A 72,089-nucleotide genomic window follows, 5' to 3' on the forward strand; every position below is an offset into this window, starting at 1 on the left:
TCTGAACATCGGGATCGACAGCTTGATTCTTGCCCACACGAGCTTCCCTCCACAACACATGTACAGGAAGTGAGGTTTCCTCACTTTTAGTCTCCTCTAACTATGCATTGACACAAATGATAAAATCGTCAAATAAAACACATTTAGACAATTAATTAAAACGCATTTCTATTTACTTACAATTTTATCCTCTAAGCGTGCATATCCCAAACGCCCTTTTTTGTATGGATATGCGGGTTTTGATGCTCTCACGCTATTTGTGACACTCTTTTTCCGAAAAGCTTCATCTCTTTGATTTACAAACTCAACCCAATCTTTTTCATCAATGAAGATCTCATACTTTTTTGGCCGTCCCGATGCCTCTTCAAGAAAGTTTCCATCTTTATCCTTAAGATAGTTATTTTTCAAAAAAGCTTTCCACCCTCTATATCTTTTTCCAGCCAAACCAAGTATGTAGCGTCTACGCTCATCTAGTATGTCAAAAGTCCTCTGCAAAAAAACATACGCATAGTGTGTTAGTATAAGTAATTTAAACAATTTATCGTCAAGATAATAACAACAACCATATATGGTATATACCTGAATCGCGTCTTTTTTCTCGTCCAACTCTTTGCTTTTCAGATTCCATTTAGCTGCGGAGACTGGAATATGCATACGAACAAGTGTACCAATGTAGCTTGTCAACTTTGCAGAATTAGGACCAATTGGTTGGTTTTCAGAATTCCATTCCAAATGGTATGCTAATCCTTGGTCTCTATGTCGAATGATTCCCTTCATAATGGTGATGCCTCGTGCAACTTCTTTTGATGATGTATCAGGTGGAGCATTTGTATCCGGAGCATCTCTTTCTTGAGCATCTCTTTCTTGTGAGTTTTCAAGTGGAGCATCTCTATCCGGAGCCATTTAACCTGTATCAAACAAACTAAAACACATTAGTACACTATTAGTACAAGTGTATCGGAAACGAAATCGGTACAAATCAAAATAAGCGTCAAAAAAGAAAGTTGTCGGAATTGAACGAAATTTACATGGCTATGGTAAAACGTCCCCACGGACTCAAAAATAAAGTCGGTTTTCCGAAATTCAGACCCTAAGCCCGACTTTTGATTACGGGCAGAAGCAAAACCGATAAAAAAACAATCCCGAAATGTAAAGATAAGTGCATGAGCAGCTCCAGAATCGTCAAAATAGTATAGTTACATGTAAAGAAGTCGACAAACGGATACATGGTTCAAAAGTTATGTACAAAACGAGAATATGCATCAAAATTGAATAAGTACTATACTATTGAATAAAACAATCGGTACAAATTGAATAAAACAAATTAGTCGGAATATGTATACTATTACCTTTATCACTAATGTCTCTTTCTTTTCTTGGTAGGATTGTGTTCTACGCGTCTCTTAACAACGCGGACGGTTGGATTGATCCAAATACCCTCATTATGATCATTTCTAGTACAAGATTCATTCTCAATCCCTAAACCAACATCCCGGACAGCCATGGTATACGTATAAATTGGCTCTCAAAATTTACTTCAAACAAGTTGAAGATGAAAGAAAGTAAACTCAACCATAGCCAAAAGATCTATCGATCAACCAAAATCATGCATATTCAAATATCAAAGCTCAACGATGTCTTTAGAATCAAAATCAAATAATATCAATACAAAATATGACTTAATTCCACTTCAAAACATGAGATCAATTCCAACCACCTTTGAATCAATTAACTTAGAAACCGGGAAGCCACTACACCAACCTATTAAGAAAAAACCACCTTACACCCTTTTAACAAGGAGAAAACAACTAAGATGTGTCAAATCATAATGATAAGTCTCATAAAGCAAGCAAATGTACCTCTAACTTCTGGTGGCCTCTAGATAAAACTTATTATCAATCCAAAGAGAAGGGAAAATATGAAACCAAAAAAACTCGTTTATTTAATTTATAATAAATAATAATGATGATCACATTTCCCCTGCACCTCATGAGCAGAAGATATTTATGGGGATTAAATACAAAAGGCTCATTGATGAGGTATAGGAAAGCATGCATATTTATGGGGATTAAATTATGTTTTTTAATGATAAGAATACTGATAAATGTTGCACTATTTATTTAATTTAAAAATGTATAGACAAAAGGAAAAAAATATCGTTGCATTTATTACAAATTATGAGAATTCAATATATGGGAATATACACTTTCAAATACATGATTCTTATGGATGAAATAACACATATAGTCAGGCACGAGATTTAAAAACCAGTTCACCTAAAGTGAGACTCTTGAATTCCACTACTTAGCATAGTTGTTAACAAAATGACCCAAACAAACTGAATAATTTAGTCATTTAGCAGTGACCACATAACTAATGCATGAAATCAGCAACAAAAAAATCATGCCGAGAATCAAACTTGTAGAACAAACAAATCAAAAAATCTCAAAATCCATTTAGTTTGTTGTCAAGAATCAATTTAAAAAACATTGAGGACCTAATCAGATGCCACATAAGAAATGACAAAGACATCTCTACAAAACTACCAGCACAACCAATGAAGTATTCAAATGCCAATGTTAGTGCAATCACTCTCAAGTATGAAAAAGCTCTAGAAAAAATATAACCCCTCTCATTTCTTCAAAGAGCCATGAAAACTAAGAGGAAAGAAAAGGCATACAAGGACAATATAACACACTTAACTTAGATTTTATGAAATAAGCTTTGAACAGCAAGACAGTATAGTAAAAGATAACAAGATCCTTGCACAGGATGCATATTGTTTTTATGACATGTGCACATCAGGTTTAAAACTTTGTTCTGTTATACTCTTATGTCATGTGTGTACTGATTTTTCTTTGTTTTACTAGAATTAGTTGGTCAATAAATCTATTAAAAATAGTTGCAGCAGAAAATCTGAAACAGTTAGAGCTTATTTGATCAAAACAGTTTTACAAAACTATAATTTACAATCGATAAAGTAGAGAACTACATTCTTAACAAATAAGCCTCTCTCTCCCAAGAAATACTCTACAAGCAGTAGAGTTTCATCATCTCCTATTAGTTCTACTATGCCAAATGGTATGATTTTGAAGGAGATGACAACTAAGTAACCAAACAGTCAATAATAAGCTAAAAGGACTTGCAAGATTCCATTAAAAACCAAGAAATTTAACAAAATTGCTAGTCTATGAATCACTGTGAATGTTATGTTCATTCTTACTCCAAAGTTCTACATTGTTAATTCCTCTTCATGCCTTTACTTTATACAATCACAATCTATATCTATGTACCGAACAATATAGTGTTATGAATGAAGAAATACAAGAAACTCACATGCGTAAGTAGGGGAAATATATGCATTCCAAAACTCCTAAATAGTCTAAACCACAGAGTAGGTAAATTGAATGTATCTCAGAGAAAGAACCTTTACCTGTATGTGTCTCTCGAATAATCTGAACAAAAGCCCAGAGTTGAACAAGCGACGAGCAGTGCCGTTGAGAAGAAGACGATGAGAACAAGCAAAGAGCAGAATACGATGAGAAGAAGACGATTGAGAACGGAGAATGGTGGCTCACGATTTTATGAGATGGTGAGTTTTCTGAGTTGAAATGGTGGGCAACGATGGAAACGATTTGAATTCGATTTTCATATGAAACGATTTTCTGAGTTTTCTGAGTTCAAATATTTTCAGTTTTCTGTGGGCAGCAATGAAGAAATTAGGGATTTGGAAACGATGAAGCGCGTTTAGTATAATTTGTTTTTAAAAATTTTAATTTTAAAAAGGGTATGACAGCGCTTTTGAAAAGCGCTTTCGTAACTAAGGCTATACCAGCGCTTTTTAGGATAAAAGCGCTCTTGTACCCCACCCCCTATAAGAGCGCTTTTGAAAGCGCTTTCATAAGCCCCCTATAAGAGCGCTTTCAGAAAGCGCTTTCGTACCCCCCCACTATAAGAGCGCTTTTTGAAAGCGCTTTCGTACCCCAGCCTATAAGAGCGCTTTTTTAGCGTGTTTTTTTATTTTGTTTTTAGCGCAACCTATACCAGCGCTTTTTACTAAAAGCGTTTTAGTAGGGGTGCTGCTAAAAGACAAAATTGGTATAGTGAAAAAATTTAATTCAACCAATTAGAGTGTCTCGCATGATTCCTAAATCTTAAAATCCAAAGCAAGTATTCTTTAGATAATACATAGAGGAATAAGAAATGAGTCTTAACATGAAACTCTCATGAAGTTTAGTAATATTTGAATGAAGTTTTTTTCGGTATCTTCTTGTTTTGATTTTTATGCTTTCTTTCGCACTCCGTTTGGACCCCGAAATAGACATGATGAAGTTTTGCACATTGTGTGGCATTCAGAGGTTCCTTACAAAATCAAGGCTTTTGGGTGGAGACTTTTTGTGAATAGACTCCCTACGAAGGATCTTTTGAAGACACGAATTATGGTCTTTCCTTTAACTAGTTTAAAGTGTGTCTTTTGTGATGTAGAAGAGGAGAGTAGGGATCACTCTTTTTTTTATTGTATAGTGGTGAGGAGAATTTGGTATGAGATAGCTAATTGGATAGGTAAATCGGTGGGTGTGGCGGAAGAGTGCTACTCGAATGTTATGGATTGATACTCTTATTGTAAAGGAAAGAAAATTAAAGAGGAAAAATGGGGAGTAGTTGGGCTAGCTACTTTTTGGTCTATTTGGTTACTTCGTAACGATATTTGCTTTCGGAATGATAGGTGGAATGTCGATAATACGGTGTAGACTATAAAGATTTTGGTTTGGAAGTGGAAGGTTCTAGGAGAAATACTAACTCTAACTTTAGTTTCTACGAGTTTAGCAAAGATCCTTTTCTTTTTCTTTCGTAATTTATTTGGTTGGTACGGAAAAATACGAAATTTTTAGAAACACCGTAAAATCGGCTTGCGTAAGGCAATTAATGACAGTTTAAATCTAACTCCGTGCAAACCGCCGAAACTTTCAAAGTTAAAAGTGGCAATTTTATGGTTGAAAATAATGGTGGTTTCAACCGTCGTAATATACATTAGGATTATCACATTTATTTATAAAACCGCTGTTATATATACTTGTAAAACTGTCGTAATTAATTTTAAAAAATTATCTCTAAAATATTCTAAAATAAATTTAAATTTTGTCACAATTTAAGACTAACACTAAAAACAAATAAAAATATCTAAATTATTTATGAAAATAACTGAGTTTAAAACTGTCGTTATATTATTAATATTATGTCGGTTGACAAAACCGCCGTATTCTATTGTAAATTGTGACGGATTTTAGTAAACGCCATAATAAAACTGCTGTAATTTACTCATATTTTGTAGTGCGCAGAATAACCAAAATTGGTTTAATAACTGCACAAAAGACATAAACACGTAAGTAGAAACGAAAGAACATCACATCCTTAGTGTTACATATCAAAGCGACTCCACTAAATACCTAAACGAATAAGTATCTAAGGAGGCATTGAAGTCGTCCTCTACCTCATGCAGCCACTCTTTAACCTACTCGCTTGTACCCCAAAGGAGCACAAAGATTACAATAAACAAAAATGAGTGAGAATACAGTCAAAATATGTTAGCAATTTAAGACAAAGTAAGGGAAGCATAATCACATGATCATCGAATTCACTCGCTATTCACAACCATCATCAATCACATCAAGTATTCTCAACCATTCAACAACATTATGACATTCAATTATATATGTAGATATGTATGCAAATGTGTAGCAACCTGCCCCTAAAATTAAAGGTTTTAGAGTCGCCACCTATTCTACCAGGGCGAATAGGAAACCCCTCGAAGTTATAGAGATCGAGGTAAGATACTATATTCAGGTCGAGGGAAGGTGTTAGGCACCCTCTCAACCATTTCCTAAGGTTTACATTATAAAATCAGGGTTTATGGCTAAAATAAAGAAAGGTGTCAGAAAGTTAATAAGGTTAAAGGCAACGTTTGAACATGATTAAAGTTTGGAGGAAGGGGGCTCGCCTTGTTGTCAAGTGCCTACGTATCTCCTTAGGGAGAATTAGAGTCAACGTAGTTCGGGGAAGGGTTGTACGCCTTAGAATTTGATATGTAATTGGGTTGAAGGCTTTTTGAATTGCCCTATCATAGTTATGATAAATTGTAGTTTGAAATTGGTTTTGAAAAGAAGTGTTTTAAGATCGGGCGTACAACCCTGATTTTTAATATGCACTATTAATCGCAATGATCAATAGGTTTGATCACCATAATTAATAGATTAGTAGGGTATTGTTACCAATTCTAATCGATAGGTTCGATCATTACTAATAACAAATAAATATGTTTTATAGAATTTAATTATTTAATTGTCATCGTTATCCCTCGTAATCGATAGATTCGATTATAAATAATAACGAATTTTTAGAGAAAAATAGGCTAATCATCGCAACCAATGAGATGGTTGAAACCCTTTAGCCAAATACAACTTATTTTTATTTTAATTAATCAATTATTCAAATAATCGATTATCCCATCACGATTAATAGATTTAATCGGAACGAATAATAAATTAAAATTTAACATTTATAATATTTTAATTTAATAAAAATAATTTAAGTTCATTATTGTACAAATAAATATTAAAAGGTAATTAATTAAATATTTGAATAATTAAAAGAAATAAAAAATTTTAGGGTTTTGATTCAATGTGGCAGCTTTGAGGGCTCATGGTATGGGTATTAGGCCCTGGGTGCAATGGATCTAAGTGTTTAGTGAATTAAGGGGGCAGATCTGAGGGCACATATTGAATCATGTGATTGTGTGCGCATGGGAACAAGAAGCCAGGTTTTTCAATAAAAATAATGTGGGAGGTGAGGCTCGAACCCCCACTCCCCCCCTCACAAAAGCGCTTCACTACCAGTCCAACCAAGCGAAGCATACTTTTAAGACACGCATCCAACACATAATATGTAAAACAAGAAATCAATGAAAATAAAGCGCGCGAATTTCAAATGCGCCAGTACCATGATGACACATCATCATCGTCCCCAACCAAACCTGCAAAAATGTACATATATTTTGCTACGATTACATTCGTAGCCTTTTAACCCTGCAATACCAAAATCATGTATACATAATAGAAATATTTCGCGATAATCTCAATCTCTTCGTCTAGATAATACGAATCCAATGGTGATCCTAATTGCTCCTAATTTTACCCCTAACCAGAAGCCCCAAATTGAAACCTGAAAACCCTAACTCGGCCTCCAATGGCCGAATACGATTTAGGCCCTTAAACTTTAATCCAACAATATAGAGACGATCATACCATCCATATCAATCATAATATGCAAGTAAATTGTCATGAGAGTGCGTGAATTGTTGCAATCGATTCAAAGTTCAGAACGATGTAGCTTGGCTTATTTGAGGTCATTCCGGGGGTGTTGATGTAGCATAGGGATCCAAACACCTTCAGAATCCTTCAAGGAACGTGCAACAAGCTTTAGAATTCTTTGAAACCTTTTAATTCTCCAATACCGAATGTGAGTTCTAGGAGAATTTTCTTGTTCTTGACTATATGCTTCTGACCAGAATGTTCCACCCCTATTCGTTTGCCCTATGTTATGTATTTATAAGGGACCAAATTAGATCAATGAAATAGTCCACAAGCCCTTGAAATTCAATCTTGCAAAGTTTGGAAAATTTGATTTGGAATTTTTATCAAAACCTTCTAAATTTGTCCAATCTCTTTCTCAATCAATATGTCACGAAATTATATTGCCAATTTGTCATAAATATTGATTGGAATTGGTCCATGTGATTTCCTAAACCAAATCTTTGATTTTCTTATCAATTATATCACTTAAAATCACTTTTTAAATGAAATAAAATTATATAAAATCAAATAAAAGGTTATAATTCGTGGACAATGGTTTGGATAACTTAGGTAGCTTGTGGACCAAGATTAAGTCATAAAAGGTTAAGCCCATTTGCAAAAAATTCCAATTTGAACCTCTTTCATTTCACATTTTGCCTCCAAAATTGCCCAACTTTAGCAAGGCATATCTCCCTCAATTTTTAAGATATGAAGGAGTTATAGGACTCTTTGGAAACCTCAAGATGTCCTCTATAAGACACTTTGGAAAATATTTTTCATTTGGGGATTTTATCTTGATGATATGCCCTTTGACTAAAAACTGTCTTTGGTTGACTTTTGAAAATGACCTATAATCTTTTGTACTATATCTCCCAAATGAAGCCTTTTTGGCCTTGGCTTGTGAGAGAAAAAGTTGTAGAAGATTCAATTTCCTTCAAAATAGGCTTTGAGTGAGGAATTTCTGATACTCCAAGTGAAAGTTATTACCAGTCAAAGTTCAGTTGACTTTTCTTATAAAACCCTAATTTGAACTTTTTTTGAATTTGTTCATTTCGGAGTTTTTTATTGGTGAATCATGATCAACCTTTGATCAAATTATGGATATAACCTCCAATACTTGATGTTGACCAAAAGTCAGGAGTTTTGACTGTATTTTGACCACAGTTGACTTTTAGGTCAAATTAGTCGACTGTGGGTCATCTGAGCCATTGATTGAGCAAACCTTGGAATTGGGCCTTGACTTTTGATATGGATATGTCTTGAAGCATAATGAATCATAGGAACTTTATTGGAGACCTTATTTTGTCAATTTCCTTAGGAGGGTACAAAACCTTAATTTTAGGAGATCCTTGCTTGAGAGAGTGCCTTAATGAAACCCTTGAGTTTTTGAGTCATGGTGGATGAAATATGGAAGGAAAATTTTGGGGTATGACAAAATGTACTCAACACCTCTACTCTAAATGCACGTGACACCATTATGGACAACACATGTCCATACTCACCCCCAATTCCCTCTTAAGAACTAGAGCACACCAAATCGCTACTAATCTACTTTTAGCAACTCTTCACTGATTCATTTGTGGAATCAGCTACTCTTTCTCGATCCACTCCTTTGGACCAAAGCATACCAACAACAAACTAAAATTCCTACACCAAGATGCATGAGATCAACAATAACATAAAAATATTAGAATGCACAATCGACCCCTCTTCTGACTATGTACATTGCCAATAAGGCCACCTTCACACAACAAGTATGATATGTACATATTCAATCATACATCGTCGTTCATATTATTCAAGTAATTCACATACATATATAAATTACCAATTAATCTTATACTAACTAATTAACTCATAATAAATAATCATACATATACAATTATCCTCCTAAGATCTTACAATGGGGTAGTACTACGTGTTAGCATTACAATGTTTCAAATCGCGTCTCAATTGGAGTCGCGTAGCTCAAGTTATGGTCACATGACGTGTATCACAAGTCGTGATGTAATTTTCAATAAAGCAAAAATGGAATTCAAGAAAACTTATGATGATGGTCAAAATGCAAAGATCTATGAATAAGAGCTGGAACATGAAGAGTTTACTATTGAGGTTGAGCATATTGATGTTGAATTGAAAAAACCATATGATGTCGTGGAAGAAGCACATGATGCTGAAGAAACAAAGGAAACTATTGATGATTACCTGCTGGCAAGAGATAAGTCAAGAAGAGTCATAAAGCCACCTTAGAAACTTGGTTATGCAGATCTCATAACATTTGATATAATCTCTGCTAGTGAGGTACTTGATGAGAAACCTATAGATTACAAGGAAGTTGTGAGGATTCGAAACAAGACTCAATGGATCAAAGCCACTAATGATGAGAAAAAAATCTCTCCAAGATAACCACACTTGGGAGTTGATCGAGAAACCTTCATGAGCCAGGTTAGTCAGTTGCAAGTGGATTTTTAAGGTTAAGGAGCGAATTGAAGGAGTAATGTCAAGGAATTTAAGTCAAGGTTGTTTGTTAGGGGATTCACTGAGAAAGAAGCATTCGACTTTAATGATGTGTTCTCACTTGTTGTAATGCATAGATCCATTCGAATGTTGTTGGCCCTAGTGGCAAGGTTCGACTTAGAACTTAAACAAATTGAAGTGAAGACCTCCTTCTTGTATAGTGATCTAGATGAAACACTTTTGATTAAGAAATCTGATGGGTATGTAGAAAAGGGCGGAAAGGAGTATGTCTGCAAGCTGAATAGGTCTTTGTATGGCCTGAAACAATCTCCTTGACCGTGAAATAAGAGATTTGATAATTTCATGGCACACATATATTAAACTAGGCGCCAGTTCGACCACTGGGTTTACTCAATATTTCTACCAAGAAGTTCACTTGGTATTTTGTTGCTTTATGTAACGCCCCAGATTGCTTTCGGGATGATCGACTGACCCCACAAACCAACACAGGTCTTTTCAGCATGCTTTGACCTCACTCGCACGCTTTCTGGGAAACTTCCTAGAAGGTCACCCATCCCAATACTACTCCAAGTCAAGCACGCTTAACTGTGGAGTTCTTATTGAACGGGCTCCCGAAAAGAAGATGCATCTTGTTGGTATAGGTAGTACCTATCAATCCTTATAAGACATCTTTCAACCATGCAGTCTCATCCCTGCACAGCCTCCGGATCCCTCTCATTCCGATGTGGCGACCACCATAGCCCCCATTGGCCTCAAGTGTTCCATGCGGTGCAACCACCCCTCGCCTTCTTCGGCCTCGGGTGTTACATGCCCACCAGCTTCCGCATGGTTCGTCCTCGAACCACATCGTACTGAGAGAGGTATGGCTCTGATACCATTTGTAACGCCCCAGATTGCTTTCGGGATGATCGACTGACCCCACAAACCAACACAGGTCTTTTCAGCATGCTTTGACCTCACTCGCACGCTTTCTGGGAAACTTCCCAGAAGGTCACCCATCCCAATACTACTCCAAGTCAAGCACGCTTAACTGTGGAGTTCTTATTGAACAGGCTCCCAAAAAGAAGATGCATCTTGTTGGTATAGGTAGTACCTATCAATCCTTATAAGACATCTTTCAACCATGCAGTCTCATCCCTGCACAGCCTCCGGATCCCTCTCATTCCGATGTGGCGACCACCATAGCCCCCATTGGCCTCAGGTGTTCCATGCGGTGCAACCACCCCTCGCCTTCTTCGGCCTCGGGTGTTACACTTTATATGGATGATATTCTCATAGCAAGCGACGAAGTCGAGGATATAATGAAGGTGAAGGATGAACTTAGTAAGGAGTAAAAAATGAAGGATTTGGGAGCTGCCACTAGGATTCTTGGGATTGACGTTTGTAGATTTAGTAAGCAGTCAAGATTATGCTTATCCCAAGAGACATACCTAAGGAAGACTCTCGAAATATTTAGTGTGTTGAATTAAAAACTATCGTAACATCAATAAATCCTCAATTCAAGATGAGTACAACTCAAAGTTGGAGTACTAAAGTTGAAAAAACCTATATGAATAACATTCCATGTGCTAGTCTAGTAAGTTCTTTGATGTATGTTATGGCTTGTACAAGACCAGACATATCCTATGGAGTGAGCCTTGTAAGTAGGTATATGGCCAATCTTGGGGAGGTACACTAGCAAACTCTGAAGTGGATTATGAGATACATACAAGGATCCCCGAGTAGGGTCCTGGTTTATGGTGGATCCAAAGAAGATGACAAAGCCAAATTCAAAGGATTTCTTGACTCTGACTATGCAGGCCTGGATGTAAAGATACTAGAAAATCTCTTTCTGGATATGTTTTCACTATGTTTGGTACAAAAATCAACTGGAAAACAACGCTTCAAAATGTTGTAGCCTTATCAACCACTTAAGCAAAGTATATTTCCCTCGCTGAAGTAGTTAAAGAAGCATTATGGCTTGAAGGGTTTGCTAAAGAACTGAAACTTCAAGGTCAAGCTATCACTGTTAAATGTGATAGTCAAAGTGTCATTCATTTGTCGAAGAATTCATCCTATCTTGAGAGAATCAAGCACATTGATGTTAGGCTGCATTTCAATAGGGAGAAAAATCAAAAAGTGGAGAAGTCAAAGTGATTAAGGTTTCGATCGATCACAATGTTACATATATGATCGCCAAGTCATTGCCAAGCAGCAAGTTCTTCCACTGTATGCATTTGATAAAGTTGCATGATGAAAGGTAGTTTGTTCTCTTCATACTATAGAGCTTGTTCCAAGATAGAGTTTGTGGTATATGGATCGAATTCTAGTCTTGACAAAGATAACTTCAGGGTTCGACAGAGTAATGCATGTTGAAGATTAAATCTTAAAGGAGTTTATATACACTGACGCTCCCCACCTTATAAATTGATTTTATAAGGATGAGTTAGACAAAACTCAAACATACATCAAATATTTTATTTTATTTTATTAAAAAAAATTCCAAAATAGCAAATTATGGTCTTACTTTATATTTTCCTATTTTTAGTGAATCACTTTTTGTTTTCCTTGTATATGGACTATACTTGCTGTGATATAAACAATGCAGTGGGACAATTAATATTACGTAACCACACCGGCGTCTCCAAATTTATTTATTGTTTATTTCCAATAAAAGTCATATCACTAAAAAGACGCCTCTTTGTTCGGCGATGCTACCTATATAGTAAAAATGTTACATGAAATAAACAAATATATAAAACAAACTTACGTTAATAATCCAACTTTTGTATATGTAAGCGCTTACATACCACTGTTCCTCGTATATTAATATATTATAGCTTACATAACAATCCTTAAACCTTCCAAGAATCAACCATGGCATCCCAAGATCAAAAGCTTCACTTTGTGTTATTTCCAATGATGGCACAAGGTCACATGATTCCTATGATGGATATTGCTAAAATATTAGCACAACATCCCAATGTTATCGTTACTATACTAACAACTCCACAAAATGCATCTCGTTTCTCATCAATCTTTCAACGTTTTCTTCAATCTGGCCTACAGATTCGTTTAATCCAACTCCGGTTTCCTTCAAAAGAGTCTGGATTACCAGAAGGTTGTGAGAATCTTGACATGCTAACTTCACTTGGCGAAGCATCAGAGTTCTTCAATTCAGCAAAATTTCTACAACAAGAAGCTGAAAAAATATTTGAAGAGTTAACACCGCCACCAAGTTGTATAATCTCTGATATGTGTTTACCATATACCATCCACATAGCTAGAAACTACGATATTCCAAGAATTTCTTTTGTTGGAGCAGGTTGCTTTTATCTCTTGTCTATGCATCATTTACATGTAAGTAATATGATTCCAACCATGGCTAATAATCCATATGAGTACTTTGATTTGCCTGGTTTTTCTGAAAAATTTCAGATAAACATATCACAAACAGGACTAGGCTTAAAGGGTGAAGCTTGGGAGCAGTTTTGTAATGATATGTATAAAGCTGAAGCGGGTTCTTATGGTGTAATTGTGAACACTTTTGAAGAGTTAGAGTCAGCATTTTTAAAGGATTATAAAAAGGTAAAAAATGATAAAGTTTGGTGTATTGGTCCTGTTTCACTTAGTAACACTGATAATCTGGATAAGGTTCAAAGAGGTCATAATGATAAGAATGTTTCAGTTGATGAATGGATTCATCTCAAGTGGCTTGATTCTCAGAAGCAAGAGAGTGTTATTTATGCATGTCTTGGAAGTTTATGCAATTTAACATTACCTCAATTGATAGAGCTTGGTTTAGCATTAGAAGCAACAAAAAGGCCTTTTATTTGGGTTATAAGAGAAGGAAATCATTTAGAAGCAGTGGAAAAATGGATTGAAAAAAGTGGATTTGAGGGTAGAATCTATGGTAGAGGCCTGATAATTAAGGGTTGGGCTCCTCAGTTGTTGATATTGCCACATCCTTCAGTTGGAGGATTCCTAACACACTGTGGATGGAATTCTACAATAGAGGCAGTATGTGCTGGTGTACCAATGATTACATGGCCACTCTTTGCAGATCAATTTTTTAATGAAATTTTAATTGTGCAAATATTAAAAGTTGGTGTGAAAATTGGAGTGGAGAGTCCAATGAAATGGGGTGAGGAAGAGGAAACGAGTGTGTTGGTAAAGAAGGAAGATATTGAAAGAGGAATAGAAAGGTTAATGGATGAGACAAGTGAAAGTGAAGAAAGAAGAAAAAGGATTAGAGAACTTGGTGAGATGGCTAAAAAGGCAGTAGAAAAAGGAGGATCTTCTCACTCTAATGTTACTTTGTTCATCCAAGATATCATGAAAAAAGGTAAAGAATTTGGGGAGAAAATTCATGGTGCTGATATAAATTCATATGGTGTAATAGCTAACACTTTTGAGGAGTTGGAGAAAGAATATGTCAGAGAGAGTTGTCGAAAAGATATCAAGCAACAACAATCAAGCACTAAAATTTAAGAATGAAGAGACATGTTATTTACTTGTTCTTTTGTTGTCTTTATTTTTCTTCTTTTTCTACTATTGCAAGCATGAAAATAAGTTATAAATTAATACATCAAATTAATATTGTTTGAGATATAGTCTGAAGTACAAGAATTTTTAGGATAAAAACTGTTTTGTAGAGGAATTAGAATTGTTAAGTGATTTGATAAAGTAGAGCTTGATGCAGTAGATTCGAGCTTTTGGTCCGCCAGAGAGGGACTGTTCTGCGAGGTTATCACTTCAACTCTCAAGTTAGTGAGAGAATGAGATATAGTGTGAGTGAGAATAAATTTGAATATTTGAAAATGGCGTTTTTCCCTCTTAAATAGTGAGAACGGTTCTCAACAGACAGCATGGAGTAAGGTGTGAATTGTGGTCAATTGTTGTCGCGGCGCAAAAAATACTCGAGTGCATCGCACGTTTGAAATACAAACAGAGTTGCCACCGAACCTTATTTATTCCAAAAGGAAATAGAAAATATCAATAAAACCCGCGAGAGAAAGGATAAGATGGTCATCACAACCAAATTACGATTCAGGAGTCGGTTATGCAAGGGGAAGATATTAGCTTCCCTCACATTTGTTGTACTCAACGGGATCCATTTAGTTAGTTTCGCGATCGAATGTAGGCTTATGCCTACGTTCTTCTGCTTATTATGCGAGAGATAAAAAGAGAGAGAAAATATTTTTGGTTTTTTATTATTGGACTTGACAAAACTTTGAATCTCGCTCCTACGTATCTCTAGGTGCGATGGAGAACTCAAGGCTACATAGCTCTTAGTAGAAAAAAATTTGGTTTGTTGGTTGATTTTATTGATGAAAAGGGGTCTAATCGCACTTGGGTGAAAAATATTTTTTGTTTGAAAAGGGATTTGTATTTGGGCAAGATTTGTGCTTGGACAATGAAAGGTTCCACACGTAGGCGAAAAATGAGTTTGAATTGTTTTTAAATTTATGAAAAGATGTCATGAAATTTAGTTGATTATTTTTAAAAGATTTGGTGTTGACCGAGGTTTTAATTGTTTTTTAATTTTATTGATGAAAATGACTTGAATTTAATTATGTAATTTGATGAATAGGCGGTGAAAGGTTTTATTGAGAAAAGACAGGTTTTGTTGTTTTGTTGAGAAAGGGCAGCTTAATGTTGATCAAGGATTTTGAAATTATTCTAAGTAAAAGACTTGTTTTAGTTTTTTAATTTTATGGAATGATTTTAAACATTAAACATAATAGAACTCAACAATTTAAACAAACACAAACCAAGAAAATAACAAACAAGACGAAAATTCGAACTTAAAAAACATGAAGAAATTAAAGACAAACTCTAAATTAATTTTTGAGATTTTTATAAAAAATGATTATTTTGAAAACTAAAAATAATAACAAAATTTTTTTATTTATTTTTATCATAAAGAAACAATAATTTTTTAGAAGAAAATTTTTTTTAATTCTTTTTTCTAAATTTTGAAATTTATTATCTAGTAATTAAAAAAGAAGTTAACCTAAAAGAAAAATGAAAATTGTTCTGGGCTGGGACGAGCAGGTCCAAGCCCAAACGCGCTTGCTTCCCTTGGTGACCGTTGGAGCTTCAGCCCCACGTGGTCACCCACTAGCGAGAATTTCGGTCACCACCTCCGAACTCTACGGTCAATTCAACCAGAATATGAGTCACTTGTTGACTCTGCCCTACCACGTGGCGTCTTGGCAGTTTCCTTTGTTTTGGACCTCCAACAATCCAGCCTAAAATAGGGAAATCTTGGTCCCGCGTTGAGGGCTATAAATACTCACTTTCACTAGAGAGTCAGGTAATTCATTCATTTCACCTAATCTCAGTACTTGCATTCTCTTGCTCTCTTTCTCACTTTGTCATCGGAGTACCTTGTAGGTACACCCCTTATTCACTCAAAGACCAGTTGTTGAAGGAAATCGACGATCCAGTCTGATCAGGTACGGACACTAATAAATCATCCCTGGTACATTCATGAACTCGATCCCCGAAATAACCAAAGGCTCCTCGTCTTAATCGTCAAAAGTTTGACTGAAACAACTCACAGCCTCCCTGGGATATTCATGTCATACTCGAGAAATGCATGAAGTCTTCATAGATTTAAACAAAAAACGCAGAGTTTACAACAAATTCATCCTACCCAGAGCCCTAATAGTCTCTAACTCCAGATTCCTAACTGTCTCTAAGATTCCTAACATGAATGTACAAAAATAAAGAACAAAGTCACTTACTAGGTGGATGCATGAAAGTAGAAGGTGAAATAGGAGCATAAAGATCCTCAACTTGAAAACAAAGAGTGCAGAGAAAGTGGAAGAAAACTTAGAACATTCCAAATGATTTCTTCCTCCTTCTTAAGTGATTTTTGATATTCTTCTCATATAAGCTATATGTATTGATTAATTTCAGCATGAGTAGCTAGATTCCTCTAGGTTGTGTCAAATTTGATGATGAACCTATTTTTACTTGACTGAGACATGTGATCAGATGATGTTAATGTTATTGTTTTGACTTATTGTTATTATTCAATTATTGATTATGCACATTTCTTTTTGATTGTTATAGAATTCGAATCGCTATTGATAAAAGGTGACTAATGACCCTAAGGCTATCTATCTGAACTACTTTAATTATTGAATTTTCTAATTGACTAGGGATAGTATGATTGAGAATTATGACTAAAAGATTAACATGTTCTGTTGCCTAATCTGACAAGATAATTGACTTGAGGGTTTGGGGAGTTAACACTTAGATTAGAAAGCTATACACTAAGGAATTGGGTATAGTGGTAGAGTTAGTATATGTACAACTCTATAGTCAGTGCATGTTTGTTAATGTGCGTTTCATAAATCAAGTAGAAATTGTATGTTTTCTATATAGACGGGTCCTAAATTGGAGACTAAACCATTATTGAATTTGAAGCTTTATACAAAGGGTCTTGTCAAGATCACAATCTCACTCGCTATCATAGATAATGACCCCACTCAAAGTACATTGATAAAAGGCCATAATCAGAGGTCAATGCCTAATCAACATGTCTCTAAACAACGTCTAACACCTAGTAGTGGCCCAAGTATCCAAACTATCATATATACTCAACAGTCCTAAGAGACGTTTAGAGAAGTCTGGGGAATGTTGGAAGTGTTAATGGGTCAAACATTGAGGATCCAAGATATCTTGACGCCACATATCCACCTGAAATCTTAAGTCAATGAGGATATGAGTCACCTCTCTTCTAAACACAATATTTCCTCCATTCCGTGTCGATGTGGGACTTAACTATTCATACTTGAAGTCCAACTGGGCCTTGATTTACACTAGGATCCACTTCCGCTCCCCGACAGAGCCAACTAGGCTCTAATATTGCTTGTTGCGAAGTCTGGGGAGGGAGGCCTGAAAGTATCAATGGGCTAAACATTGGGGATCCAAGAGTCATAGACACCACATATTCATTCAAAACCTTAAAGCTTTAAGGTGAATATGTGTTTTCAAGGTCTCTTGAAATTTGGACAATTAGTCCATTGACACTTTCGACGCTCTCCAGACTCTTCATTAGAGACAATTGTTTAACATCTATTTTCAATGGACTACTAAGAGCCTTGAGGCGCATAATAGTCACATTTCTATATTATACTTGAACAAGGCCGACCAAGTGCCCAAGATCTATTGGATCCGACAGATACCTAGCCCCACAAACGCCAACTCTCGCTCAAATATCCATAGAGAAAATTCTAGTATTACGAAACCTTAAGATTGATTTGGCCTATAAGTACACCTAATCATAAGATTTGTTGGGATCATATGAGCCGTAAAATCATACTCCAAAAGATCTCTTCACATTTGTACTCAAATAGAGTTGTGCCAAACGGAATGTTCTAGATCCTCTTAAATCTTACGATCATCACTTTATGGTATAATCCAAACATACAATAATTCCAAATAGACGAATTATGGTCTCACTTTATGTTTTCCTTTTCTTAGTGAATCACTTTTTGTTTTCCTTGTATATGAAGAACTTGTTGCGATATAAACAATGCAGTGGGGCAATTAATACTAGGTAACTACACCGGCTTCTCCAAACCTTATTTATTGTCTAGTACAAGACATATCACTTGACTAGCCCATAAAAAAAAAAAAAAAACTCCAATTTTGCATAGAAACTTTGTTCGGCGATGCTACCTACATAGTAAGAAAGTTAAATGAAATAGACAAAGATATAAAAGAAACTTACATCTCAAATAATCCAACTTTTGTATATGTTCCTCCTATTAATATATAAATATAGCTTACTTACATACCAATCCTTAAGCCTTTCTAAGTTTCAAGTTTCAACCATGGCTTCCGAAGATCAAAAGATCCACTTTGTGTTGTTTCCAATGATGGCACAAGGTCATATGATTCCTATGATGGATATTGCTAAAATATTAGCACAACATCCCAATGTTATTGTTACTATACTAACAACTCCACAAAATGCATCTCGTTTCTCATCAATCTTTCAACGTTTTCTTCAATCTGGTTTACATATTCATCTCATCCAACTCCGGTTTCCTTCGAAAGAGTCTGGATTACCTGAAGGGTGTGAGAATCTTGACATGCTAACTTCACTTGGTGCAGCATCAGATTTCTTCAATTCATCAAAGTTTTTACGGCAAGAAGCTGAAAAAATATTGGAAGAGTTAACGCCGCCACCAAGTTGCATAATCTCTGATACGTGTTTACCATATACTATCCACATAGCTAGAAAATTTAACGTTCCGAGAATTTCTTTTGTTGGAGTAAGTTGCTTATATCTCTTGTCACTGCATAATATATATGCTAGTAATATGATACAAAGCATGACTAATAATGAATATGAGTACTTTGATGTGCCTGGTATTTCTGAAAAAATCGTAATAAATATAGCACAAACAGGAGTAGGATTAAAGGGTGAAGCTTGGGATCAGTTTAATATTGATATGCTCGAAGCTGAAACGGGTTCTTATGGGAAAATTGTGAACTCTTTTGAGGAGTTAGAGCCAGCATTTGCTAAGGATTATAAAAAGGTAAACAATGACAAAGTTTGGTGTATTGGTCCTGTATCACTTAGTAACACAGATAATTTGGATAGGGTTCAAAGAGGTCATAATAATAAGAATGTTTCAGTTGATGAATGGATTCATCTGAAATGGCTTGATTCTCAGAAGCAAGAGAGTGTTATTTATGCATGTCTTGGAAGTTTATGCAATTTAACATCAGCACAATTGATAGAGCTTGGTTTAGCATTAGAAGCAACAAAAAGACCTTTCATTTGGGTTATGAGAGAAGGAAATCATTCAGAAGAATTGGGGAGATGGATCAAGGAAAGTGGATTTGAGGGAAGAATCAATGGTAGAGGCTTAGTAATTAAGGGTTGGGTTCCTCAGTTGTTGATATTGTCACATCCTTCAGTTGGAGGATTCCTAACACATTGTGGATGGAATTCTACCATAGAAGCTATATGTGCTGGTGTACCAATGGTTACATGGCCACTTTTTGCAGATCAATTTTTGAATGAAGTTTTAGTTGTGCAAATATTAAAAGTTGGTGTGAAAATTGGAGTGAAGAGTCCAATGAGATGGGGTGAGGAAGAGGAAACAAGTGTGTTGGTGAAGAAGGAAGATATTGAAAAAGGAATAGAAAGTTTAATGGACAAGACAAATGAAAGTGAAGAAAGAAGAAAAACGATAAGAGAGTTTGGTGAGATGGCTAAAAAGGCAGTAGAAAAAGGAGGATCTTCTCACTCTAATGTTACTTTGTTCATTCAAGATATCATGCAAAAAAGTAAAGAGTTAGAGGAGAAAATGCATGATTCTGAAATAAATTCATATGGTGTAATAACAAACACTTTTGAGGAGTTTGAGAAAGAATATGTTAGAGAGAGTTGTTGAATCACCAAAGTTGAAGCATGAAGAGATATGTTATTAACTTGTTCTTTTGTTGTTATAATTTGTTTTCTGTTTTTACTATTGTGAGTTCCACAATGCAAGCATGAATGTAAGTTATAAATGCATTTAATTAATATATAAATAAAAATAGCCCCAGTAAAAAGTTTCAATTATTTAAATAATTTTACATATTGATATCGTTTCAATAAATAAAATTAATAAGTTTCGGTATTCGCAAAATAAAAATTAAAGCAATGAATCACAAAGACAAAATAAAATTGAAATTATGTATTGTTATGCTCTGGAACTGATTTGCGATTAGAGATGATGATTTTTATTTGGTTGTGGTGGTTCAAGATTTTTGATGCGGTGTAGACGGGTGACCTCCAAGTTTAGCATTTCAATGGTCAAGTCATTAAGAGTGTGAAAAATGGAATTTGAATGAAAATAATTTCGTACAGCAAGGGTGTAAATTTAAACTAATCTCTCTCTCTCTCTCTCCAATTTAAAAAAACAAAGTATCAATAAATATTATAGTGAGAATTAGGGTGCAGTTACCGTGCATAGATAAAAATTTATGCACCATGCATAGATTATTATGGACCCTTGGATCATTGGAACAAATTCTAGACATCAATTGATATTACTCAATACTCACTACTCAATACTCAATACTGGATTAAAAACATGATCAAATGGCTTATGTAGGCTTAATGATGGTGCATAAGTAAAATCCTTATGCATATTAGCCAAAGTCGTGAGAATTATTTATAAATATATTAACAAGAGCATTAATTCATAATGTACATACATATCAAATGCATAGCTAATCCATTGTCTACTTACAAATAAAAAAGTAAAGAAAAATACATACATACTCCTGTGCAAATATATAATAGTTATTGGTATAGGAAAGAACTATTTGGTTCACACACGAAGAGTAAACCAATTTTTATCGTTATTCTGCTAAATGTGTTGATATTTTGATTTTCTTTAAGGTGTTAATGCTTTAATGATGTGGTTTAACGGAAGAGTGTATATGCAAACACTTTAACACTCAAGTCAGAGACAAGCTAAAATGAGATATATTTAAAGTTTGAGTCGTAACTAACCTAATATGGGGTATTTGTTAAGCTTTTATACTAGGATCATAAGGATTAAATATCTATAACCATTTATTTGGGACAATTGTTTTAGGGGATAGATTATTCCACGTCTAAACTTTTCCTTGATCTGATAGTCATTTTTTTTAGTAAACAAGATAATATAAACCGGAGAACTAGGGGTTCTCCAACCTGTTTACAAAAGGGGGGCACTGGCCAGAACAAGAAAATACAAACCAATTAACATTATGATAAGAACCGAAGCGGATCTTTGACGAAATCATAAAAAGAAAAATTGGAATGTGTATATTCTCCACAAAAAGACCACCTCCATGCTTTCTTCATGATGCATTTCACTAATTTGTTGTCTGTATTTTTCCATTATTGTGGCTTCATGGAATGGGCGTCTAACTAGTGGCCCCTAAGCCTAGATCGGCATAGCGTGGCTTTTACTTCTGTTTGTTCTTATACCCACATGTCAGAGTTCATATTCTTGAAACTGATTTTTCTGGGAAGAATTAACTTTAGATTTGGCCCTGGTCTTAATTAGATTTTGGATTTCTCCTTTTTATTTTCTCTATCAAAATGTGATGGGAAGTTTCTATCACCATTTCTTTGTTCTCTCGAGTTTAAAAAAAATTATTTCTAAAACGCATGTTTGCTGATCTAGGCTATTGCATTAGAATTGAACATGGAGTGTTAAAAAATTTTCATGTTATTGAGATCGTGGATAAAGAATCTAAAATATGCGGTCATCATATATTTTAGATGGTTCCATTTTTATTGGTCATGCATTATCAACTACTAAAGATCTTCATAACAAAAAAAAAGGTTATGAAATTTGAGATTAAGACATGTTAGTAAAATAAGAGTTGACAATCACCTAAAGGTTATTTCATAACACTTCCATCTCTTTTTAGGGTTTCTTCTTCAAATTTGGATTAGGAGGCCTAAATAGTATGGTAGTTCGGGACTAAGTTCATTCAAGATTTATTTATTTCTTCTCTTTAAGGGCGAGTTTATATCAATGAGTTTGTCAAGTGTATTCCCCTCACATGTTCTTCACTCGAATTCTTACATTTCCTAACTCTTTTTCTTTTTCAACTTCTCTCTCAATTACTACATCACTCTATTTTTCAACTCTTTCCTCATTTTTATTTTTTCTCTCACCTTTTCTTTCTCCTCACTTATGTTAGGAATCAGAGGCACAACCATGTTTTTCAACTCTATAGTTGTACAACTCTTATTCTTCGAGTTATCTACAGTATTCCCATTTGAAAACCATAGTATTTTGTGATGCTAATTGTCTTGATAATTGACCAATTTGTGTATCCAAACTCATGATTCATGATTCTTACTGTCTTGATGGATGCTTCATGATTCTTACTCATAGTCTCGAAGTTACTTTGAGTCATCTTCAAAACTGAGTCATAGTTTCTTCTAATGGAGAAGGTTTCCTTGTTTTTTTGCATTTGAGGACCCTAGGGAATTTATGGAACTTGAGGATTACCTTGAATTGGATTCAAACTTGTGTTGTTACTCCACTTGAAACTAGGATGATCCTTCCAACATAGATTTTAAGTGTAGAATAAGGGTTTCCTCTTTGCAAGTTCTTTGCATATTGTGTTTCTTCTATGAATCCTTTTGGTATGGAGTTTCCATTAACATGCACCTGCCCACTAAAATCATGGTTTTAAATTGCGGTTGCGGTTGTGGATGCAGTTGCGATTGCGGTCACTGCGGTTGCTGCGATGCGCATTGCGGCCGTTGCGGCGTGAATTTAAATTAGGAAATATTTGAAATACACCATTAAAAAACACTTAATGTTAATAATTTTACATTACAAATCACATGCAAATGGAGTTTACGAATTCTCAAATGTTGAGTTATGATGAAAATATGTGAAGAAACATGGCTTAAGGTGTTTGATGCAAATTCTAGTGTTGTTGAACGTGTGATTACAAATCACACTGCAATTGCGGCCCGATGCGGATGCGGAGGCTACCGCATCAGCAATGTTGCAGCCGCAATTGCGGTTGCGGACCATAATTTAAAACCATGACTAAGATCAAACAGTAATACTTGTCCTTGACTTACATTTGAAATTGCAGGAACAATAGTGGATCACGCTAATTTCTTATTAAGAACATCTGATTAAGCTAACAATGTGTGCATCCAATTCTAATACACCTTTTTTTTCTTTTCTTCAACTTTCACACCACTCTCACTTTAGGGACGACACTCATTCTAACACCTTATGAGTAATAGCTTAAATATTTCTTATGCATTATAGAGTGATTTTGAATCGCCTTATGATAATTTTAAATTTGAGTTCTTCTTTCAACAAACTGAGCATTGGAAAAGAATCTTTCAATAAATTTGTCTTCTAACTCTGTCCATGTCTGAATCGTATCGCTCAGTAAACACTACAACCAATCTTTTGTTCTTCCGATTAAATAAAATCGAAATAGACCTAACTTGATCTGGTCATCAGTTATCCATTATGGTTTACACATCAAACAAGTCTAATAAAATCGAATTAGATGCTCCCACAGATCTCGAATTTTCCTTCCACTCAACGGGTTGTCTATCAAACCTCCAAGCACACTATTCTTAATGTTGAAAGCAATGGGGTTCGAGGGTTGCAAATCTAATGAAATACGCACTGCATCTATTCTCCTGCAACAGTCGCCAGTAGTCATCCCTGGTGGTGGAACTTCCATGACTTCTTCTTGCTCGCTTTTGTGATATGAGGGTTTTGAAAAATATTCTTCTTCCACTTTTTATGCGCTTCTCGTGCTTCTCTAAATTATTTTATGTTTGATATAGTTGTCTTTTCTATATTTGAATCCAACAGTAATAACTTTGATCCTGATCCTTGCATACACAGACACAAAATACCCTAGTAGCGTTGCACCAAGTGAAAAGTAAAATAAAATAAATGGAATTTAAAAACGATTAATTCTAAAATCAACCAAACTAACAAGAAAAATAAATCAGCAAATTAAAAATAAAATTAATAAATTAAACTTTCGAAACACCTTAATTTTCTTGTTGAAATAATTCAACGATCCTAAGCAACGGCACCAAAAACTTGATCAATATTTAACAAGTGTACTAAAAATATCACAAGAAGTAAAATAATTTGCCTCCACTGGGATTTTTTTTCTAACATAGATATCTAAATGTGTTTTGAAAAGTAATATTTGGGTCGTGCATATGGTTTGATTTAAGAGGAAAAGTAAACAAATATTAGAAAATATTAGATTAAAAATGATCATGTTTTATTCAAATACCCTAAGTATTACTGCTGATGACTGAGTTTATTTGCTTTCGGTTAATATCGCATGCCTACAACACCTAAAAGAACCGTTGTACCCAATCCCTTGGTGTATAACTCACTACCTTAAGCGACAACTCCCTAATTCCAAAGGCCAGTTCAAAGATAAACTGGCAATTATAGAACGTTAATTCAAAGGTCACAACTTAGTATTGTTTATTCCTAAATCAATTACTAAGGAAAACAATTATTCTAGAAGAGGCGTATATAGTTATGGTTAGTAATCCCTACAATCATATGTTCAATCAATGCACCTGTCAACACATAAATAAAAATGCACAAAAGAATAACTGAAGAAACATGAAACACTACTTTAAGCAAATAATACATAAAAAAATTATATATCTGAACAGACGGGAACACATTAATGTTGTCTTTGGGAAGAGAGAAAATGAAAAAGGGCCAGTTGAGGAAAATATATGGAAAAAGAGGTATATCTTCTTTGATCTTCCATATTGGTCATGTCTTGATGTTATGCATTGTCTTGATGTGATACACGTAGAGAAGAATGTCTGTGATAGTTTGATTGACACCCTTCTAAACATTCCAGGCAAGACTAGAGATAGTAAGACTTCCCGTCTTAAGATGAAGGCGATGGGTATACGAAAACAGTTGGCTTTAATAGAGAAAGGAAAAAGAACTTATTTGCCTCCAGTATGTCACACTCTATATAAAAGGAAAAGAAAATTTTTGCGAGTTTTTGTATGGTATTAAAGTTCCCCAAGGTTACCCATTAAACATCAAGAAACTTGTATCAATGAAAGATCTCAAGTTAATTGGTTTAAAATCTCATGATTGTCATGTATTGATATAACAACTTCTGCCAGTGGCTATCTGCGTGATCCTACCGAAAAATGTGAGAGTAACTATAACGATATTGTGCTTACTCTTCAACGCCATATGTAATAAAGTTATTGATTTCAAAAAATTAGATGAATTTGAAGATGAGGCTGCCATAATCTTATGTCAATTGGATATGTATTTTCCTCCATCATTTTTTGACATTATGGTTCACTTACTTGTTCATCTAGTCAGAGAAATCAGATTTTTTGGTCTAGTTTTTTAAGGTACGTGGATGTATCCAATATAGCGATATATGAAGATCTTTAAAGGATATAAAAAGAATCATCACCAACCGGAAGCTTCGATTGTTGAAAGATACATCATAGAAGAAGTTGTTGAGTTTTGTACAAACTATTTGTCGGAAGCAGATTCTATAGGAATTCTAAAGTCTCGGCATACTGACACACAATACTAGAAAACTCGCTTTTAGTGACCGAATTAGAGACCGAAAAAGCTTAAAAATCGGTCAGTAAAATATTTAGAGACCGATTTAGCGACCATTACTTTTCGGTTGAAAAAGTGCTAGTCGCTAAGCTTTTGCGACGAATTTCGTGACCGAAATTTAGAGACTGAATTCAGTAACTGATTTTAGAGACCGATTTTAATGTTCTTTTTCATAAAATAAAATTAAAAATTGAGATACCTAGGAATCAAACTTGTGAGCTCCGTTTATTTCAATAACAACTTGGCACTACACCACTTAACAACTATTGTTATATTTTATATTTAAACATATATACATATAGTTTTTTATAAATATATTATATGTTAAAACAATAAAAATACAAAAAATTTAGTAAAAATTTAAATTTGAAAGAGAATTAAAATCTTTAAAAAAATGGAAAGGAAATAGTAAAATAATAAAGAGGATTAAAAAAAGAAAACAAAAAATATTAGTGACCGAAATTTCGGTCTCTAATTTATATATAAAAATTAAATTGTATATAAAAATATTTTTTGTGACCGATTTTGTGACCACTTAAAATTGGCTCATGAATATTAAATTTTGGTGGCTAATTTGGTCACTTTAGTGACCAAAATTTCGGTCACAAAATATTGGTCTCTAAATCGGTGGCTGATTTATTTTTGTGACCGATTTAGTGACCTCTTAAAATCTGCTCATGAATATAAAATTTTGGTGACTAATTCGGTCACTACAGTGACCAAAATTTTTCGGTCACTAAAAACGAATTTTTTAGTAGTGACAAACGGAAGAGGTATTCAAGGTCTAAATGTTAAGTCAATAGCTCGGGATGTAGTTATTCAAGCACATTTCTATATATTGAATAATATAGATGAAGTTCAACCTTTCATAGATACTCACAAAAGACTTTTGAGGAAAATATATCCCCGAATGAGTGACAAGTTGTTGTTGATATAGAGAAAAACAAGAGATTCATAGATTACTTTAATGAAAGTGTATCTTATGATCGTAGTGCATTCGAGATACTTAAATGGTTATCGTACGAGCCAAAATTTTGTGTCATAACTTGGACTACATTCGACATTGGTTATTATACCTTTTATATAAAATCAAAAGATGATCGTAGTACAATGCAAAATAGTGGGGTTATGGTTGAAGCCAAATCGATGTATTTCTCTTGTTCGAAAGATAAGAATCTTGTATATGAGCGAAGGGTTTCGTAGTACTAGAATTTTTTGTGAGGATATTTAAGCGAGAGTTGGCGCTTGTGGGGGTAGGTATTTGTCATATCCAATAAATCTTGGGCACTTGGCCGGCCTTGTTCAAGTATAATATAGAAATTTGACCATTGTGCACCTCAAGGTTCTTGAGTAGTCCATTGAAAATAGATGTTGAATTATTGTCTCTATTGGGGAGTCTGGAGAGGCCTGAAAGTGTCAATGAGCTAAACATTGGGGATCCAAGAGACATAGACACCACATAGCCAATAGAGATAATTGTTCAACATCTATTTTCGATGGACTACTCAAGAACCTTGAGGCGCACAATGGTCAAATTTCTATATTATACTTGAACAAGGCCGACCAAGTGCCCAAGATTTATTGGATCTGACAAATACCTATCCCCACAAGTGCCAACTCCTGCTCAAATATCCCCAAAGAAAATTCTACTATTACGAAACCTTAAGATGGATTTGGCCTATAAGTACACCTAATCATAAGAGTTGTTAGGACCATATAATCCGTTAAATCATACTCCAAAAGATCTCTTGACATTTGTCCTCAAATACACTTGTGCCAAACAGAATGTTCTAGATCTTCTTAAATCTTACGATCTCACTATAAAAGGCACATGATAAATCAGTTTCTTCTACAAACAATTCTGACATAAAAATGTCACACTTACAACCAGTGGCGAAGCCAGAAAAATTATAAAGCCTGGACAAAAATTTCAAAACCGTAAAATTATTGTATATAATATATAAAAATTATAAACGTAAAGAAAAGTTTTCATAGTATTAGCAAAAAAAACAAGTAAATAATTCAATTGGAATTTATAATTATTAGAAACAAAAAATTCAAAAGTCAAACGATTATTTAGAACAGGACAATATGAAAAACACATGTTGATGATCAGTTGGGGACACATTTTTTATTTCTCTTATGGGTTTGATTATATGAATCAAATTGAACCATTCAGAAATTAAGCTCAACAACCGGAAAATGTGTAGCATAGCAAAAGTTTGATCGCAATAAGGTTAGGATGGACAAGATGCACAAATGTAAGCATATCTAAATATAGAGAAGTAATTCTTCTATTATAGGACAAGATGCGAAGCTTATGCCACTACATAAAGTTAAACAGATCTCCGCAGAAGCATAAAACAGTTTTCCAATTAACAAAAGAATACTGTCATTATAGCACCATCAAGATTTCATGTTTTAATTGATAAGTTCTATAGCATCAAGTGAACAGGGTCGGTCCTATGGGGAGGCAAAGAGTGCTACCGCACAGGGCCTCCGATTTTTAGGGCCTCAAATTTGAAAAATGGGCTTAATATAAATTTAACATATATATTATATACCTTTAATTCCGATTTTATGAATATATTGTTGTCTAGCAGATCGGTAATTAAATTGTTTTTGGAGTTGAAAGACCTGTGTTTGATTCTTTAGTCTTTCATTTTATGTATATTTTCTATTTCTTTACAAAAACATTTACTTTTATTAATATATTGTAGTAAATCTTTATCTCACAGCCTAAATAAAATGAATTTTATTTATTTAAAATTTAATGGTGTAATTAATTTTATCAATTTTTTTATTATTATATTTTATAGATGTATGAAAACTTTTAAAATGTAAATTTGAAAATATTAATATTTTCAATTTGAAATAGTAATTTTGAGACTTAAAAATTTGTAATTTTATATTGTTGGTTGTTTATTAAATAAATTACTTCGTTATTAATATTGTCGAAATTGTTCAAAGAATTATTTCTTTTCATTAAATAGTATGAACTTTTCTATAAATCGAAGATGGTAAGATTAGAAAAATGCGAAAAATCTAAACTTCGATGAGTCAAATTTCTATAAAATATTTCTATATCATCTATATTTTTTTATATTTAATTTTATTTACAATTTAAACGAAATACGATTTTTTTTTTTAATTTGTTGTGTTTCATCTATTAAAGACTTAATTTTAAAATAGAATAGAGCCTCTAAATTATTTGGGTCGGCCCTGCAAGTGAACATAATCATCCTGAGTAGCAAGGAATTTTATCTCTCTTTTAACTAATGACAATGTGAAAGGAACCCCTGTCACTAATTCTAATATGTGTGTATTATTAGAGTATACAATTTAGGAGCAATAATGGTACCCTGTAGTGTTTAAAAATATATCCCTCACTGTCCAATTATAATTAATCTTATAAATAACTTTCATAGAATATTGTTAAAGTTTTTTTTTCTAATATTAAAATGATATAATCCAAACATACAATCTGTCCACACAAAAAAATCCAAACATACAATAATATAATTCCAAATTGACGACTTATGGTCTCACTTTTTATGTTTTCCTTTTATTAGTGAACCACTTTTTGTTTTCCTTGTATACGGAGAACTTGTTGTGATATAAACAATGCAGTGGGGGCCAATTAATACTACGTAACCACACCGGCTTCTCCAAACCTTCTTTATTGTTTATTTCCAGTATAACACATATCACTTGACTAACCCATTAATCCAACTTTTGTATACGTAAGCGCTTACATAACCTTATAAAAAATGAAAGGAAGAATACAATGTTCCTCCTATTAATATATAAATATAGCTTACTTGCATACCAATCCATAAGCCTTCTAAGTTTCAAGTTTCAACCATGGCTTCCGAAGATCAAAAGATTCACTTTGTGTTGTTTCCAATGATGGCACAAGGTCATATGATTCCTATGATGGATATTGCTAAAATATTAGCACAACATCCCAATGTTATTGTTAGTATACTAACCACTCCACTAAATGCATTTCGTTTCTCATCAACCTTTCAACGTTTTCTTCAATCTGGTTTACATATTCATCTCATCCAACTCCGGTTTCCTTCGAAAGAGTCTGGATTACCTGAAGGCTGTGAGAATCTTGACATGCTAACTTCACTTGGTGCAGCATCAGATTTCTTCAATTCATCAAAGTTTTTACGGCAAGAAGCTGAAAAAATATTGGAAGAGTTAACGCCGCCACCAAGTTGCATAATCTCTGATCCGTGTTTACCATATACTATCCACATAGCTAGAAAATTCAACGTTCCGAGAATTTCTTTTAATGGAGTAAGTTGCTTATATCTCTTGTCTCTGCATAATATATATGCTAGTAATATAATACAAAGCATAAGTAATAATGAATATGAGTACTTTGATGTGCCTGGTGTTTATGAAAAAATCGTAATAAATATAGCACAAACAGGAGTAGGATTAAAGGGTGAAGCTTGGGATCAGTTTAATATTGATATGCTCGAAGCTGAAACGGGTACTTATGGGAAAATTGTGAACTCTTTTGAGGAGTTAGAGCCAACATTTGCAAAGGATTATAAAAAGGTATATAATAACAAAGTTTGGTGTATTGGTCCTGTATCACTTAGTAACACTGATAGTTTGGATAAGGTTCAAAGAGGTCATAATAATAAGAATGTTTCAGTTGATGAATGGATTCATCTGAAATGGCTTGATTCTCAGAAGCAAGGGAGTGTTATTTATGCATGTCTTGGAAGTTTATGCAATTTAACATCAGCACAATTGATAGAGCTTGGTTTAGCATTAGAAGCAACAAAAAGACCTTTCATTTGGGTTATAAGAGAAGGATATCATTCAGAAGAATTAGGAAAATGGATTGAGGAAAGTGAATTTGAGGGAAGAATCAATGGTAGAGGCTTAGTAATTAAGGGTTGGGTTCCTCAGTTGTTGATATTGTCACATCCTTCAGTTGGAGGATTCCTAACACATTGTGGTTGGAATTCTACCATAGAAGCAATATGTGCTGGTGTGCCAATGATTACATGGCCACTTTTTGCAGATCAGTTTTTGAATGAAGCTTTAGTTGTGCAAATATTAAAAGTTGGTGTGAAAATTGGAGTGGAGAGCCCAATGAAATGGGGTGAGGAAGAGGAAACAAGTGTGTTGGTGAAGAAGGAAGATGTTGAAAAAGGAATAGAAAGTTTAATGGATGAAACAAATGAAAGTGAAGAAAGAAGGAAAAGGATAAGAGAGTTTGGTGAGATGGCTAAAAAGGCAGTAGAAAAAGGAGGATCTTCTCACTCTAATGTTACTTTGTTCATTCAAGATATCATGCAAAAAAGTAAAGAGTTAGAGGAGAAAATGCATGATTCTGAAATAAATTCGTATGGTGTAATAACAAACACTTTTGAGGAGTTGGAGAAATAATATGTTAGAGAGAGTTGTTGAAAAGATATCATGCAAGTTGCAACAACATTCAAACACCAAAGTTGAAGCATGAAGAGATATGTTATTAACTTGTCCTTTTGTTGTCCTAATTTGTTTTCTATTTTTACTATTGTGTGTTCCACAATGCAAGCATGAATTTAAGTTATAAATGCATTTAATTAATATAGTTTGAATTATATGAAAAACATTGTATTCTTCCTTTTTTATTTTATAAATAAAAGGGTTAATAGTAATTCACTCCCTGTAATGTTAGCGAATTTTGCTTTTCTCCCCTCCCTACCTTTTGAAAAAACCGTTGCCAAAATCTGCCTTGGACAACGATGGAGGGTAAACCAAAACACACTCATATTACAGGGGGTAAACTACTATTAACCCTAAATAAAATTAGCCCCAGTATAATGTTTCAATTTTAAATAAATTAATTTTACATATTGGTATTGTTTCAATGAATAAAATTAATAAATTTAGGTATTCGCAAAATAAAAATTAGGGTTAAATACGTTTTTAGTCTCTATAAATATGCGACCCTACAATTTTAGTCCCTCTAAAATTTTTCTTCAAAGAATGGTCCTCACAAATTTTTCCGTCCCAAACATTGATCCCTCCCATTAGTTTTCACTAACGGAGGCTGACGTGGCACGCCACGTGGAAGACAGCTTGATAAAAATTTAAAAATGTTTGAAATTGTGGGGGTTTTAAACCTCCGCTAAACTAACCCAAAAAAAAAATAACAAAAATATTGGTTATGAACTTTTCTCAAACACTTTGTAAACAAGTTTGACAACCCATAAATTTCATCTCTCCATCCCTTACAAACATTCGCCGCAGACAACAATTCTGCCGGTGACAACCTCACTCACAACCACTCAACAAAAAAAAAGCTCATTATAAATAAAACAAAACAAAAATTTCATTAAGAAAATTAAGACTATGGTGTAGTTGTTGTAGTGTTCTGCAAGATAAAAACAAAAATTGATAAAACAAAACAAAAATTTCATTAACAAAACATAATTTTCATTAAAAAGCTCATTCGGTGCAGTTGCTGTAGTGTTCCGCAAGATGAAGACTATGGTGACGCCATTGACAAGAGTATCCACATTTTTTTCCCAAATTTCCATAATGCCATTCCCTTTTCCCCCAAATCACGCCATTCTTCGTCACCAATCACACCCCCTCTCTTTCAATGGTCGCTTCTTCTCAATCCACTGCTCCGGTATCTCTATTCCTCTCCTATTTTCTTCTTCTCAATTGATTAATGTTTTGTTGATTCAAAATTTGAAATTTCCACAAAATTACCGTAATATATAAATGTAATTTCTCGTTTATGAATCAGGTTGCGACTTCTGGTGATGTTAACATTAATAAAGATGCCACAACAACACAACAACAAACAGAGGCACACAGGAAAAAACAAAGGAAATTGAAAAAACATAGGTCATTCAGATTTCTTCATCTCCCTTCTCTTTTCCTGATAACCCCATGAATGCTTTACCCATGCTGAGTAAACGTTTTTAGACTTTTATCAAGCTGTCTTCCACGTGGCGTGCCACGTCAGCCTCCGTTAGTGAAAACTAACGGGGGGATCAATGTTTGGGACTGAAAAATTTGTGAGGATCATTGTTCGAAGAAAAATTTTAGAGGGACTAAAATTACAGGGTCGCATATTTATAGGGATCCCTGACATATTTAACCCTAAAAATTAAAGCAATGAGTCGCAAAGACAAAATTAAATTGAAATTATGTATTGTTATGCTCTGGAGGCCTAACATAGTACTTCAATAAATTGAAATTATGTATTGGTTGTGGTGGTTTAAAATTTGTGATGTGGTGTGGACAGGGTTAACCTACAAGTTTAACACTTCAATAATCAAGTCATCAAGAGTGTGTGAAAAATGTAATTTGAATGAAAATAATTTCGTACTTCAAAGGTGTAAATTTAAACTAATCTCTCTCTCTCCAATTTTAAAAAAAAAAGTATCAATAAATATGATAGTGAGAATTATATATAAATATATTAACAAGAGCATTAATTCATAATGTACATACATATCAAATGCATAACTAATCCATTGTCTACTTACAAATAAAAAAGTAAAGAAAAATACATACATACTCCTGTGCAAATACATAATAGTTATTGGTATAGGAAAGAACTATTTGGTTCACACATGAAGAGTAAACCAATTTTTATGGTTATTCTGCTAAATGTGTTGATATTTTAATTTTCTTTAAGGTGTTAATGCTTTGATGCTCTGGTTTAACAGAAGAGTGTATATGTAAGCACTTTAACATTCAAGTCAGAGACAAACTAAAATGAGATACATTTAAAGTTTGAGTCGTATCTACCCTAATATGGGGTATTTATTAAGCTTTTATACAAGGATCATAAGGATTAAATATCTATAACCATTTATTTGGGATAATTGTTTTATTATTCCACGTCTCAACTTTTCCTTGATCTAATATTCATGCTTTCTTTATGATGCATTTCACTAATTTATTGTCTGTATTTTTCCGTTATTGTGGCTTCATGGAATGGGCGTTGAACTAGTGGCCCCTAAGCCTAGATCGGCATAGAAAATGCGTGGCTTTTACTTCCGTTTGTTCTTATACCCACATGTCGGAATTCATATTCTTGAAATTTATTTTTTTGGGAAGAACTAACTTTAGATTTGGCCCTGGTCTTAATTAGATTTTGGAGGCTTTGGCTAATATGCATAAGGATTTTACTTATGCACCATGCATAAGCCTACATAAGCCATTGGATCATGTTTTTAATCCAGTATTGAGTATTGAGTATTGAGTATTGAGTATTGAGTATTGAGTATTGAGTATTGAGTGGTGAGTATTGAGTATTGAGTAATAACAATTGATGTCTAGAATTTGATCCAATGATCCAAGGATCCATAATAATCTATGCACGGTAACTGCATCCGATTTTGGATTTCTCCTTTTTATTTTCTCTATCAAAATGTGATGGGAAGTTTCTATCACCATTTCTTTGTTCTCTCGAGTTTAAAAAAAAATTATTTCAGCATGTTTGATGATCTAGGCTATTGCATTAGAGTTGAACATGGAGTGTTGAAAAATTTTCATGTTATGTAGATTGTGGATAAAGAATCTAAAATATGTGGTCATCATATATTTTAGATGGTTCTATTTTTATTGGTCATGCATTATCAAGTACTAAAGATTTTCATAACAAAAAAAAAGTTTATGAAATTTGAGATTAAGGCATGTTAGTAAAATAAGAGTTGACAATCACCTAAAGGTTATTTCATAACACTTCCATCTCTTTTTAGGGGTTCTTCTTCAAATTTGGATTAGGAGGCCTAACATAGTATGGTAGTTTGGGACTAAGTTCATTCAAGATTTATTTATTTCTTCTCTTTAATGGTGAGTTTATATCAATGAGTTTGTCAAGTGTATTCCCCTCAAATGTTCTTCACTCGAATTCTTACATTTTCCTAACTCTTTTTCTTTTTCAACTTCTCTCTCAACTACTACATCACTCTATTTTTCAACTCTTTCCTCATTTTTATTTTTTCCCTCACCTTTTCTTTCTCCTCACTTATGTTAGGAATCAGAGGCACAATCATGTTTTTCAACTCTATAGTTGTACAACTCTTTTTCTTCGAGTTATCTACAGTATTCCCATTTGAAAACCCTAGTCTTTTGTGATGCTAATTGTCTTGATAGTTGACTAATTTGTGTATCCAAACTCTTGATGGATGCTTCATGATTCTTACTCATAGTCTCGAGGTTAATTTGAGTCATCTTCGAAACTGAGCCATAGTTTCTTCTAATGGAGAAGGTTTCCTTGGTTTTTGCATTTAAGGACCTTAGGTAATTTATGGAACTTGAGCATTATCTTGAATTGGATTCAAACTTGTGTTGTTACTCCACTTGAAACTAGGATGATCCTTCCAACATAGATTTTAAGTGTAGAATAAGGGTTTCCTCTTTGCAAGTTCTTTGCATATTGTGTTTCTTATATGAATCCTTTTGGTATGGAGTTTCCATTAACATGCCCCTGCCCACTTAAATCATGGTTTTAAATTGCGGTTGCGATTGTAGATACAGTTGCAGGTGTTGCGATTGCGGTCATTACGGTTGTTGCGATGCGCATTGCGGCCGTTGCAGCGTGAATTTAAATTAGGAAATATTTGAAATACACCATTAAAAAACACTTAATGTTAATATTTTTACATTACAAATCACATGCAAATTGAGTTTACGAATTCTCAAATGTTGAGTTATGATGAAAATATGTGAAGAAACATGGCTTAAGGTGTTTGATGCAAATTCTAGTGTTGTTGAATGTGTGATTACAAATCACACTGCAATTGCGGCCCAATGCGGATGCGGAGGCTACCGCATCAGCAATGTTGCAGCCGCAATTGCAGTTGCGGACCGCAATTTAAAACCATGACTAAAATCAAACAGTAATACTTGAGCTTGACTTACATTTGCAATTGCAGGAACAATAGTGGATCACGCTAATTTCTTATTAAGAACATCTAATTAAGCTAACAATGTGTGCATCCAATTCTAATACACCCTTTTTTCTTTTCTTCAACTTTCACACCACTCTCACTTTAGGGACGACACTCATTCTAACACCTTATGAGTAATAGCTTAAATATTTCTTATGCATCATAGATTGATTTTGAATCGCCTTATGATAAATTTTAAATCGTATCACTCAGTAAACACTACAACCAATCTTTTGTTCTTCCGATTAAATAAAACCGAAATAGCCCTAACTTGATCTGGTCATTAATTATCCATTATGGTTTACACATCAAACAAGTCTAATAAAATCGAGTTAGATGCTCCCACCGATCTCGAATTTTACGTCCACTCAACGGGTTGTCTATCAAACCTGCAAGCACACTATTCTTAATGTTGAAAGCAATGGGGTTCGAGGGTTGCAAATCTAATGAAATATGCTCTGCATCTATTCTCCTGCAACAGTCACCCATAGTCATCCTTGGTGGTGGAACTTCCATGACTTCTTCTTGCCCGCTTTTGTGATATGAAGGTTCTGAAAAATATTCTTCTTCCACTTTTTATGCGCTTCTCGTGCTTCTCTAAATTATTTTATATTTGATATAGTTGTCTTTTCTATCTTTGAATCCAATAGTAATACCTTTGTTCCTGATCCTTGCATACACAGACACAAAATATCCAAGTAGCATTGCACCAAGTGAAAAGTAAAATAAAATAAATGGAATTTAAAAACAATTAATTCTAAAATCAACCAAACTAACAAGAAAAATAAATCAGCAAATTAAAAATAAAATTAAAAATAAATTAAACTTTCGGAACACCTAAATTTCCTTGTTGAAATAATTCAACGAATCTAAGCAACAGCACCAAAAACTTGATCAATATTTAACAAGTGTACTAAAAATATCACAAGTAAAATAATTTGCCTCCATTGGGATATTTTTTCTAACATAGATATCTAAATGTGTTTTGAAAAGTAATATTTGGGGCGTGCATATGGTTTGATTTAAGAGGAAAAGTAAACAAATATTAGAAAATATTAGATTAAAAATGATCATGTTTTATTCAAATACCCTAAGTATCACTGTTGATGACTGAGTTTATTTGCTTTCGATTAATATCGCATGCCTACAACGAACTAAAAGAGTCGTTGTACCCAATCCCTTGGTGTATAACTCACTACCTTAAGCACAACTCCCTAATTCCAAAGGCCAGTTCAAAGATAAATTAGGCAATTATAGAACATTAATTCAAAGGTCACGACTTAGTATTGTTTATTCCTAAATCAGTTACTAAGGAAAACAATTATTCTAGAACATGCGTATATAGTTATGGTTAGTAATCCCTACAATCATAGGTTCAATAAATGCACCTGTCAACACATAAATAAAAATGCACAAAAGAGTAACTGAAAAAACATGAAACACTACTTTAAGCAAATAATACATAAAAAAAATCATATATCTCAACAGATCAAACATAGGTTCATCTCCTAAAAACTAAACAAAAGTAAATTAGCTACTTCATAAAAAGATATAAAGAAAAAGTACACAAAATTACGATAAGGAATTGGTCTTGGAATGATGAAAACCCTTTGTTTTTAAGCTCCAATGTATGCTTCAACCTTCAATTCTATTGTTATTATTAGACAATTTTCGTTCAACGAAGTTATCAGCTAGTTATTATTAGACAATTTTCATTTTTCAACATATATAGCTTCATGGTTAGGACGTTGTAATATGCAATTAGAGAAATTGAAAACAAATGATAACATCAAAAGGACAAACGTTATTATAAACTAGATGACTCTTCATGTTTCAACTTTGGTGTTTGATTGTAGTTGTATGATATCTTGAATAAGCAAAGTAATATTAAGATAAGAAGATCCACCTTTTTCAACAGTTTTCTTAGCAATCTCACTTAACTCACTAGCTCTTTCTCTTCTCTCTTTGCTCTCTTGATCTCCCTCATCCATCACATTACATATTGCCTCCTTTATACCTTCCTTCTTCACAATCACACCTAACTTCTCTTCTTCACCCCAATTCATTGCAACCGTAGCACCAAGACTCACTCCAATTCTCAAAAGCTGAGTAACAAGCTTCTCATTCAAAAATTGGTCACCAAATAATGGCCATGTTACCATTGGAACACCAACACTTATCCCTTCTAGTGTTGAATTCCAACCACAATGGGTTAAGAATCCACCAATTGAAGGATGAGATAATATCATAACTTGTGGGGCCCACCCTCTAATTAAGAGTCCTCTCCCTTGGTTCCTTTCCTCAAACTTTCCATCCTTAATCCACTTTTCCAACTCTTGAGTTTTATTAATTCCATCCCTAAAAGCCCAAATAAATGGTATTTTTGTTTCTTCCAATCCCAAAGCCAATTCAATAAGTTGGGAAGAAACTAAGTTGCATAAACTTCCAAGACAAACATAAACAACAGATTTTGGTTTATGCAAATCTAGAAACTTTAAACAATTATGTTCACTTATTGAAGCTATGTTACCTCTTTCAGCCTTATCCAAACCATCTTTGTTGCAGAGTGAAACAGGACCAACACACCAAACCTTATCATTTCTCACTTTTTTGTAATCATTAACATACTCTTTCTCTAATTCTTCAAAAGTGTTTATGATTTCACCATATGATTTCATTTCAGCTTCCCGTAATTTCTCAACAAACTCCTTGGGTAGTTTCTCTATTATTACTCCTGGCATTTGCCCTTTGGTGACTTGAATTTTGTCAGGTAGGCCAGGAATAGAGAAATACTCTGTATCAGAATTTACACTTTCAAGAATTTTTGAAGAACGAACCTTGAATGAACAATGGATAGTGAAACAAGAGAAACCATGGAATGAAATCCTTGGAATTTGATGTTTTTCAGCTATTTGAGAAGTCCAAGGAATGCAAAAATCAGAGATAATGCAACTCGGTCTTGGTGACAATTTATCAAACAGTTCCTGTGCTTGTTTTTGGAGCAAAGAAACTGCGTAGAAGAAATTGTTCCACATGTCATTTGAAATATCAACCATGTCGAAATTCTCGCAACCTTCCGGTAATCCAGCTTGTTTGGATGGAAAATTGAGTGTTAGAAGATTGATTTGAAGACCAGAAGAAACAGCACGAGAAAGAACAGAAGAAAAACGTGATGCATTTTTAGGTGTAGTGAAAATGGTAACAATGGCACCATGTTGTGCTAACAGTTTAGCTATGTCTATCATTGGAATTATGTGTCCTTGTGCTATGAAGGGAAATAATGCAAAGTGAGGAACGTTAATGTTTTCTTGCAAAACCATGGTTTAGAAAATGAGTGAGTATTGTATATATTTTGAGTTTAGAATTGAATTGAAGTGTGTTCCAATTATATAGACATCACCTTGTTTTTTTGTTCATAAAGATGCCACTCTCTCCCCACAATTATTGACATGTTTGAAAGAAGAAGAAAAGTACTACTTCCTCCGTCTCATAATAAGTGTCCAATTTGAGTTTTGCACGGTTCTTAAGAAAATGATTGGATGTGTTGGTTTTGATGATAAAGTTAATATCATTTACTAAATTACCCTTATTTCTTATAGGTAGTAGAGTAGTTGAAAAACGTGAAAGTTAATAAATAGGGGTATAGTAGTGGAAAAAAATAATAAATGTTGCATTGGTTTTCTAAAGGGACATTTATTTTGAGACATGAAAAAAGTGCAAATGAGACACTTATTATGAGACGGAGGGAGTAGTTTCAATATTATTTAAATTAAAATTTAATTGCAATTCACAATTTTATACAGTCAATTAATAATTGATCGTTGAATGTTAAAATATTTTTAAATAGTTAGTTAATCATAAGCGTTTAATATTAAAAAAAAAAAAAGATTAGCCTTTATTTTAATCACCTAAAAATAATGTAAATGAATGATAATAATGAATTAACAGATGTAAATCGTCTTGCACCGACAAAACAGTGCATATAGTACTTAATCTCTTTAAATTAACAAAAGTTGAGGTATTTAATGTATATATTATGTGAGTAATGCTATACTTACACCCCCAATCTTACACCAATACTTACACCAAACACTGTTTTTTAAAATAAAATAATAATATTTATAAAAAATATATTTTTTTTAAATTACGGACGACACTGTTCATGTAAGGACGTGCATTAACCAACTTCATTACTGCATTAACCAAGTTTTTACACTGCATTAACCAAGTTTGATGACTGCTAAAAATTATTTTTAATACCTGGATGTTGCATTAACCAACTTCATTACTGCATTAACCAAGTTTTTACACTGCATTAACCAAATTTAATGACTACTGAAAAGTACTGTTCATGGGTGTAAGAATAGCATTACTCAAATTTGGTTAATGCAGTGTAAAAACTTGGTTAATGCAGTAATGAAGTTGGTTAATGCAACATCCAGGTATTAAAATTGATTTTTAGCAGTCACTAAACTTGGTTAATGCAGTGTAAAAACTTGGTTAATGCAGTAATGAAGTTGGTTAATGCACGTCTTTACATGAACAGTGTCGTCCATAATTTTAAAAATAAAAAATATTTTTTATAAATATTATTATTTTATTTTAAAAAACACTGTTCACCGTATAAATACGATGAACAGTGTTTGGTGTAAGTATTGGTGTAAGATTGGGGGTGTAAGTATAACATTATTCATATTATATTGTGTGATGTAAGAGCATATGCAATAAACTTTGGATTATACGAGGAACAGTGCATAGATATCTAGAATCATTTGGATCTTGCAGCATATTTTATGTTTATCACGAATTCTCTGCCTGCACGCAAGCAAAATACTGAGGGGAAAGTGACTTGAAGATTCCCTTGTCTGCTTCTTGCATGTAAATTACATGAACACAAAGGGCAAACTGATAATTAACCTTCGGAGTGAGATGTCCACTTGAAAGAAAACATGTCTAGAGCTTTTCCCACTTCACATAGATATTTTGGGAAAAGCTCTTATTACATCTCTTAGGGTGTTTAGAGACTATGGGCTTTCGAAATTGCTCCTCTGTTTTTAGAAGTGTATTTTTGAAAGTATTTTTTTTTATTTAGTATGAAACCGTTCCGTAGATGTAACTACGAAATATTTATGTATGCGTAATATGGAATAAACCAAATACAGAATAACACAAAATCAACAATGCAACGATAAAAACAACATTCATAGATTAAAATCGACATTACATTGGTGATTTCAACAGCAAATAAAATATTACATTTCAATAGTCTTGTGGACACTTGTACATCTCTAAAATTCGTTAGACCGTTCTTTGCACGGTCGCTACAAACTGGAGCGGAATTTTCTCTTTGAAATCGTGATACGTTTGCCACATCGCCAAAACATCCTCTCGGTTCTTGAGCTAAAAGTTGTTGTAAACGAAGTTCCCTCCGTTGTCAACTGAAGGTGAACGATACTCGAGCTTCACAACCTTTCATTTGTCTCCGTATGGTAGGCAGTAGTGGATTTCGTCAATGATATCGTCGAGCGAAGTGTAGTAGTTGAGTTTGAACGTATGCCCGGGTATTCTACCGTCGGAGTAAGATACACTTGCGATATACCAATGGATTTTGATATCATATTGAGACATTTTTGTGTTTGTGTGAAATACAACATTAGAAACCCCAAATTTATAAAAAACCTAGATGAATATGAACCACCCATTTTCTGTCACTGAATCTTCCGTAAGTACATCCACGGAAAGAACCTAGATATTTTGTTTCCGTAGGTATATCTACGGAAAAAATTCATAGTTAGAAAATTTTGAACCTTACGTGGATACATCTACAGAATTTTCTCTGTTAGTTTTTTTTTAGCATAACAGAATAATGTAGCAGGATAGAATATATAAACACATAAACACATACTTAACCTTCCATTAGAATTTATAATTGCAATGTTAAAAAGTGCCTATATTACACTTTCAAAATTCAAAACAAATCAAAAGAACTGTCACCGGTTAAATCAATTGGTGGTTCCGATTTTGATTTTCCCGCATTCGATTCCTTTTCGATGTTGTTCAACCTTTCGAATTTGTGCATCATGTCAACAAAAAGATCCAGCCATGTCTCGACATCTGCGGTATGATGAAGCGCCAATTCCGGTGACGTAGGTGGTATGGAGCATCCCGGTTTCAAGTAAACTTGTACATAATGACTCGATTTTGCAAGTCCTCCAATACACATGATGCGATTATTTGGATTTATAGGTGGTGTGGTGTGGAGCAGGAAAAAGGTTTCCGAAAACCCGTATTGCGTCAAGTCAATGCACACCCTATCATATGCACATGCAATAAGATGTCACATTTTCGAAAATCTCATCCATTTTGACATCGGTGCGTGACCGTTGAACCAAGGAACAAGAGCTTTGTAAACCGCTTCGAATTTAACTTCCTCTCCATATAATCGTGTGTACGAGTCTTTATGCGTCTTCAACTCTTGGATAAGTTGATGACGGACAAACGTATGGTTATCCTCTCCATTACCAAGCAAAGCTGAGTCGACTCGGTAACCGCAATTTCCGTCCCCTCAACATTGACGATCAACTCGATGTATTTGTGCATAAAAACCGACATCTCTTCGATGAATGGAATTTTTGGTGAAATAGGTGTCGGAGGTGGTTTGCTTATGTGAGCTCTTTTGTTTGGACTTTTTGAGATTTTTGAGATTTAGGAGTCGGTGAGTCGGGAAAAAGTTTATCGACGTGCTCACAGTAAGAAGGAGTCCGTGTAGTCGAGTTGTCATTCAGTGTAGGCTTGAATTTCTTCGGAGCACCTTATGTCTTTACCGGTTGAGAAGGTGGTTTCATGTCGGTTGTTTCGGGATATCTAATCTTCCGCAATTGTTCTTTGATGTGGAGTTTCATGTTGTCACCAGCCTTCGAACACCTCTCTTGTATCGCTTCCAATTCGGTAGATATAGAGATATTCGATTTTTCTCCTTCAATGCAACCATCATCATCAAAACTAAGTTTTTTCTAATGAGGGATAACTTCGTCCATTTTTATTAGCTCACATAGTTTCATCTTTTTATCACACGGGAGACCATATATTTTAGAAATAATAAAACCACACTTTGTGCTATTGGAACTTAGAGTTTCACCTTATTTGGCCTCGTGAAAAATTTAATTCAACCCAGACCGAGACATATTGTCTATCAATTGATCATTAATAATGTTGTCTTGTTAAATAGGTCTTCAAGTTGATCTTTGAAAACAATAAGATGAACCTGTAACATTCCATTTTGAACTTTATCTCTAACAATATGACGATTCATTTCTATATTCATGTTTTGTGTGTCTATGAAAAAATGATGTCAGCTTGTGTATGGCTTACATGTTGTCATAGTAAAGTGTAACCGGTTGTGTACGTGAGAAACATGGATGTCATGCACTAAATAAAGAAGCCGAAAAATGACAATGGTTTGTTTCTTACATTTCCAAAGAGATGTACCTAAGAAGAATCTAGACAAAAACCCCACTTAGAGTCACATAACCCTAATAACTAATTTGTTGAACTTACTAGAAAAAATAACCATTTGCATAGTTGAATTTTTATAAGAGAATTTCTTCTTTATAGACCCCTACTTTCTTGGTCACCTGCGGCGAAAAATCAGAAATATCCCTACTTCGAAAATGCACTTCCGAAAATATTAAAAATGAGGGTTTTCGGAAATACATTTTCGAAAACACTCATTTTCAGAATTTCAGAAGTACACTTCGGAAAAAATATTGAACCCTTTTTCCCAGAACAACACCCATACCAGTTCGCTGTGTTCAACACCCCGAATTGTCTAGTACCTCAATTCACTGCGCATCTTCTCTATATCATTCCTAAGCTTCTCAGTTTCATGTTGCAACAGAGAAAAATGGTGCCCCTGAATCAAAGGTTTTCTGCATATAAAGCACCCGGAAAACAAAACAAATCTCATTAATAAATCAAATGGATTAATACAAATAAAAAATACAAGGATAAAGAAAATATAAAAATATGGCCAAAAAAAATAAAATAAAGCATAATAGTTCCATTATAAGACAAATCCTCTACCAGGTCCAACATTAACTTCTTACCAGAATTGTTTGGTATGGGTGTTGTTCTGGAAAGAAGGGTTCAATATTTTTTCAGAAGTGTATTTCTGAAACTTCAAAAATAGGTGTTTTCGGAAATGCATCTCCGAAAACACCCCATTTGATATTTCCGGAAATGCATTTTCGAATTCTGAAAAAAATTTGAAAAAAAATTACTTCAGAAATGCATTTCCGAAGTTGGGGTTTTTGTTGGGAGTCAATAAAGAAATTCTCTTCTTATAATACTGCGTAATTCAAAGTGTTGAGTTATTGACATAGTGGAGTGTTGGGTTATTGACATAGTGGAAACTTTAATGAATAATAAGTATTAGACTTAAAATCAGGATTGTAAATGCAAAATCTATTATATAAAATAAAATAAAATCTATCTGAAATTTCTTTTTATTATAAGGGTTAAATATACAAACCCCCTGTAATGTTAGCGAAATTTGATTTTAACCCCTGGTAAAATTTTTTTTGTAAAACCTCCCTCGTAATATTTAGATTCCATCGTTATAGACCTTGAATGCACTATTTCAGTCAAGATTCTAATTTTCAATGACATGGCAATCCAGCTGGTTTTTTATTTTTTATTTTAATAATTTTTATTAATTTTTGTAAAACCACGTGGAATTCTTTAATTTTTTATTTTATCATTAACTTTTTTGTATTAATTTTTTATTATTATTATTTTTACGTTTTCTTAAATTATTTTTTAGAAATTATTTTTTTAAATTGACAAAATATTGGGCCTAAGCCCATTTACAATTCATTAACTGCATAGTTGTCCAATTACACTCACATTACTTTCAATTCACAAGACAATATGTTTCATTGATATATAAACAGTCATTTTGGTTTTATTTCAAACGATGTGGGACTACTATTGGAAGTAGATCCTTGCTTGCATGGCCAACTAACTCCACCACCTCTGCAGTTAAATACTACAGGATAGCAGCAAAATAAACCGCAGTTGTTGCCCCGACTCTTCCGTGCGCCATTGTTCTTGACTTCAGAAGACGATGGATACGGCCAACAGAGAAGACATGCCCATTATCTTTTTGACAACGGAAGCTACGAGGAGTCAATGGAACATTTCCTAGCATCTCAAGTAGATATAAATCATGTGCTTTACTCTATACAACTTATTTCATTTATGTCATATTATTTGTTACTATCAAATTTTATTTTTCTGCAACACTTAAGTATATAGCCCTGCACCACTTGTGGAAAGAAGATATTTTCCTTCTCAGTATGAACAAGGTACGAAAAATAAAAGTGATCTTACCCATGTAAGTTTCCCAAGGATAAATGATTCCATTACCATCTTGATCAAAAAAAGCACAATGCTGTTGAAGAACAGACAGGTTGTGGTGCTTGTGGTTTGGTGTTCCATTTGGGTGGCTTGTATCAGGAGCTGTCAATGCTCTAGGCATGTCTGAGAGAAAGTCAGAAGCATGAAAAATAGATATAAATAGTTTGTGTTAGATATAAATAGTATGAATAAAAGAATTGAAACTTACATGGCTTTGGAAGAGTAGTTTCCAAATCGGTTCTAACCCTTCTCTCAGTAGTAACATGTGCATTAGGAGCATCAGTTATCATTGATTCTCTCTCAATCTCCACAGCCATTGTTTAAATTGCATGATTCTATTTTTAGGGCATGTTCTTTGGTGGAGGTGCAGTTATGGGAGGAGAACAAAACATTCCTATTTCAATGAACAGCATTAGCTCAGGTCTATATCTTCCCTCACAATGCATGTTTAACTAATCTAATCTCTTATATAATAAAATGTTAATTTTGTAATTTTATGAATTCTTTAGAGGCCGCGATGTTTGACGTGGAATATGCGAGGTGGATAGAGGAGCACCACCGTATAGTATGCGAACTATATACAGATTGACAGATAACTATATAATCTATATAGAATTGAATTATAACAACTCTAGGGCTTTTTGTCTTAAATTGTTTGGAAATGAAGGAAGCTTGTATTGAACTCAGTAGTTTATTTGGTTTTGAAAGGTTGATGCCATGCATGTTGATAGGGAGAATGGGAGAAAAATAGCCATACCATGCATGGATTATTCTTGCTGTTGATGCATGTTGAATGGGAGAAAAATAGCAGCATGCATGCATATATACTACCTGCTATAGTCGTAAGAAACCATCTATTTGTCTTCAAAATAATGCAGAAGTTTATGGTTCTTCAGCCAAAGTAGATATGATTTTATTAGAAAGTCCCACATGGAATTTTTACTAACAAGTGAAAGTGTTTATAAAGCTTTTTTAAACAACCCTTGATAAGTGTTAAGTTATTGGGCTGCTGGGTTAGATACATTGGACTTAAGGTCCAATATAATATTTTGATACTTTAAAATAATAAAACACAAAAATATACTAATAATAATAAAAATAATATTTCTGAAAAAAAATTAATTGTAAGAAAATATAATATGTGATTAAAAAAATTAATTAAGAAAATAATAATAAAAAATTCCACATAGGCTTAAAAAAATTAATTAAAAATTTAATAATGCCACAGTGGACTGCCACGTAGGAAAAATGAAAGAATCTTTGATGCAATCGGGGGCTTATTTGACAGAATCTGGCAATTACGAGGAGGATTTAAAAAAAAAAAATTTACAGGGGTTTAAACCGAATCTCGCTAATATTACAGGGGGGTTTGTATATTTAACCCTTATTATAATAAAAAATAATCCTTATGGTCACGCCAAATACTTTTAAGTACATCAAAATAAATAAAATCTGATGTTCCTTATGAATCTTTAATCCAAAACAAAATTAAATAAATAAAACAAATAAGATAAAAATTGCTAAAATTGTAAAAAATAGTAAAATATTATTTTTGGGCCTAAAACGAACTTAAATGCTATTACATCTCCTTATGCAAAAACACTATTACATCTTCTTTCATATTGAAAACTTTAACTTACATGTGTTTATCTCGCATAGGAGGCAAAACATTTGGCAGCTCATCTACTATCAAATCCAAGAAATTCTTTAAGATCAATAGCTCTTCTTCTGGAATCATTGTTTTATCCTTTACAGCATTCATCAACCCTTTGATCACCATTGGATAGAAACATTCAGTTTCTTTTACAACCTCATCGAACTCCTTTTCACTTTGCGTCATCACCAAGAAACTAGACTTCTTTCCTCCGGGATTATTATCAAAGTGCAAAGTAGGTGCCATGGCAATTTTATGTGTGCCCCATGTAAACATCCTCACATTATCTCTTCGTCGATAAGTGATATCATTATCAAATTGTCAAGGCCTACCAAGTAAAAGATGACAAATATTCATATCAATATTTCCATCTTTTACATAATTGATTTGCAAATGTTCCACCTTTTCATCCATGTCATGATTTACACCTTTGCTTACAGACATATCCAAAACTCGTAGCTTTGAATTTTCACTTAAAAGACATTGCTCCTCTGATTTCAAAGTACCTTTGTACAAGAATCACACTGAGCAGAAATACCATTATCATCGAGCTGATTTTTCCAAGTAATTATGAGACTCTCATTCCATTTACTCTCTTGTGCATCTCCTTCATGTATACCAAATTCATCATCACCATAATTTACTTTAGTTTTTTGCTGCCTCTTTGACAATTTTGGACCTTGCCTCTTTAACATAAATTGTCTCAAACTTTTTTAGTTATGGAATGTTACTATTAGGTTTGCAAGGTATAGAGTTTTTCTGCAAGCGGTGTAAACTGGAAGTTTTTACCTCAGAAAAGAAATCAATGAAAGGAGATGACTTCCATAGGCCTTGTGATTTTATTGTCCCCCTTTGCTGGATTCTTTGATCCATTATAGATGATGGACGTAGAACGCAAATTGGGTTATTCGAATGTTTTCCATCCATAACATGTTCTCCTCTACTGTCTCTTCATTGATTCCCGTTGTTGTTGACTTCGTTCAGCTAATTTTCTAAATTCGTCATCTGTTTAGTCAAAGTTGTTAAAGTCATGATAAAAGCCATGATAATTCCCTCAAGATCTACTCTAGTCATCGGTTGATCCGCCATGGTTGTGAAGCTACGAAAAGAACAGGAGAAATCTGCTCTGATGCTAACTGACGTAGTCGAAAAACCTAGGGATTAGAAAGCGCTAAACCTAGAGCAAAACACACGATTGCAAACTCAAAACCTGTCAGATAAGCTGGAATCCAACTAAAAAAAGAAAATTTCTAATTTTTTTTTTATAATGGAAGATAATCCATATGGTCAAGCCAAAGGTTTTTAAATACATAAAACAAATAAACTCTAATAGACCTTTAATCCAAAACAAAATTAATTAAATAAAACATATAAAACATAAATTGCTAAAATTGTAGAAAATAATTTTCAGGTCTGAAATGAACTTAAATGGCTTAAAAATCCATATGACATTTGTGAAACTATGAGTTGGACTACTAGGAAAATTCCCTTCCTGAAAAGTTAATATATGACTCATTCTAACATCGGACGCGAAACTTGCGCAAATCCTGCCGAATCGTTTTGACGTACGACTTTTTCTTTGATACGTGTAGTCGGCCTCCTACATCAGTTATAGTGCAAATTAATAGGAGATGAAACCCCATATATTACTATAGGTTACCTAAAACTTTGATGCTAAACTATTTATCCTAAAAATAAACGCTGACAAGATTAGTTTCATTTAAACTAGTATCTTCTAGTACTAAATCATCTACAATGCAAGTGAAGCCAATGGAAGTAGGGGACTCACTTTGATTTCACAACCTTGTGCCTACGTATGTCTAATTAAAGGTTGAAGAAATCAGAGTCATCATAGTTTGTATATTTGTTGGTTGGTTGTTTTTAATTTATGAAAAATGCTTCGTCCTAAGGGGCAAAACTGGATTTTAGAGTGTTTTGAATTGAGCTAAGTGCACGAGGGCACGAAAACATATTTGTTGAGTTGTATGGACTTTATTGTGTGGAGAATGTTTTTTTTATTGTTGGTGTTCGATCTTGAGGCTTCATATGCTGCTTTTTTATTCCTCTGGTGTCTACGCCATTGTATTCTTGTCATGATATTCCTTTCTTTATGATTTTGAGGATCATACGAATATCTTTTTGATACACGAGATTTATTGTGATATGCGGATCCTACTCCCATGTCGACTAACTTCCACTTTTGTTTGTTTGGGCCTCGCTGATTCAAAGGTCAAACAAATTCTCCTTTAGGTGCGTTAGAAGGAGGAACCTAAGTCCTTTGAGGGTTTCCAGCCCTTTTTTAAAATTTTGGTTCATGTGCGGGACGCCACTTTTGCTGAAGATGCATTGGGATGTCACTCCGCCTTGTTTAATCTTCTTAGGATATGAGATTCTGGCAGTTTCGAGACGTTTGCAGCTTCCTCATCAAACACAATGCTACACCTAGAGCATAGCATAACTCAAGAGATACTTAACTTGCATTAATTTAGAAAGTCGATGAGCTCTTCTTCCTCTTTGGGGAACACCACTTTCATCTTTTCAGCAACCTTATATGTAGTATTCTATTCAACTTGGTTAACTTCCATGTTTAGGCCCTTAGTAGCTTCGACTATTTAAATTTTGATAGGTTTAACAAAATGTTCCTCTTCGACTTGGAGAGGATTAAAGTCGACTTGCTTCGAAGCTTTGGGTTTCTCTTTGAATTGCAGTCTCCCTTCTTTGAGCTCTTTTTACAACAAGTCCTTGAAAAGCACACATTGAAAAGTTTTATGACCTAATAAATTGTGGTACTTACAAGAAGCTCTCTTTTTTCTTTGCTCTAAAAAGGTTTTTTTTAGAACATGGGAACTATAATTTTCCCTTTAGTGACTAATAAATCAAAAATCTCGTAACATTTTATAATATCAAAAGTATATCTCTTGGTGACAAACTTTTCAATTTTACTAGGTTCAATGAGGTTTTTCCCATTTGAAGGTTTCAATAACTTAGAAACATAAGGAGGCACTGGCTTTAGTTCCGCCACATGGACCTCACTTTCTTCGACACGTTCATTGACTATGTCAGATTCAAAATAATCATCTGCTTTTACATAAGCAACCTTTTTTTTCTTACTATATTTATTTTATCTGGTGAACCTTGTCCGCCAATTGGACCATATCCCTTAGATACTGGGTGTCCAACTTTTTCCTAATAAAATTGTCTAAACCATCTGCGACCATTTTGACCAACTCATGTTAAGGACTAGTGTAAAGCATCTTGCCTTTAGAAGCCTAAGCTTGTTCTAGTAGTCATCAATAGACTCAGGTATTTTAGGATAATCTTAGACTGGCCCATGTACAATTGATCGTGGAATACTATTTTCAGTTGACTCCAATTGCAAATGGAGTTAGGGGAAGTGTCGTGAACCATGTAAAGGTGTTTTTAGTTAGAGTGTTTGGAAAATATTTCATTCTTAAATTCTCATTACTCGCTATGTCGTTGGCCTTAGTACATTACTAGAAAATTCGCTTTAAGTGACTGATTTAGTGACCGAAAATTTTCGGTCACTATAGTGACCGAAATAGCCACCAAAATTTGATATTCCTGAGCCAATTTGAAGAAGTCACAAAATCGATCACTAAATTAAATCATCCAACGATTTAGAGACAAAATTTTTGTGACCGACTATTTGGTCACGAAAAAATGTTTTTATACACAATTTAATTTTTATATAAAAATTAGAGGGTCACTAATATTTTTTATTTTCTTTTTCTATTTTTAATCCTCTTTATTATGTTACTATTCCCTTTCCAAATTTTTAAAGATTTTAATTTCCTTTCCATTATTTTTGGGTTGTTTTGCCCTACATTACCCTCGACTTCTGCATGTACAGGGGTTACTACTGGTCGGGTACCTCCCATTTTCGACCTTGATTTATGGGAACTCATATATTATTAGGCACTCTTTTATTTTGGGGAGGCCCAACATTCTTGAACATAAGGGAACTGCTGATTAGGCATTTGCGGAGTACTAAAGAAATATGCAATTCACCCCATTTGGTTCGCCAACATCTGGTAACTATGGTTAGTGTTCTGAATCACGGGATTGAACATTGTACCAATCTGCTGAGTAAGAAAGTTAACCATTTCATGATTACTCTCGTCTATCTGTTGTCTTACACACATGAGAGATGTTATATTCAAAATGGCATAGTTTAAGTGATGTAACTAACCTTTGTTTAAGGTCACGTTGTCTGACTAAGGTTATCCCAACGCCAATTAAGGACTACAATGAGAAAAAGTAAACAATGTGTTATCTACGTATGCAGACGCATTTGTTTGTGGGATTGCCATCATCGTTGATGGCATGCCATAAGGTTATTCCCTCGTCGCCTTTGGTAATGAGAGATGTGGAGTATAAGCAACTCTAGGTTGGAAATGTTTCTAACTGCGGGGTATATGCCCCTAAGTGTTGTCCTAACACTCACCAGTAATGGAGAAGAATTCGTTGATTCAGATATTATCGAAGGTATTTTCGTCGAGGCATGAATAGGGGCAATGACCTCTATAACAGCCAGAGTCTCGATGCTACTTACTATTGATTCAGATGGTTGTTCCCCTTGGCTTTGGGGGGTTATTCTGTGGATTTAGTGTAGGACTATTTCTAGTGGGTGGAGGTGTTATTTTGAAAGTAACTTACCACTCCTCAAGCGCATAAACACATGACCAATAGGAATAGCTCAAATAAAGAACCAATAGGATACCAAATAACTAAAATTTCCTAAAAGAGAACTTTCTTAAAACATTCGCACAAAATTTTCCCACTGGGTGTGCCAATTTGCTTACCTGGATTTTTGATAAACAATCACTATTATTTAGAAATGTTACTTGCAATATTGACTAGTAAATCCTTGGACATATATGTGCGTAACTTAGAAAAAAGTGCTTGATTATTATTGTAAAAGTATAGTTCGATTACAAAGAAAATAAATTGCAAGGAAAACGAGGATTTATGACTAGGTCGAAATCCTTATAAAGCGTAAAGTAAATGAAAAAAGTGAAATGTTGGGAAATACAAAGGGAAATAAAGGAAAAGATTTTGATTAAATATGTAAAAATTGGTGTGCGGAATCATACATGTTTGTTCACTAACTCGTTTCTCACTCTTGTTTGGGTACTTCGAGTTTTTTTTTCGGATTTTTTGTAATGGTATTGTCATCCTAAATCCTAACATTAGAATCCCAATATATACTAATATATAGATAAATGTCTGCAATTACTTTATTACTAATGAGAGACACGTATCTCACTGCATGTCTTCCAACTTTTTAGCTTGCTTCCACGCGTCCTCAATGCATGGATAAGATAAAAAGGAAGTTACTTAATCTAATATTTGTTGTTTCTATCCAACTATTGATACCGACTATTAACCTTGCCGAATCTTTGAGGATACTACCCTTCGCAGTCTGAAGAATATTCTAAGTCCCAAGTCTTAAAGTAACATGGCTACTTCGACATCCAAGCCAAACGTTCATGTCGAAAACATTTATCAAACATCATCATTTCATTAAGTATTTCCTCAGCTTCTTTTTCTTATGTTGAACTCCTGATGTCGCAAATCCCATGCCAATAAATTGTCTCCCAAAAAACCATTTTTTTACCAATTGAGAGACAAGAGCGTTTTTTAAAATTCGCAACAATGTTCCAAGTAGTGTGCTGACATCATCGTCATCATGGCTACTTAATGGCTACGTTATTGGGAATGAGATGAAGGGTTGTGGTGGTGGAAGAAGGAGAGAGAGAGAGAGAGAGAGAGAGAGAGAGAGAGAGAGAGAGAGAGAGAGAGAGAGAGAGAGAGAGAGAGAGGGGGTAGAGGTGGTAGCTAACCTTGGATTTCTTTCTGAGGTGTTTTCAAATACCAAATTGTTCAAACTAGTAATAAAACACATAATAAATTAAGTAATAAACTTAAAAAATTAATTAGGTAAGAAAATAAAAGAGAATATCTTACCTCACCCAATGGGGTTCTCACACACCATATGCGTGGCCAAATTTGCCTTTCTGCTTTTGAAGGTGTATCTCTGAAAGTTTTTTTTTAATTTTACGTTGATTTGTTTCGTAGATGCATATACGGAATCTTTTTTAACTGAATTATTTATAAGTTTTTTCAAATATTTCCCAATTTAAAATACTTTCGTAGATGCATCTCTAGAAAAAACTCAAATATTGGGAGAAAAAGATGCTTCTGAAGATGTATCTACGGAAACAGTGGGCATAAATGTAATTGTGCCAGGTGCCTAAGAGTATTATGGAATGGATTGAGATATTCTCAAATAAAATTGCATCAGCATTGTCATATAGTCAAATTTAATTTCTTTCAAAAAAAATTAACGAAAATGACCATTTTATGTAACGGAATTTTATTTTAAGGAATTACTATGTGATATTTTTTAGTTAAAGAATTAAAGTGAACAATAAATTAAGTTAAGGGATAAAAAAAAATACATAAACGTTTAAAATAATTAAAGTTTATTTCAATAGTTGGGATCTTTCATCAAATATCTAACCCTTTACTTTAGATTCTCAACGTGATCACCTTTATTTTAAATTCTCAACATGATCACCACAATGTCTAAAAACTTTAATTACAAATATCTAAATTTAAAATAAATACATATTTCAAGTTTATTTTTCTTCAGAAAAGTTGGAGTAGAGTTGTGCGGAGATATCTAATTTTAGGGATGCTCCTAAATTTTAGCTTAGATTATGTTTGAATTGAATCAGATTTGACTTTTATTATAGACTTATTGATGATTGAAGTGATTATATTTTCATGTAAATTACAACAATTTTATATTTTAAATGCTTGTAAAGCAAGCTCAAATAATTTATTAAGTTGCAATTTTACTATAAAAACATACACACAAATGTTACAAATTGCATACTTCTTCAGGTTTCAGCTTTGGTGGTTGATTGTAGTTGTATAATATCTTGTATAAGCAAAGTAATATTATGATAAGAAGATCCACCTTTCTCAACCGCTCTCTTAGCCATCTCACTAAGTTCACTAGCTCTTTCTCTTCTCTCTTTACTCTCTACTCCCTCATTCACCACATTGCATATTGCCTCCTTAATAACTTCCTTCTTCACAACAACCCCTAACTTCTCTTCCTCTCCCCACTTCATTGGAACCTCAACACCAAGACTCACTCCAATCCTCAAAACTTGAGTCACAAGTTTCTCATTCAAAAATTGGTCACTAAACAATGGCCAAGTTACCACTGGCACACCAAAACTTATTCCTTCAAGTATTGAATTCCAACCACAATGTGTTAAGAATCCACCAATTGAAGGATGAGATAATATCACCATTTGTGGAGCCCACCCTCTTATTAAGAGGCCTCTTCCTTTGTTCTTTTCCTCAAACTTTTCATCACTAATCCACTTTTCTAACTCTTGAGTTTTACTAGTTCCATCCCTAATAACCCAAATAAATGGCATTTTGGTTTCTTCCAATCCCAGAGCCAATTCAATAAGTTGTGAAGAAACTAAGTTGCATAAACTTCCAAGACAAGCATAAACAACAGATTTTGGTTTATGCAAATCTAAAAACTTTAAACAATTATCTTCACTTATTGAGGCTATGTTACCTCTTTCAGCCTTATCTAAACCATCTTTGTTGCAAAGTGAAACAGGACCAACACACCAAACCTTATCATTGATCACCTTTTTGTAATCATTAACATATTCTTTCTCTAATTCCTCAAAACTGTTTATGATTACACCATATGATTTCATTTCAGCTTCATGCATTTTCATACCAGTTTCCTTTAGATTTTCGTCCAATATTGCTCCTGGTACCTGTTCTTTGTTGACTTGAATTTTGTCAGGTAGGCCAGGAACATTGAAATACTCGGTATCTGAATTTACACTTTCAAGAATCCTTGAAGAATGTACCTTGAACAACGAATGGAGACAGAAGCAAGAAAAACCATGGAATGAAATCCTTGGAATTTGATGTTTTTCAGCTATTTGAGAAGTCCATGGAATGAAAAAATCAGAGATAATGCAATTTGGTTTTAGTGACAATTTATCAAACAGTTCCTCTGCTGGTTCTTGGAGCAAGGAAACTGCGTTGAAAAAATTATTCCACAAGTCTTTTGAAATATCAAGCATGTCGAAATTCTCGCAACCATCAGGTAATCCCGCTTGTTTTGATGGTAAATTGAGGGTTACAGTATTGATTTGAAGACCAGAAGAAACAGCACGAGAAAGAACAGAAGAAAAACGTGATGCATTTTTAGGTGTAGTGAAAATGGTAACAATGGCACCATGTTGTGCTAACAGTTTAGCTATGTCAATCATTGGAATAATGTGTCCTTGTGCTATGAAAGGAAATAACACAAAGTGTGGAAAATTAATGTTTTCTTGCAAAACCATGGTTTGGAAAAAGAGTGAGTAGTGTATGTATTTTGAGGTTAGACTTGAATTGAAGTGTGTTTCAATTATATAGATATCACATTCTTTTATAATGAGGAATGGTGTATAGAATTAATTCTTCACGTCACTTCCCTCTGATTTTGGGTTTCAATCCCCATCACTAAAGTTGTGGTGATCATTAAAGATGCTAGGAGATCCACATGATTTTAGCCCCATCGGTGCACTATTTCTCATATACTCCAAAAGGCCAATGCATCACAATTATTGAATGGTGTTGTTCACTACACATCTATAGTGTTCACACATATAGTTTTAATTTAAAAATTTGAACGCGTCCCATTTACGACAAATCACTTCATTATAGAGACACACTCATTTTTTTCAAAAAAAATAACATATGGAATTTCATCTCTGGACGTCGTGTAGATTGCAATATTCAAAATTTAAAGCGGAAAAACAAATTTGACAGTCACCTTGCATGTATACAAGTTTTCATATTTTTCATGATCATAACATATTTTTTGAAAAACCTTATTCAAATCTCTTTCTATTGTCACTCAATATTTTTACTTCAAAATTATATTTTTCTGTATTTTGGCATCAAAAAAGAAAAAGAAATCGAAATTCGAGATAATGTACATATAATATATTGATGATTGCAATATATCACCTCGTTTATGTTGTTGACATATGTACGTTGCTTCCAAATTTTAAATTCCAAATTTTGTCACACTGCGTCCGAAAATTGAAATACAAACTATTCTGATAATGAATTTGACTTTTCTCCAGTTATGATTGGTTCTGGATATGATTCACCCTTATGTTGTCTCTGGCGCTATCACTGAGGCTAGTCTATCTATGAATGTTAAACTTGTAATGTCCTAAGTAGATGTTGGAAAATACTTTATAAATAAACATAAGTTTCCTATACGTGAACATATGCTTCAATTGGTTTGCACGGTGGCTATAAAATTAGGATTCAGCATTGTAATCAAAAGGTTACGTGAGCTTTTGAAAGTGTGTTGGACTATGTTGAAAGACCAAGAAAACATACTGTATGTGACTATCACCGGTCACGATACCGCTCGGATGCATTTGGTTGAAAAGATGTTTCCTACATCATATGTTTTATTGTGTAGGTATCACATAACAAAAAATGTGAGATAGACTTAAGCCTACGTTAGGGACCAAACAACTCAAAGGTGAAGACGTGAAAATGGTCAAACCTAGTGTGTATTGAAGAGTAATTCAATATTCAGAAGATGGACTGATCTTCTGATGGTTACTCAAAAGATAGTATTGACCAGAAGATGTTATCTGGGTCCCATTAGCTTAGCTGTTTAGTAGTAAGGGTACTTTAGTATTTTGTAGTACTGTACTGTTTGTACCTTAGACTTGTTCACTAAGTTTACTGTTTTAGGGCTTATGTGGCAAGATTTTCTTTTTATAAATAGCCTTGTAATAGCTATCATTAATAGTAGAATACACATTTTATTCTCTCATCTCTTTTGCGCCGTTATTCCTTTATTCTCTTTGTCATCATCTTTATTCATTGTGCACCAACAATTGGTATCTAGAGCTCCGGTTCCAAACACAGGGAAACACGAGTGAACGTGAGTTTGTGTGACTGTGTGATTGATTTTGTTTCTGGGAAACAAAGTTGTGTTGAATCACATTTTTCTTGGTTGTTTGTGGGTTGGGAAACACTGTGTGAGTGTGAGTGAAATCTGTTTTTGTCTGCACAAGTTTAAAGATGAGTGGAAGTAATTTGAATACCAAACTTCCTGTTCTTAATGGTAAAAACTGGAATAGATGGATGATTCAAATGCGTGTATTATTTGGTGCTCAAGATGTTCTAGATCTTGTCACTAGAGGGTATGTTCCGGTTGCAGCGGATGCAACGGAAGAACAAAGAGAAGCGCAGAGGGAAACGAACAAGAGAGATCAAAAGGCGTTGTTCTTCATCCATCAGTGTGTGGATGTGAATGTGTTTGAGAAGATTTCTGATGCTATGACGTCTAAGGAGGCGTGGGATATACTGGTCAGGTGTTACGGTGGTGACGTATCAGTAAAGAAGGTGAAGCTTCAATCCCTGAGAAAGCAATATGAAAATCTCAACATGAAGAACAATGAGAAAGTTTCTGAGTATATCTCTAGAGTGATTGTGATCACTAATGAGATGAAGGCTTGTGGAGAAACTCTTTCTAAACAAGTAATCATAGAGAAGATATTGAGGTCACTTACTCCTCAATTTGATTATATTGTTGTATCTATTGAACATTCTAAAGATCTGGAAACCATGAGAATAGAAGAGTTGCAAAGCAGTTTAGAAGCACAAGAGTTGCGTCTGACTGAGAGAACTTCTGAAAGAGAAGTTGAGCAAGCTCTGAAGGTTTCTTTTGTCAAGAAGGACCAGAAGCATAGACGTGGTGATAGGTTCCAGAAGGAAGCCTCAACTTCTGATGAGAAGAGATATCAGAAGGGAAAGGATAAGAAGAAAGTTCAATGTTACTGTTGCAAATAGTTTGGCCATTTTGCTAGAGACTGTTTGGCAAACAAAGGAAGGAGATCGGAAGAAGCAAATATAGCCAGAGGAGGATCAGATGATGAACCTGTGCTATTGATGGCTTCAGAGTCGGAAAAAAGATGTTCGTCAGAATGGTGGTATATGGACACTGGGTGTTCAAATCACTTGACTGGAAACAAACAATGGCTGATAGACTTTGACTCTGAAAGGAGGACAAAGATCAGATGTGCTAATGATAAGTATCTTTATACAGAAGGTATGGGAAATGTCAAAGTCAAAGTGAAGAATGGAAAGATTGTTCTGATCAAAGACGTTTGGTATGTTCCTGGAATCAGAAGCAATCTGATGAGTGTGGGTCAGCTCATTGAGAAAGGTTTCTCAGTTGTTATGAAGAATAACCTCTTGAAGTTGTATGATTCCAATCAGAAGTTGATTATGCAATCTGAACAGGGAAACAACAGAACATTCAAGGTGAATGTAAAAACAGCTGAAACAGAGTGTCTGAGTGCTGAAGGCTCAGAAGGTGATAGTAAGTTGTGGCATAAGAGGTTGGGGCACTTGAACTATAGAAGCCTGGGGCATCTAAGTTCTAAGAAGCTTGTACATGGCATTCCAAAGATTGTAAAGCCTGAGAAGTCATGTGAGGTATGCATGAAAGGCAAACAACCCAGATTTCCATTTGTATCAGAAGTTGCTCCAAGAGCAAAGCATGCTCTGGGAGTAGTGCACTCTGATGTGTGTGGACCATTTCCAGAACCTTCACTTGGAGGAAATAGGTATTTTGTGTCTTTTGTGGATGAGTTCACAAGAATGACGTGGGTAACTCTCATTAAGTTTAAGAATGAGGTGTTTACAGAATTCCAGAAGTTCAAGGTGAAGGCTGAGAAGCAGAGTGGTCAGAAGATAAAGATTCTCATAACGGATGGTGGAGGCGAGTATAACTCTACAGAATTCCAGAAGTTCTGTGATGATAATGGGATTGAGCATGAAGTTACTGCTCCTTATACTCCTCAACACAATGGTCTTGCTGAACGTAGAAACCGTACTTTGCTTGATATGACGAGAAGTGTGCTTAAAGAGAATAAGCTTCCTCATAATCTATGGGGAGAAGCTGTTGCTACTGCAGCATATGTGCTCAATAGGTGTCCAACAAAGAGGCTGAAGGAAATTGTTCCTTTAGAGAAGTGGACTAAGGAGAAGCAGAGTGTTAGTCATCTGAAGGTTTTTGGTTCTGTGTGCTACAAACACGTTCCAGAAGCTAGAAGGAAGAAGCTGGATGATAGAAGCAAAGTGATGTTATTAGTGGGGTATCACAGTACAGGTGCATACAAGCTCTATTGTCCATAAACTAACAAAGTTGAAGTCAGTAGAGACGTCATTGTGAAGGAATCAGAAGTTTGGGATTGGAGAGAGTCTCAACCAACTTCTGATGTAGAGATAACTTTTGAAGAAAAGTTAGAGTCAGAAGATGAAGAATCTTCTGAAGACGAGTCAGAAGATGAAGCATCTTTTGAAGATGAGTCAGATGGAGAATCTGATTCTGATCCAGATTCTGATGATGATCCAGAGTCTGGTGGTAGTCATGATTCTGGAAGGGAAAACTCTGAAGACATAGGGTCTGGAGGACAAGCTTCTGGAGATGATCGTGGAGGTGGTGACTCTGGAGTAGCTGACTCTGAAGTAGCTCAGCGACCACAAAGAGTCAGAACTATACCAAGAAGGTTTGCAGATTTTGACATGTTGCAAGACACAGAAGTTGACTCAGAAGGAGAGGTCATTCAGTGTGCCATGTTAGTAGATTCTGAACCAGTGAGTATTGAAGAAGCGCTCAAGAAGAAGGTCTGGATGAATGCCATGAAAGAAGAACTTGAGGCTATAGAAAGAAACAAGACCTGGAAGCTGACAGAACTTCCAAAGAAGAAGAAAGCCATCAGCGTCATATGGGTTTTCAAGGTAAAGCTGAAGCCAGATGGATCAGTTGGTAAACACAAAGCGAGGCTAGTGGCTAGAGGTTTTCCAGAAACCTGGACTAGATTACTTTGAGGTGTTTGCTCCTGTAGCTAGACATGAAACAATCAGGTTGGTGATTGCGTTAGCTGCGAACAGAGGATGGTCCTTGATGCATCTGGATGTAAAGTCTGCATTTCTGAACGGTCCATTACAAGAGGAGGTATATGTGTCACAACCCCCTGGCTTTGTGAAAAAGAATAAGGAAGGGATGGTGTACAAATTACACAAAGCTTTGTATGGATTGAAGCAAGCGCCCAGAGCTTGGAATTTGAAGATTGATTCATTTTTCAAGAAGCAAGGGTTTCAGAAGTGTGAGATGGAATATGGAGTCTATGTGCAACATTCTGGAAGCAATATGATTCTGTTGTGTCTTTATGTTGATGACATATTGCTAACGGGGAGTTGTCCAGAAGATCTGATGAAGTTCAAGAAGGTGCTGGTAAATGAGTTTGAGATTACAGACCTTGGGAAAATGTCATATTTTCTAGGGATGGAGATTCTGTACTCAGAAGATGGTATCATTCTGCATCAGTTAAAGTATGAGTTAGAACTTCTGAAGAAATTCAAGCTGGAGAATTGCAAAGCTGTTGTTACACCGTCAGAAGCGAATCAGAAGTTGGACTCTGATTCTGAAGGTGAAGATGTTGATTCTACGGTATTCAAACAGCTGGTTGGTTCTCTAAGGTATTTGTGTAATACCAGGCCTGATATATGCTACGCAGTTAGATTGGTTAGTAGGTTCATGAGTAAACCTAAGTGGTCCCATTACCAAGCTGCTGTCAGAATCTTGAGATATGTCAAGGGAACTCTGAAATATGGCATATTGTTTCCTTCAGGGAAAAAGGAAGAATCAGAGTTATTGAGTTACTCTGGTTCTGATTGGTGTGGAGACAGAGTTGATAGAAGGAGTACTTCTGGATATTTGTTCATGTTTCTAGGAGGTCCTATTTCTTGGAGTTCCAAGAAGCAACCTGTTGTTGCTCTATCAACCTGTGAAGCTGAGTACATCGCAGGCGTTGTAGCTGCATGTCAAGCTGTGTGGCTTCTGAATCTATTAGAAGATCTGAAGATTAGAGTGAAGAAGCCTCTGAAGCTGATGATTGATAACAAGTCTGCAATCAATCTTGCCAAGAATCCGGTGTTACACGGAAGAAGCAAGCATATTGAGACTAAGTATCATTTCTTGAGAAGCCAAGTCCAGAATGGAACATTAGAAGTTGTGCACTGTAGCACTCAGAAGCAAGTGGCAGATGTTCTGACGAAGGCGATCAAGACGGATCAATTTTTGCTCTTGAGGGATGGAATTGGCGTTGTCAGCTTTGACTGAAGAATATGAATTAAGGGATGGTATTGAAGAGTAATTCAATATTCAGAAGATGAACTGATCTTGTGATGGTTACTCAGAAGATAGTATTGACTAGAAGATGTTATCTGGGTCCCATTAGCTTAGCTGTTTAGTAGTAAGGGTACTTTAGTATTTTGTAGTACTGTAATGTTTGTACCTTAGACTTGTTCACTAAGTTTACTGTTTTAGGGCTTATGTGGCAAGATTTTCTTTTTATAAATAGCCTTGTAATAGCTATCATTAATAGTAGAATATACATTTTATTCTCTCATCTCTTTTGCACCGTTATTCCTTTATTCTCTTTGTCATCATCTTTATTCATTGTGCACCAACAGTGTGATATTGAAAAGTATAGTGGATGCCTGAAAAGCTATAATAAATTCTTCTATATAAGAGTTATATGAAAAATCAGTTATATTATTTAGAAGGGTTGGTGTGGCAATATCCGAATTTCTTGGAATATATTGAAAGCACAATTCTAGATCAGGTGAAAATGAATTTTTTTACCGATCAGATTAAACTCTTTATAATACTAAAACTAATAGAGTTGAATCTACTCATGCCACATTGAAGAACTAGCAAGGAAATAGTAAAAGGGATTTATTATAACGATAATTGAAATAGCGTCTAAAAAATAAGATATAAGTTAGTAAAATAAACTATAACTCGTGATGCAAAGACTGTTGTCAAATATATCTTTTATTGTCATATGAGCCTATAAGTTGTAAGCTCAAAAAATAACTTGCCAAATAGAACTGTAAATTACAAACAATATATTTCTAAGAAAATGCCCTAATTAGGTAACAAAATCATAAAAAATTGAAAAAAAAGAAGAAGTTAAATAGATGAAACCAATGTTTAAAAAACTGAACCGGAAAATGAACCGGCAAAACGTGCGGGTCAAGGTTCAATCGGTTAAATCGTGAATGAACCGCATGTTAAATTTAAACTAAAAAATGAAAAAATTATGTTATTTAACATCCTAATCAAATTAAGTTATATCATAATCTATAAAAAAAAATTCTCAAACAAATATAGTACTATTAAACAAGCTTACAAAAGATAAAGAATGCAATGTAAGCTAATAACAAATTTGAAAATTAATGAAGGACCGATATTTAATATATTTGTCCTAATTTCTTAACTCAAAATCAAAGGTTTTTCATCAACATAATTTTTCTCATCTCTTCCAAAATCAACATCAGCTACCTCATATCCACATATACTACATTATTTTTTCTCTTTTTATTTGTATTTACATTGTCTCATGTCTACCGGGTTTATTCTTTTTCTTCTGTCTATAAAATTTAAAATGTTTGGTATAGTTAATTTTTTATATTTAAACAAAGAAAACAGGGAAGTAAAACATAAAAAAAAATTAACTTTGATTTTTTGAACCGTCAAGTTCAACGAAATTGGTCTCAGTTCTACGGTTATTTTGATTTTTTACAATTGAAGTGGTTTTATTTCAATTTTATAAACCTAAAGATTTGTTGGTTCAAATCAAACCAGATTAAAATACGGTTCAAAGTTGAACCGGTTCAACCAAACGGTTCGATCCAATTTTTAAAGCATTAGATGAAACAAACAAGCCTAGCACTTAGAGGTCTTCTTAGAACTTCAAGTTCAAATTCAACCGTGATAGGAAGTTGCCTATCAAAACTATGAAATTAGGGTTCAACAACAAAAGAGAAAGACAAACAAAAATAAACTAAGAAAATTAAAGAATTTTCATTTCATTTGATTGATTTTTAAGTGTCAAAGACACTACATATATATAATAATACTAATGGATAATAAACTAAAGGCCCGATACTAATTAAAGCCTAATTCAACAACATTTAAAGATCCTAAGAACATTCTAGAGAACATTACAAAATAAAATACTAATATAAATTCTACTCCTAATTTAATATCTAAAATATTTATTTAATCATAATTCTTACTCTATCATTACTCACCCCTTCAAAATCAACCTTGTCCTCAAGGTTGTAACACAAATGTCACAACCTTTTTTCCCGGATCCCACTGCATGAACTAGAAAGAAGCTAAAATTTGTGCAAATTTCAAGAATAGCATAATTTTCATTGCCACTGAAAGTATGAAAATGATTGCATTGAAGTATTGATTCTCGAAAAACCCAGCCAAAAGAACTTCTTGCCATATATATATGCATCACTGTTATTTCTATATATTGAGCTTGCGGTTTGTGTAAGCTCCAGCTTATAAACACAATTTGAATGAAGACCTCCAAGTTTGATGTTTCCACAAAATTGAACCAATGTATATCCTTCCATCTCATCTTTTTGTCTAAAGTCATTATGGCGTTCTTGAAGATACAAACATAATTTTGGTTTTGCTTCACTTAACTTCTTCCTTCTCTAGGCACAATTGAATGAATTGTTTTGAAATACACAGTAAGACTGGTGATAATCTTGTAATGACAATTTGATCTGGTGGTTTCGGCGGAATTGCAAAATCGGCATCATCATGAAACCCTTCATCTTTGAATTAAGTATCTACCATAAGTTTAACACTGGTATCCAAGGTTACAGGTGCTTGAAAGATGTATAGAGAATGTATTATGGTGTCGTGGAGCATTGTTGCAACAAGATATAAGCCATCACCGAGTGCAAGGTTGTGGGTAGGCCGACAAATCTGAAATAGTGATGAAAGCCAAAATTTCCTTTGGAAAGATGTGGACTCCATTGATTGTCGTGACTCCAACTCCAGTAATGAAGGTTTGTGAAGGAAACTTTTCGGAAAGTCGTGAGCGTCTTTGGAGCTAGCAAATTCCGATGGAAATGATGTTGAAAGAATGCCTGGATCTGAGATTTGTAGCAATCGCTTCTCCTTAGGAATTAAGTCAAATGGTTTTGAGTAAAATTGAGTTGTGACATTGGAAACCCTCAATGACGGTGAATCAGGGAGTTTTGGTGGAATTGGTGTTACCGAGAATCCAACCTCATCGCTAAAACTTTTGGGTGTGGAATGAGACTTGACAATACAAACTGAATCTGTGATTTTACCACAAGGTGTAGATACCGTAAAAAAAGTGAGTCGATTTGTTGTTGCTTCGGTTTTAGCATAGGAATCACAACCCTTTCATCGATTGAAGACACTGGTTCAACAACAAAATTTTCAAGACAAGAGGTTTTCTTGATGGTTGTCATGGATTTTAGATCTGGTTCTACCTCATCATACAAATCCTATGACGATGATTCTTCTACGTCCTCTTCAACAGTTTCAAATATTGGAACCATGGTCTCCATTGAATCCATTTCCTCATCAATTATCGGTAAAAGGTGTTGCCATTATGGTTTGAAATGCAATAATAGTGTTGTTGTAAATGTATCCCAATTAGATCTCGGATGAATACGAGACCACCATATCCACCATTCGATAGCAGAACCTCGCAATGCTCCAATAGCTTTCAAAACCTTCCATGACTCAGGTGTTTCATGCTCCTTGAAAAATTTCTCAAAACTAAGTATCCACCAATATGCATCTTCTTTCCCATCAAACAATAACACTATCATGAATTCAAGCGGAATGAGATCGAAAATGAGAGCACCAATTGATAGGAAGTTGCCTATCAAAACTATGAAATTAGGGTTCAACAACAAAAGAGAAAGACAAATAAAAATAAACTAAGAAAATTAAAGACTTTTCATTTCATTTGATTGATTTTCAAGTGTCAAAGACACTACATATATATAATAATACTAATGGATAATAAACTAAAGGCTCAATACTAATTAAAGCCCAATTCAACAACATTTAAAGATCCTAAGAACATTCTAGAGAATTTTACAAAATAAAATACTAATATAAATTCTACTCCTAATTTAATATCTAAAATATTTATTTAATCATAATTCTTACTCTCTCAAACCGGCAAACAAGAAAACCATCAAAACGATCAAAGTAACATGAGCAACATGTCTACCATTAGAAGGCCAACCAATTTCCATTGAAGTAGTGATATAGTACTATTGGTGCTACAAGCAATCAAATATTTTCTAAAAGTTTCAATTAATCAAAGATTTCCATTGAGAGAGATATGGACTTTCTAATTTCAAAATCAATTCTACACCTTTAATCGTTATTTTTCTTCAAAAAAGTTAAGGTCCAGCCATGAGGAGATTTCTGATTTTTAGGAATGCTCGTGTATTTTAGATTAGTTTAATTTTATTTGAATTAGTTTTGACTCTGATTATAATTATATTAAAATGATTTTATTCTTGTATAAATCACAATAATTTGGATTCTTATAATCCTCAACCTTTGGAAGAGTTAAAAATAATTTTAAAGATGTAAAATTTATTTTGAAATGTTCGATTACTCTAAAGTAGAGTTAATTACGTTTTTAGAATTGATTTAACTTGAATCTAGAATTTCAACGTGATTTTCCCATTAAAAGTTACTAGTGTCTTACCCGTGCGTTCGCACGGGTACCCGTCGTTTTCGCGCATTGTGATTGAGGGAAATAAAAGATGATAGGGGAAGTGTTATTTTATTCAATATAGATATTATTGTAGAAGTAAATATCCTAAAAATAAATTTGTAAAATATAGAAATTTCTTTTCAATAGGTTGGGTCAAAGTTTGGGATATACTGATTAAAAAACATTATTTTCCCCTTAATATTCAATATTTCGATCAATAACTTCATGTTCCTGTTAATATTTAATATTTTGATCAGTAACTCACGTTCTCGTTAATATTGAATATTTTATTCAGTAACTTCATGTTCCCATTAATAGTCAATATTTTGGTCAATAACTTCATGTTCCCGCTAATATTCATTATTTTGATCATTAACTCCGTATTCCCGTTAATATTTAATATTTTGATCAGTAACTTCATGTTCCCGTTATATTCATTATTTTGATCAGTAAGTCCGTGTTCCCGTTAATATTAATTATTTTGATCAATAACTTCATGTTTTAGTTAATATTTCAAATTTATTCCCGTTAATATTCAAAAAAATTATCAGTAAAAGGTATTAGTAAAAGATTAAATTTGGGTTAAAATTAAAAAAGTTATAAAAAATACTAATATTAAAAAATTGAATATTGAAAATAAAAATTAATTAAGAAATTAAAGTTTATATGTTGTTTTATTAGTATGCAATAAAAATTGGAAAGATCAATTATTTGACTTAAATTATTAATGTTTTACCAATAGTAAAACAAAATGTGACATGCATAAAGAACAGACAACACAATGTCGATTGTCCAATGCAATAAACTTATTCACATTTACTTTTAACTTACTAACATTGGTTCCCGTTAATATTGAATATTTTAATTAATAACTCCATGTTCCCGTTAATATTCAATAGTTTGATCAATATCTTCATGTTCTGGTTAATATACAATATTTTGATCAGTAACTTCATGTTCCCGTTAATGTTGAATATTTTGATCAATAAACATCATTTTCCCGTTAATAATCAATATTTCGATAAGTAACTTCATGTTCCCGTTAATATTCAATATTTTGACCACTAATTCATATTATCGTTAATATTCAATATTTTATTTAATAACTTCATGTACCCGTTAATATTCAATATTTTGATTAGTAAGTTCATGTTTCCACTAATATTCATTATTTTGATCAGTAACTTTGTATTTCCGTTAATATTCCAAATTTGTTCTTGTTAATATTCAATATTTTGATCAGTAACTTCATGTTCCCGTTAATATTTATTATTTTGATCAGTAACTCTGTGTTCCCGTTAATATTCATTCCTACTAATTGTCCCTTAACAACTCTTAATATGTCCATATACTTAATGTCATCTTACCACTTAGTAGCCGTTAGATCTTATTACTTATTCTCATGCTTAGAGAAATATGGATGTTACATGAATCAACAGTATAATTATTCCTATATATAAATATTTTTGTTTTGGAATTATTTATAATTTTTTTAAATCAATAGTAAATTTATCCGCGTTATTATTCAACATTTAATTAAATGTGTTAATATCATTACCATATGCGCGCACCATATCAGTAGTCGTGTGTTCGCACAAGTGATAATTTTTGTTTTGGAATTGTTTATAAAAATATTTAAATCAATAGTAAACTTGTTCTAGTTATTAATTAATATTTAAACCAATAGCTTAATATCAGTATTATATGCGCGTACTATATCAATACCCGTGTGCTCGCATGGGTACTGGTATGGTATGTTAAGTTCTCGTGAATTATTTACAAATTTGAAAAAAATAAGGCATTGTGAGGAAATAAAGAAAAATTAAATAATATATTAATTATTCATAATCAAAATAGTTTATTATTTTTAAAAGAGATAATATTTGAATCAATAAAAAATTTGTTCCCATTTACAAAAAGAAAGAAAGTAAGCTTCTCGTATTTGGATCACTCTTATCTTTTTCACACAGATATTTATTCAATTACTATTATAGTTGTATACATAAAATTCAATGATTAGCCTATATTTTTTTGTATTTAGCTTAAATTTTAATATTTCAATTATTTTATGTTATATATAGATAAATATGTATTAATCATTGATGAGGTTGTTCCCGTTAAAATTTTAAATTTTATAAATGACAAAAAAAAATTGTATGATTAATAAAAAATATCATACAATTTTGATACTATTTATTTATACATTACTTATGTTTCATTCAATTAATATTTATATTGAAGTTTATTTCATTCATTTAGATTATATGCTTATTTTGTACCAAAAAAATATGCGATTTTACTATTAACTTATAGATTGAAAACTCTATACACTATTTTATGTATAGTAATAAACTATCTTGTTCCCGTTCATAAATATATAATTATTTGTTATACGATTCTCATATTTAATATTTTATTGTCCTTTCATTGTGAAAATATCTTTCTTCTTAATTTAAACCAAGTCATAATCTCATATAAAATTAAAATAAAATTATAGGCTATATTAAAACTGGAAATTAATAAGATTTATATCTTTCTTCTTATAGGCTTATTGAATTATTTAAAGTTATTTAAAAAAACTTTATTCTATATTTATATTTTTAAATAAAAGGATATATTGTTGAAGTAATTGATTCAACTAATGACATGGATATTTTTTTGTTTTTGTTTTTTCACCGTATCAGTAAAATATTTTCATCCATAATATCATAATTTTTTTATTAATTTATAAGTCACATAAAATATTACCGTATTTAAATTTATGACTGATATATATATATATATATATATATATATATATATATATATATATATATATATATATATTTATATATATATATATTTTAATTAAAATTTATTATGATGGTATATTTTAATTTATTTGCATTAGGTATACAAAAATATAGATGTTATTGCAGTTAATGGTATATTTTTACAATCATTGATTTAGTTATTTGTACGACTAATATATAGTGTAGAAACTAACCTAAAGAGCATTATTTGTTAACATAATTGTAACGTAACACTAATTTTTTGAAATTTAATTAAAAACTTCAAATAAGAAAATTTGAATAGTTTATATTTGGCTTATTTTATTTAATACTTAATAACATATAGACAATAAGAGTTATGTGATACATGTTAAAAATAAAAAGTTACTTTATAATAAATAAATTATTACTTTTAGTATTTTTTACAAATGAAACTATTATTTTAAAATAAATATTATTTTAAATGCATCACTTAATTTTTTTTACATAATTAAAAAAAATAAGTATCAATAAATTTATTATATTTATGTTATTTATTGATATTTTAAAATATAAGTAGTTTATTAAAAAATTTATATTTTAAGAATAAATTAATAGTATTAAAAATCTAAAGTTTAGGATTTATTTATACTATTATGTTATTAAATAACATAAATTTTATTTAAATTAATTTTTTAATTAATATTCATAAAGTATAGGATTTTAGTGTACTCTTCAGTCATAAAATAGCATAAATTATATTAAAAACTCTAATTAATATTAAATTTACCAAATAATATATGTACTTTTAAAGATAAAAGAGTCAAAAGGCCACCAAAAAGAAAACGTTTTCGGAGTGAGCCAAAAGGCCACAAAAAGGAAAACGTTTTCGGAGTGAGTTACAGTTATAAAAACTCTAATTAATATTAATAAATCATTTATTTAATTTTTAAAATTTAATTAAAAACTTCAAATAGGAAAATTTGAATCGTTTATATCTATTTGACTTATTCTATTTAATACTTAATAACATATAGACAATAAGAGTTATGTGATGCATGTTAAAAATAAAAAGTTACTTAACTTTATAATAAATAAATTATTACTTTTAATATTTTTTACTAATAAAACTATTATTTTAAAACAAAATTTATTTTAAATACATCACTTAATTTTTTTTACATAATTTAAAAAAAGTAAGTATCAATAAATTTATTATATTTATATTATTTATTGATATTTTAAAATATGATTAGTTTTTTAAAATTTTTATATTTTAAGAATAAATTAATATTGTTAAAAATCTAAAGTTGAGGATTTATTTATACTACTTTGTCATTAAATAACATAAATTATATTTAAATTAATTTTTTAATCAATATTCATAAAGTATAGGATTTCAGTGTACTCTTCCGTCATAAAGTAACATAAATTATATTAAAAACTCTAACTAATATTAAATTTACCAAACAATATATGTACTTCTAAAGATAAAAGAGCCAAAAGGCCACAAAAAGGAAAATAGGAAAATGATTTTTGTTTCTTCCACTGCTTCTACTTGAGTTACAATTACCGTAAAGAAGAGTTACTCCTGAAACATACACAAAGAAAAGTTTAGTAAAAACTTATCTAGTTGTTCTGCGATCAATGTATGAAACTTTAACTAATATACTAATAAGCCAAAACAGCACCAGTGATAAAGCTATACTGATAAAAATAATTCAATTCCATTCAAACCATTCCATTCAACACAAAAAAAAAAAAAATATCAATCCAAACCATTTAATTCAAAATAATAGAAAATTCAAAAGATGATTGAATCCTATAAGACTACCAACCATGCACCATCTTTTGGAGGACTTCCATATAAGAGTTTGGTCACACGAACCATGCACCATCTTTTGGAGGACTTCCATATAAGAGTTTGGTCACACGTTGGGTGTGAGGATTATCAAACAAAATCGCGGCAAAAAAAAAAACAAATAATGACATTAAAAAAAGAAGAGATAAATCGAATGTATATAAAGAACAAACTTTCTTCATTTTCGGGAAACATGATGTGTCGGTGTCGTGTTTTTGGTGTCCCTAGTATTTAATTTTAAATTTGAAAATGCTCCTAACCTGAAATAGCTCTGAAGCAGCATTAACATTCCCTTATTTGAGCTTAGCCATTGCCAAATCATGATAACCATTCCTTTTCCTAAAACAACCAAATTCACACAAACATAAAAAAAATTGATTCAAATATTAAAACTTGAAATGAAAAATTTAAAAAAAAACAGAAATAAAACAAATACTTCCTCTCTTTCTCAGTTGCTGATTTGCAAGGAACATTACCACCATCAAAAACAACAATCGATGTTACTTTATAGTACCGAAGCAGATTCACTCTATGCATAAAGTATTCAATGTAACGCAATTCTTTTCACTATCAGAATCAAAACAAAGTTCCATAAGGCATAAATAAGCTAAAACCAAAACAAAACCAAATCAAAAAAATCAATACAATGAATGAGTGAATTTCAAAACTGGATAAGAAAAAGCTTTTTACTCACCTCCTTTATGAAGTCATGAATATGCATCAATACCCACCTGCAGATTTCGCAATGTGAATGAGAATAAGCTATGAGAATGAAAAATTGAACACAGCCCAGATAAAATTTTGAGGAAAAATCAAAACTTTGTCAAAAAAATATTAAATCTAACAAACCATTAACCATGAAGCAGTAAAACATTTCATTCAGAGCACGCTCATCGTCGGACCCCCGGTAAAACACAACAACCATTTCGAATTCGACGTCCACCACACTCACCGCTAGAAATCTGTTGTCGTTGCCACAGATCTACCACCGCAATAAAAACAATCCAATAAAAAACAAAACATCAGAACACCAAATCAATTAAAAGAGAAAACTTTCAAATTTCATAGTATCAGTTATACCATTCAACAACTATATAACATCAAATACTTTCAATAGTTTAGCAAATTTAAAAAATCAATTCAAATTAAAAGAAAATTTAAAACAGAACAGTAAATCTGCTGCAGAATTATATGAATGGTTGTTACCTTTGTTTCTAGATTTCACTGGTGAAACAGCGACGGAGCATCATCAACCTTCAAACACAACAAAAAAATAATAAGCGATTAGAATTAGAAAAAATGATTCAGGAACAGGTTCGGATAAAAATTCATTGTTTTAATTGTTGGTTTGTGGTTCTTGAATCAAGGGTTCTGTGATGTGATCGATTGATTTTGTTTCGGTACCATGGTTATGGTTTTGGGGTGAATTGAGATTCTCAATGGGAAGTTAGGGATTTGGATATGGGTGAGAGATAAAATGAATTTGTGAAATGATTTAGTTATTGGGTAACGTAATGAAAATTTTGTTTTTGGAATTGGAATAGAAATCGTTCGATAGAAAAAAGAGAACGTGAGAAACAGTTTTTGAAATTGGAATTGGAATAGATACGGTTTTTAAAATTGGAATTGGAATAGATACGTGAAACAGAAGGTTGAGAGAATAGAAGATTGAGGTGCTGATGTGGAATATTGTGGAGACAGCAGCTGATGTGGACAGTCCCATTGATCAAGAAAAGGTAGACTTTTCTTATATGATAGATTTTTCA

General features: G+C 33.3%; 4 protein-coding genes, 1 long non-coding RNA gene and 1 pseudogene across 5 annotated transcripts; 3 read left to right on the plus strand and 3 right to left on the minus strand.

The window, feature by feature from the left end:
- Nucleotides 1–12,600: 12,600 nt before the first annotated feature.
- LOC131612542 (UDP-glycosyltransferase 73C1-like) lies at nucleotides 12,601–15,401 on the plus strand. Its single transcript, XM_058884317.1, has one exon. The coding sequence runs from the start codon at nucleotides 12,684–12,686 to the stop codon at nucleotides 14,295–14,297; it is 1,614 nt and encodes a 537-aa protein (XP_058740300.1). The 5' UTR covers nucleotides 12,601–12,683; the 3' UTR covers nucleotides 14,298–15,401.
- Nucleotides 15,402–18,642: 3,241 nt separating this feature from the next.
- LOC131612543 (UDP-glycosyltransferase 73C1-like) lies at nucleotides 18,643–20,228 on the plus strand (annotated as a pseudogene).
- A 9,550-nt stretch (nucleotides 20,229–29,778) lies between these two features.
- Nucleotides 29,779–31,584, plus strand: LOC131610214 (UDP-glycosyltransferase 73C1-like). Its single transcript, XM_058882105.1, has one exon. It carries the CDS (start codon nucleotides 29,825–29,827, stop codon nucleotides 31,376–31,378), a length of 1,554 nt encoding a protein of 517 aa, XP_058738088.1. The 5' UTR covers nucleotides 29,779–29,824; the 3' UTR covers nucleotides 31,379–31,584.
- Nucleotides 31,585–37,372: 5,788 nt separating this feature from the next.
- LOC131610215 (UDP-glycosyltransferase 73C25-like) lies at nucleotides 37,373–39,316 on the minus strand. Its single transcript, XM_058882106.1, has one exon. The coding sequence runs from the start codon at nucleotides 39,213–39,215 to the stop codon at nucleotides 37,722–37,724; it is 1,494 nt and encodes a 497-aa protein (XP_058738089.1). The 5' UTR covers nucleotides 39,216–39,316; the 3' UTR covers nucleotides 37,373–37,721.
- A 14,476-nt stretch (nucleotides 39,317–53,792) lies between these two features.
- On the minus strand, nucleotides 53,793–55,444 carry LOC131612545 (UDP-glycosyltransferase 73C12-like). The gene has a single exon (XM_058884318.1). It carries the CDS (start codon nucleotides 55,381–55,383, stop codon nucleotides 53,893–53,895), a length of 1,491 nt encoding a protein of 496 aa, XP_058740301.1. The 5' UTR covers nucleotides 55,384–55,444; the 3' UTR covers nucleotides 53,793–53,892.
- A 15,084-nt stretch (nucleotides 55,445–70,528) lies between these two features.
- Nucleotides 70,529–71,868, minus strand: LOC131612546 (uncharacterized). Its single transcript, XR_009287416.1, has 4 exons — nucleotides 71,530–71,868; nucleotides 71,173–71,305; nucleotides 71,018–71,054; nucleotides 70,529–70,890 (listed from the first exon to the last, which is right to left on the minus strand). It is a non-coding gene; the product is annotated as an uncharacterized LOC131612546 (long non-coding RNA).
- Between the last annotated feature and the right edge of the window lie 221 nt (nucleotides 71,869–72,089).

This window comes from Vicia villosa, linkage group LG6 (genome assembly GCF_029867415.1).
Source record: "Vicia villosa cultivar HV-30 ecotype Madison, WI linkage group LG6, Vvil1.0, whole genome shotgun sequence".
NCBI classification, from domain to species: domain Eukaryota; kingdom Viridiplantae; phylum Streptophyta; class Magnoliopsida; order Fabales; family Fabaceae; genus Vicia; species Vicia villosa.

Excerpts from the sequence above, each read along its gene's own strand:
- LOC131612542 (XM_058884317.1), top strand. The coding sequence starts at position 12,684 with ATGGCATCCCAAGATCAAAAGCTTCACTTTGTGTTATTTCCAATGATG.
- LOC131610214 (XM_058882105.1), top strand. The coding sequence starts at position 29,825 with ATGGCTTCCGAAGATCAAAAGATTCACTTTGTGTTGTTTCCAATGATG.
- LOC131610215 (XM_058882106.1), bottom strand. The coding sequence starts at position 39,215 with ATGGTTTTGCAAGAAAACATTAACGTTCCTCACTTTGCATTATTTCCC.
- LOC131612545 (XM_058884318.1), bottom strand. The coding sequence starts at position 55,383 with ATGGTTTTGCAAGAAAACATTAATTTTCCACACTTTGTGTTATTTCCT.